This window comes from Eublepharis macularius, chromosome 3, assembly GCF_028583425.1.
Source record: "Eublepharis macularius isolate TG4126 chromosome 3, MPM_Emac_v1.0, whole genome shotgun sequence".
In the NCBI taxonomy this organism is placed as follows: Eukaryota; Metazoa; Chordata; class Lepidosauria; order Squamata; family Eublepharidae; genus Eublepharis; species Eublepharis macularius.
The window spans coordinates 147,188,105-147,260,193 of NC_072792.1; positions in this window are offsets into that span (position 1 = coordinate 147,188,105).

Consider the following 72,089-nt stretch of genomic DNA (forward strand, 5'->3'; position numbering starts at 1 on the left):
ATATATCAACAATATCAGAAATAGATAAGCATACATGTCATCATCTCTTATCCTATTTAATTTAAATCTAAATAGTAAAATACATTTTTAAGAATCTCACCAAAGCACTTTCAGAAATATTACATAGACTCACACAACCCATGTTTGAGAGATTCAAGGATGTCCGGGGAATGGCCATCTTATATATGCCCAATTATGTCAAATCCTCATGATCATATCAAAACCTTCCAATTTGTCAGTTCTGATAGTATGATACAAGTGTTTCTCTGAACTTCAGAATATATGTATCAAAACTGTTTACTTTTCAGAACCAAGGATTTGATTCTAGTCATCCATCCAGTGTTTGAAAGTTATCTCTTTCAAGGATGGAACAGTGACAACTTAGCTGAGCAAGTATCTTGTACATATTATACAAATATAAACTAAAAGAAATTCACAGTGGTTAAGTAGCTGGGCTGCAAATCAGCACTCCGCTGGTTTAAATCCTACTACTGTCATGAGCTCTGCAGGTTGCCTTGGTTAAGCCACTCCTATCAGCCCCAGCTCCCCAGCTGAATTGTGGCGATAATAATAACACTGACCATGTCCAGCCCTCTGAGAGGGGCACTGATCTGTCTAGAAGAGTGGAATGTAAGCACAGTTTTTGTTGTCTTCATTATTATTATACCTATTGTCAGACTAGTCTGATACAACAGGATGCCTTTAAAAATTAATCCATTGCTGAAAAATATCTTTTTGCATACTCATAGTTTACTTTCAGTCATGCAGTAAAGATCCTTGTGCTGTAATGGCAGCTGCTACTGAGCAGCTTCTAAAAAATCTGCACACCCAACCAGTTCTCCAATGGCCAGTCAGAAATCCTGCTGGATAAAAGCCCCAGGCACTTTCTAAAAACACTTGGTGGGCACCAGGAAAGGTGTCAGTGGGAGCCATGGCACTCATAGGCACCACACTGAGGACCTCTCGTATACAGTATGTCCCTTTAATAAATAATACACAGAGAAACACTTAATCTGGCCAGATGCATCAGTGCAGTTTTATGTATATAGAAGAACATAAAAGAACTCAATTTTTTGACAGCAAGGATTGTATCAAAGTTCATGCACTAGAGAGGAAAAAGGGCATTTATCTTCAAAGGTTTCTCAAAAGCTCACTTCTTCACTTCCTTTTGTTATCTTCAGGGAAGGAATTGAGTGCAAAATGCTACAGCCATTTCATCGACTACTTGTCCTTCCTTGACAGTTTTCACTTTTCCAGTAGGTAGATGCCAATGATGCAATTGCTTGGGCTGCCCACTCAACAGGAGACACCAGTGGAAAGGACACCTGCTCTTGTCCTGTGCATTCCCTCTGGCACTGGGCAGAAGCAGCAATAGGGTTACACACACTTTCTTGCCACTTGACCTGCTCTGGCTCCAACAGGTTGTAGCCTGTTGAAGCCAGCACAAGTGCATAGGGAAATGCTGCTCCATATCTATGCTGCCATGGCTCCAAACAGCTGCAAGATCTCTTTGGCAACCTGTTAGAGCCAGGTGCACATCTTGCCTTTTGCCTCTTTTCAGTTAGTGCCCTCCACCAATTTGGTGCCACAAGCAACTGCTTGAAACTCTTGAGTGAAGCACCAATCCTGAGAGGGAGAAATGTGTGGCTTTCCTAGAACTTTCCATCCTAGACCACATTAGAAATATAAGGAGCAACACTGCATTTTACCTTTCTTGTATATGGGAAGGACATGATAGGGTTCTAAGAATGGAATCAAATGTAGCTCAAGAACGTTCTGTTGACCATTCCTGTTGTCGATTAATTAGATACAGAATTTTCCTTCATTTCCTGCCCCACATTATAATGTAGCTGTTAGAAAAGCTACACCATTCTTCTCTGCCCCCAGAGTAGCTGCTTTTAATAAAGTGGATGATTTAAACACCAGGAGATGAATCAAACCAAGGTGTCAAACTAGTTTCTGATTTCTGTGGGCAAAAAGAACACTGTGCAGTATATATGGATTATATATTATTACTATTACCCAAGAAAACTTAGTGTCTCAATTAAAAAGACCCTAATCCTTTTAAATTTGCTGTGAGTAAAATTATTACTTACAGTGGTGACAAATGAATTACTAATCACGTAATTACTTTACTACAGAGTCCCTAGTATAAAAATGGCTTGACATCTAAATGAGGTCTAATAAAAATTTAATTTAATAAATTACTTTATCTCCAATAATTATTTACTTAAAGATAGAATTAGTTGAAAATACCACATTAGTTTTAACAATGCCACATAAAGTAAGTGTGCCATTAGAAGTTAATTTACAAGGTGACACATTTTGTGGAATAATGAAACATTATTATATGGGACTTTAGCCACAGAGATCTCTAAAGAGTTTACAATTTGTAGGTTAGTGTTGTAAAGCAGCCATTTAAACACAGCCAAACATTTCTGGGATGACATTTGAAAGCACAGAACTCTAATCCAAGGAAATTCTTCATGTGTACTGTTAAATCTCTGGATTCAGTTTTAACTAAGCACCTTGGAGCCCCATCGATTTAAAAAGGAGAATCAGGCATATGCTCGAATCTCTTCTACTGAAATCAATGAGACTGCAAAATACTTAACTTTGCCTGGGTCATGCCTAACTTATTGTTCTGTTTAACGAAGTCAGAAAAAACTTCAGTGTTGATGGTGCATTTGCATATTTGTGGGAAGTTCCAGGATGTCAGATGAAGATATTCAGATTCCCACTCAGTCCTGAAGTCCTCTGGGCCAGCCATCATGTCTCAGGCCAGGAATGAGGATAAGACGGGGTGCGAAGAACCATCAACAGTGCTTCATGGAGGCAGGAAGGGTAAAGATTTCTAGCTGGGCAAATAAATGCTGGTTCCCGTGAACTCCTTAGAGAAGCTTTATGGCTGAAAAGCAGTATACAAATCTTGTAAAGAAATAAATTTACCTCCCCCTCAGCATTAAACTAGAAGCACAGGACAACTCCCCCCCCCAAACCCAATAATTAAGTGATGATATAACAAAGCTCCATGACAACATGGGGCTGCCCAGATTGCACTGCTCCTTCCAGCCACCAGATTTCTTCTATCTGTAGGAAAGATAGGTAGGGGGTGAGGACAGAACCTGCTTTTCTAACATTCAAACTAACCAAGCCATTATTGCACATTGGAACAATACTCATAAAGAGACCAAGAAGAAGAAAAAAAATCATAATGGGTTGTATCCAAAGTTTTGTGACTTAAGCGGCACCCACACAATGGAATTTCCCTACCCACCTGGTCTCTTACAGCCCCACTGCACACACAACACCCTCCCCCCGTAAGAGACCCCAGAAATAGCTCTGGGAATGAAATGTGTCTGCAGTGGGAGGGGAAATTAACAAACACTCTCCTCCATTGGCTGAAGTGCCCTTCAATTGGCAGAAAATGAATCCTGGATCAAACTCAATATGCTTTAAATTCATCATTGTCCTCCATGCAGTGTAAGTTGGAGAGAAAAACTGGGTCTATGAAAATTAGGTTGCTTCCAAACTGTGCTCTTGCTTCTGTATCCCCCTGCCTGAACTACAGCAGCTTTTTTCTTTTGCATTCTGCACAGCTTCATAATTCATAATACATGTGATTGTTCAGTACATGTTCACCTGAATGTGAGACTGAAACCGCGCATTCATCTAAATACTTGTACTCAGTTTTATTTGTAAAGTGAATGCTCATTGGCTCTTTCTTACAAATAGGTGTATGCACATACATGCAGGTTGTACATGCGTTCAGTGTAAAATGTGAACAGGACTAATGTCAGCTACCTTCCCTGGCTCCACTCTGCAGTCTCCCAAACTTGCTTTAATGTATTGTCAAAGGCTTTTACGGCCAGAGAACGATGGTTGTTGTGGGTTTTCCGGGCTGTATTGCCGTGGTCTTGGCATTGTAGTTCCTGACGTTTCGCCAGCAGCCGTGGCTGGTATCTTCAGAGGTGTAGCACCAAAAGACAGAGATCTCTCAGTGACTGGACACGGAGAGATCCTGTCTTTTGGTGCTACACCTCTGAAGATGCCAGCCACAGCTGCTGGCGAAACGTCAGGAACTACAATGCCAAGACCACGGCAATACAGCCCGGAAAACCCACAACCATTGCTTTAATGTCTTTCCTATAAAATCATAGTCAGTAGATTGGAGGAAAGTGTGGATGGGAAGCTGTGGATATCCACACAGCCCTACCAACACCTAGTCCCATTTCTTTTCCATTTCCCTTCATGCTCACATCAGTACGGTTTTTAACCTTTCAAAGAGATTGGTAGTAGATATATCAGTATAGTGTGTATATGAACAGGGTATAGATATACACCATAGCGATATTTCTACTGTATGTGTGTTTTGGCCTGTCAAGTTGCTTTCAACTCATGGTGACTCAATGAATTAATTACCTTGAAATTTGTCCTATCTTTAACAGTTTTGCTCAGGTCTTGCAAACTGAAGGCCATGGCTTCCTTTATTGAGTCAATCCATTTGATGTTCATTCTTCCTGTTTTCCTACCACCTTCAACTTTTGCCAGCATTATTGTCTTTTCCAGTGAGTCTTTTCTTCTCATGATGTGACTAGACATGGGCACAAATGGGGAAAAAACTGAACAAGCTGTTCGTTGTTTTTTGCCATCCACAAACAATGAACAACGAACAGTAACGAACATGACCCTGTTCACAAACATGTTCGTTGTCTGTTGTTTGTGGCCCTTTAAAGATACCTTTAAACTATCAGCTGGCAGGTGGCAGGGGAGATTCCTTACTGTCCTCTGAAGACCCCCCCCCCCAAGATTCAGAGAAATTGCACCCAGGAAAGGCATGATGCATAGGTGTCTCCTTTTGTTGTCATGTTCTCTTCACAGTGGCAAAAATGGGACTCTCTGCTGGAAGCTACTTTGAGGGGTTACAAACTGACCTTCCCAATGTCCAATACCCACCAAATATGCAGGGGACATAGTCTTCACTGTCCTCCGAAGACCCTTCAAGTTTCAGAGAGATTGCACCCCGGGAAAGGCATGATCCATGGGTTTCCCCCTTTGCTATCATTTTCTCTTCACAGTGGCAAAAACAGGACTGCCTGTTGGAAGGCAGCTACTTTGAGGGATTATAAACTGACCTTCTCAATGTCCAATACCCACCAAATTTGCAGGGGGCATAGTCCTCACTGTCCTCCGAAGACCCCCCAAGTTTCAGAGAGATTGCACCCTGGGAAAGGCATGATCCATGGGTCCCCACCCCTTTGCTGTCATTTTCTCTTCACAGTAGCAAAAACGGGACTCTCTGCTGGAAGTACTTTGAAGGGTTAAAGCCAGAAGGAAAGCCAGAAGGAGTTCAGAGTTCAGCCCCTGCCTCCGTTGCCAGGGGAATTAATTGAAAGGCCCCAGTTCTGTCTGGCTTGACGAACGGCTGATGAAGGCAATGAACGAGGCTTGCAACAACCACTTGTTCATTTGGAATGGGGCTTCACGAATGGCTTGTTCGTGAACAGACGAACGGGCTGTTCATGGTTTTTTTCTGTTCATAATGCTGTACGTGCCCATGTCTAGATGTACCCGAAATATAACAGCCTCAGTTGAGTCATTTTTGCTTCTAGGGAGAATTCCTATGGCCAAATTAAAAAACAATACAAAACACCTAGCAAGAAGTGTGCTGGGGGCGGGGGAGGTTGGAGAGAGAAAGTGGGAGGCATGAGGGAAAAGCATGGTGAAACTGTGCATCCAGAGGCTCTGTTGCTGCTACAGATGCTTTTGCATTCTCAAGGATAATAACAGAAAAGAATCACTCTCATATAGTTATGCCATTAATCAATATATCTAATTCTCAACAATGTATCTAATTCTCCTGTGATTGGAGCCATTAACAGACAAGACAGATCTTTCTACAAGCCTGAGCAAAGCCCCAGGCTTGCAGAAAAATCTGAAATTTGTTTAAAAAATAAATGTGAAGCTCTAATTCCTTCCCGCCCCCACCCCCATAATAGAAATAGTGCCTGTACCTTTAGGAAAGGACATCTGGGTAGTTATTTTGGTGGTTGCTAGGCAGCCACAGCAATATTGATATCCTTCAAATCTTGGTTTTTGTCAGTAAAAGGTAGGGGGAGGGCTGTTTCCATGGCTATTTTGGCCTCCCAGTCTATTCTTGCTCCCTTCCCTCCTGCTCTGGAGGGAGGACATCAGGGCCAGGTAGGGTTGCTTCCCCCCACTGGGAGCAGGGGATCCCTTGCCCCTAGCCCTTGCCCCCAGCCCCTGCTCACCAGGACAGCAGAGGGTGGAGGCACCTGGGGGGAGGCATGCACACAAAGCACACAAGTGGTTCCTCATTGTGCTGGAAAACATTTTATGGCTCATCATGGAAGTTATGGGTTGTGCGGAGGGACAATTCATAAAAAGGCTCCCAAACACTAAGTTTTTGATCCCCTGTGGCAAGTGGGAGCACTCCCAGGGCAGCACGTGACCCACACAATTTTGTCACTTCCTGGAAGTGATGTCATCACGCAGGCCAGGTGATGGAGAAAAGGAAATTAGGTGCTGGGCCTCCAACCTCCTATCCGGGTGGATGGGGGACCTGGCAACCCTAGGTGCAGTGGTGGTTACTGGATGACTTGATGCCACACAACTTGCCTGGACCCAGCATCAGTCTCCATACACCTTGAATAACTTGGCTGGGCCTGGCAGTGGTCACCATGCAACACACTGAGTGACTTACTACAAGCACTTTGGCTTGACTTTTCCCAGAGAGAGGATGCCAGGGGGAGGAAAATAGGGAAAGCTGACTGCCAGGGTAGTGTAGTGTAGTGGAGATGTAAGCTGCTTTGAGTCCCCATTGAGGCGAAAGGTGGGGTATAAACGAAGTAAGTAAATAACAACAACAACAATAATAATAAAGCTGAAGCCAGTGGGAGGCAGAAGATTGGTGAACAGGAAGGAGAAAAGGAAGCAGAGAAAGGAGAGAGAAGATGAGGTCTGCTTGGAGGGGGAGATAAAGAGGAAATAATGTTGGAGCAGGGATACAGTAGAAAGTGAGGTGCCCCCCAAAGCCCTTGTAGGTTTCCTGAGAGTACTAGCTAATCCTTGTCCATCATGCCATTACTATTGTTCTAGTACTGTGCTATATGCTTGAATGCTAGAGAATTTCACTTATGAGCCAGTCAAAGCATTTTTGCAGTCTGAAACTCTCCAACTGTCCCTTCATCTTAGAGTTAACATCTGGAGATGATTAACTATGAAAAATCATATGATGCCTTCCATCATGGGGAATATAAATCTAACAGTCTATAGATAGCAAGACAAGATAACTAAAATCAGAGGCATTTCCTACAGCAAAAGAGGTTGGACTTCTACCAACCTGCGCCCATTTTTCCTTCTATGTCTTACATCATCTACTGAACAAATATGTCCTGAAGAAAGAGGGAACTGGAACCATGAAATTCAATAATGAAATCAGAATGTTTGTCAGCAAAAAGAAAAGAAAAAGCAAACGTTGTGGTTTGGTGACTCTTGCAACGTCCCTACTCCTGAAAAAAAAAGGCTGTGGTGCTGTACATTATTGAGAATAGGGTATTATGCAAACATGCCATTCTTTCTTTCCCTTGTCAGCTATATCAGCTGCTGTCAGCCAACTACGTTCTCCATTGGCGTATTTAATTATTCTTTCCTATGTGAACCAGTTCTGTATATTAGATTTCAGTGCATTGATTTCCGACTTCTCAGCCCACTTCTCCAATCCATCAAATGGAGACTCTAGCCTGAACCAATCCTCCAAAGCATTGGTGTTCATTCCCAGCTATATGTTAGTCATGAATTTGATTAGCATGCTCTCTACTCCATTCTCCAAGCTGTTAATGAAAATATTGAAAAGCGTTTGATCTGGAGAAAGCTCGTGTGGGTTTACAAATCAAGCCTGTGCAATTTTACATGGAACCATTAATAATAATAATCAGTATACTTTAATTATTCAATTAAATAGTTGGAAAAGTTGTCCAATGATAGAATTGTGCAGTTTGATAGGACCAGTTTGATAGTTAGTTACAACTCCTTTAAAGGGGCAGGATCTCCAACAATAAGCAAATTCTAAATTTATGCCCCCTCACTGCTCCATGCTATGATTTTAGCATAGGCTCAGAAATACACTCCAAAGCCACACTAAGATTTGTTAAGCTAGAGAGCTACCTTACATGCTCTAAGGGTGGTAAAAGCCACGTGGGCCTCAGTGGTGGCAATCACCAGTGGCTTGAGTCTTCTGTTCCCTAGGAATAGAATTTGGGAGGGGGGCATTTGGGTCTGTAGTGTATGTGATGGAGAGGGATAAAATTGAACTCTGAGGGCAGAAACACTTTTGTCTGTGGAAATGCTCTGGTGGATTTAAGCAAGTATAGGTAAGCTGAAACTCTTTCCTTATACTTCTCAACAGAATGTGTACATGACACAAAATCTAGTTGTTGTGGTGTGTTACATTGAACCAGGGTTGCAAGCCAACGAGGATACTCATTTCTTTTATGCCATTTTTGGTGGTAGAGAGTTCCCTCAAGTCAGAGTTAACTTATGGCAACCCCTGGTGGGGTTTTCATGACAAGAGACTAACAGAGGTGCTTTGCCAGTGCCTGCCTCTATGCCATTTTTACTGTACCTCATTTCTGAACAACTTGTTACAGCCTCCTTCTTATGCCATTTCTATGCACTCCCATATCAATTTTAACATAATTTTAGCTATGTTTACTATTGACTGTCTTTATTTTGTTCAAGAAAATGACTGCCATAATTTTGTACCTAGCAACAAGAAATCATAAAAGAAACTCCATTCTCCATAAAGGGAATAATGTAATGTGGCAAAACAAACATGTGGTATCATGGAGATTTCCCCCATTTAAAATGGGTTGCCAATTCCTGGAGATTTGGGGGTGGAGCCTGCAGTGCAATGGGACCCCACAGCCATACAGCCCACCCCTCAAAGCAGCCATTTTCTCCAGAGGAAATGATCTCTGTAGTCATAATTCGCCAGGTCCCACCTGGAGGTTGGCAAGTCTATTTATTTTCCTGCCAGAAATGGTTTCCAGCATTGAGAAGAGCCAGATCAAAGCACCACATCCAAATGGCAGGACCTTCCACCATTTGCACCCATGAAAGTTAGCCCTTTGACTGGGGCATACACATACCGTGTCCTTCCTGCTGTCCCGTCTTGCGCTCTCCTTCTCTCCCCAGCTGCATCCCCTGGGAAACCTGTATCACCAACTTTAATATCGCCTGTATAGAAAGCGGGACCGAAAGTGATCTGGATGCTAGTGCATCATCCATCCTGATCACTGGATTATTATGTAATTCCACTGCGAGGAACCCAGCTGGATTCATCATCTGCTTTAAGGCTCCCCATGCAGAATTCTTGATTGGGTTGACATTCAAGTGGTTCTGTTTTATTACAGCAGAGATCAGGGGAATACCTAATATTGCTCACACAACAAGCACTGTAGGTTTCATACAATGCAAAACAAAAATACTGGCATGTGAAAACACAGACACAGGGATGGTGAGTGACATGAATTATATTTCTGCAAAGAAAGATCTAAAGAAGGAATTGTATTCTTTTCTGGAAAGAAGTCCCAGCAGAACTGGGTGAATACATTTATCCATTAAAAGCTGCTGATCAGTTTTAAGATCCAGAAAATGTGTATTATATCTGCCGTTGGATGCTATCAGAACAAAGCAAGAGGATATTTAGGATTCATATCCATATTTGCTTGGAAGGGGAAAAGTTATTTTGTATTTACATGCCTGTTGGTCTCTGATTCACTGTAATTATCCTTAGATGCAGCTTGTGAACAGCCAGGATGCTTTCCCAAACACAGCCTGGCTAGCTTAGTTCTCATGACTTTAAATTCTCAGCAACATATTCTCTATCTGTTCTTGATTTAGGGATGTGCTGTGTATCTTCCAATATAAATTTGTTTCTGTTCTTGCCTGCCCTCATTATTATTTATTATTTCTGAACCTAGTCAGCCAGTACATGTTCCAGATGAGTAGGCAAGCTTGTGAAAATCTGAGTAGCAAGGTGGCAGACACATTGTAACAATTTATATTCTGAATTTAAAAATTGAGAATTATACTTTGACTTCACTTTTTATTGCACTTACATAAGTAGAATAAAGTGCTGCTGTGTTCCGAGGTTACAGAGGGTTTTTTTGCATTAGTTCACCACAGTCTTCTTTCACCAAAGGAACAGCCGAGTCTATTTCTTCCTTCTTCACTGCCTCATACATGCATTTTGGATGGCAGTACCCTTGTCTGCCTTCTTCAGAGTCCCCCTTGATCCAGACTCTGTTCTAGTAGAATTCTACCTTATCTTCCCCATGGAAAATGTGTCTTCAGATGACTTGAAAGGACTTTCCTTGTTCTACTTCAGCACTTCTCAGTTATAAGATACTCTGCATTCCGTGGCTTTCATTTCATACTGCTCCATTTCCCTGACCTGTCACCATCATAAATTACTCAATTTACATGGATTTTCTGGTTGCAAGATACTTGTTACCATGTCATGGAATTTGGCAGGTTTCTTGTGGACTTTAAAGCGGGATACAGAGTTTTACTGAGCATTTGAAGAACCTGCAGGTGGGATTCCATTATATCTCAGCCCTTTGACCTTGAGTCTAACAATAAATGAACAAGGTTCTCTAATTTGCTTCTTTTAAAAATACTTTTTATACATTCCCTAATATACTCAATTCCTTACCTTTTGCTGTTGGTTTTGTATTGTGTACACACAATACAATTATATGGTATAAATACACAGTTTGTATCATTTAATAATACAAATATTATTCTACTATATCAATGTAGAAATAGTGTCGACAAATGTACACATTTTTTGAGGAAAATTCACTGTGATGAAACATTGAATGGTGTGAAAATCAAGAATTATGTTCAGTACACAAAGTGAAGGACCGTCGTCACACGGGCTTTTTTTAGCGCTAAAATGGCGCTATTTCCCGGCAAACACCCACCTTATTCCAACACTGATGCGATTTCCTCATTGCTGTTTTTTGCTTGATAGTTGCGATATTTTGCGCCTCAGTGTGAATGCCTCACATCGATGTATTTCGCCTCGCAACGTCCTATGCCCTCCCTTCAATCCCAGAATCCATTTCTTCCTGCGACTCCCCTTTTTTAAATTTTATTATGCCCTTATAACGCCATAACGACATAACACAATGAAAACTTTCTGCTGAAGTAAAAATGACTCAATCGCCATGGCAGAGTCTTCAGTGATGGGGATCACGTCAGACAGGGAGTTTTCTGCGGGCAAAGGGCTGTTTATATAATTTCAAAATTGGAAAAACAAAAGGGTCGTAATGTTTATATGCTGTTAATCTGTTATAGCGGAATTAAACGCCAGAATAATTAAAAAAGGGGGGGGGGAGCTGCTTCTGCGCGGTTAGAGAGAACAGAACAGAGTGCTTTGGTGTGGACAGCTGGTGGCACGAAGAGCCGTTAGGTGACCCAAAGAAACGTTACTGTGCCGATAACAGGTAGGACGCTATATGCTGTAAATTTAACGGAAGAGATGCCCGTGTGACGACGGCCAAGGAGCAAAACCAAACGTGGGATACATATTAGCCCTCTAATGAGATCTATTGTATAGACTGGAACATTTCTCTAATGGTGGAGAGCCCAGTGTCTTTGTCTATGGACATTAGGAGAAAAGCTTTCTAAACTCAGTGGTTCAAATAGTCGGAGAGATTTTTAGATGCTTGACTTCTCATTCAAGTTTAGATTTTTTTTTTTAAAAAAAAAAGCAGTATTGCTTTTTTCAATAATTTCTTTGTTGTTTTAACTTGAAAGAATGCACTAGACAGATTAGGTCAATTGAAAAGAGTCTTCTGCAGAGAATTAAACAGTTCTCCTTCAGTGTTGAGTGCCAGGAGTAATTTTCTGGTTATTGATCTCTTTCAAATGGAATTTCTTTGAGATTATTGCCCTTCTCCATCCCTGCCTCATCACCTCTGCACAATGGGCCTCCCCCAGCACTGATATCTCAGAGCTAAATATAGGATAAAAGGTTGCCATTGGACCAGAATCATCAAAGCTCCAGTACCAGCCTACTTGTCAGCCTCCAACAGTAAAATGGAATCATCCTTGTTATTTGAGGAATGAGATATTGGTTTGGGAGCACTCTGCAGTCACAGTCTCACACTAAAGAAAACTGTATGTACTCACCAACTAATTTTTTTTTTATCTGCCTCCCCCAGACTTCAGCTTTATCTATTATTAACTTACTTCATTTATACCCTACCTTTCTTCTTCTTAATGTTCTTGCACAGGTCCCATCTATTTATCTATTGCAGTTTTATTCCACCCTTCTGCTAAGCAAGGAAGGTTTATGGCTTGTGCATACTCAGAAGCATCGTGAAAAAACATATTTAATGGTTGTTGGGGGTTTTCCGGGCTGTCTTGCCGTGGTCTTGGCATTGTAGTTCCTGACGTTTCGCCAGCAGCTGTGGCTGGCATCTTCAGAGGTGTAGCACCAAAAGACAGAGATCTCTCAGTGACTGAGAGATCTCTGTCTTTTGGTGCTACACCTCTGAAGATGCCAGCCACAGCTGCTGGCGAAACGTCAGGAACTACAATGCCAAGACCACGGCAAGACAGCCCGGAAAACCCCCAACAACCATCGTTCTCCGGCCGTGAAAGCCTTCGACAATACATCGAACATATTTAATGTTTGGAAAACTATGCAACCATAATTATTTCAGTTCTTTTAAGCAACTTCATAGGTGACTAGACCTTAGCGTTTATGTGTTTGCTCAGCTTGGTAATCTATGGAAGACAAATATCTCTAAAGAGTTTTAACCCAGAAAGCAGTCTTAGTCTCAGAATAGGCTATGACCAGTTAGTGCACTCATCACTGATTAATGCAATGGTTGTCATTATGAGAGAGATGCGAACTAAATAAAACTAGAAATGGTCTGGTCATAAACCTGAAGTTCTCTCTCTCTCTCTCTCTCTCTCCCCCCTCCTTATCCAGGTCCATTGAATGCTTCTTATGGTCTAATAACATTCTGTGGAAAGTTTGCTAGTAGGCAAGTCTAGGGTTGCCACTTGCCTGCAGATAGCAGGCAATGCCCCTCCACCAATCCCCTGCCCTTGATCATTGGAGAAGCAGGAAAAAAATGGAGGAGGAGCAGAATGGCATTGATGGTGAAGCTGGAAGATTTTCTCCTAGTCTCTATGGTCTTTACCATAGTGATTAGGGGAAATTCCTAGAGAATCAGCTGGGAGTGGTTATATCCTCCTGAAATTCCACCCTCCCCAGCACCATCCTAAAAATCTGGCATTTTCCAGCCCATGGCAGGGAATCCTAGGAGAGGCTCTAAATGCTCCCAATCATCATTTGGTCAGTCACAGCTCTCTCAGAGCTCTCTCAGCCCTGCCCACCTCACACGGTGATTGTCATGAGGATAATAATAACACACTTTGTAAACTGCTCTGAGTATGGCATTAGGTTGCCTTGAAGGGCGGTATATAAATTGAATGTTGTTGGTGTTAGATCCTGCAACAGAAAAGTGGGGAAGAGTCTCTTCTCAAAAAATTTTATGTCAGTGATCTTTGACCCATGCATCAAGACCCTCAGATGCATTGCAGATACCCATCTGATGGGCCATAAGTCTCTTTAGAACTGCCATTTTTACTGTCTTTTGAAAGGCCTGCTGGTTTGCATGCATAAAGAGAAAAGGTACTATGCCTTCTGCCTCTCTTTATAAGCACGCTAAAATGGCAAAGCAAGGCCACTCAGTAATGGAGAGGAATTTCTTCAGCACAAGCAGGTTTAAAGACACTGTACTCACAAAATCTCTCCCTTATCCTCCTTTTCTTCCCCTGGCCTGGCCACTTCCTTCTACATCCACACAGTATATCCCCTCCCCAACATCAAGGTAATCATGTTAGCTTGCACTCTTCATGTCATGTGACTTTGACGTCCCAAGTAGAGATGAGCATGAACCATAAAAAAACTGAACCATGAAAACGTGGGTTTTCACGAACCAGGAACCATGAACTGGCTTGAACTGGGGCAAGTTTACGAACCAGTTTGTGGTTCGTGGTTCATGGGGTTTAAATGCCCCTTTTTTGGCTGCTTAGCAGCAGGAGGGAAAAGGGCATTTGACAGTTTAAAGGGCCCTTTCCTGCCTTGCAAGCATCAGGTCCCTTTAAAATACCAGCTGGCAGGTGGCAGGGGGGATCCCCCCTCACCGCCTGCCAGCTGATAGTTTAAAGGGACCTGCCACTTGGAAGTGGCAGGGCCCTTTAAACTGCCCAAAACCCAGCCCCAGCCCCAGCCCCATACTTACCTTTCCTGCAGGCCCATGGCATCCTCCCCCTCCTCCCACATGGGTCGGGAAGGCTGTTTTTGGCCTCTTCTGCCACTGAATGGGCCCGCACAGTGGCGGAGGATGACACGGGCCTGCAGGGCATGGTAAGGGTGGGGCTGGAGCAGGTGCTAGGGGAGTGGGGCTGGGGGCTGGTATTTGGGCAGTTTAAAGGGCCCTGCCTCTTGCAAGTGGCAGGTCCCTTTATTATAACAACAACAACAACATTTGATTTATATACCGCCCTTCAGGATGACTTAACACCTACTCAGAGTGGTTTACAAAGTATCCCATTATTATCCCCACAGCAAAACACCCTGTGAGGTGGGTGGGACTGAGAGAGCTCCAGAAGACTGTGACTAGCCCAAGGTCACCCAGCTGGCTTCAAGTGGAAGACTGGGGAATCAAACCCTGCTCTCCAGAATCAAACCTGGCTCTCCAGATTAGAGTCCTGTGCTCTTAACCACCACACCAAACTGGAACCCCCTGCTGCCTGCCAGCTGGTAGTTTAAAGGGACTTGCTGCTTGCAAGTGGCAGGAAAAGTTTATGTGTCTTTCATTTAAACTGCCCATTTAATACAACCCAAACAAACCAGTAGACCAGTTCATGGAAATTCGTGGAAACGAGCTTCCACGAACCACTGGTTTGCGAACCACGAACTGGCCTGGTTCGTGCGTTTTTTGGGGTCGTAATTTGATTCGTGCCCATCTCTAGTCCCAAATCACCCAGTCACATGTTTGTGACGTGGTTGGCCCCATGCTTCTGCCCTGGTGGTAAAAGTGAGTCCCAGGCCTGGAACAAGAATCACCCATTGATCTTGAGCATGGAGCTGATTTTTCATTAGGCAGTTTTACAGTTCATGAGCAGCTCAAGCTTCTTCAGTAGGTTGCTTTTTGTGCACTGAAACAGAACAGCACTGTTCACCATGCATTTTGTGATGCAATGCTGTTTGGCACCCTCCTCAAGCCAGGTGGTGGTGAGATATGAATATCTGAGGCTAAGCTCATGAATTATTGTGGAGGTCAAAATTGTATGTGTGATTCCTCAACATATTTGCTACAAAATTTGCAGCATCTCTAGCCTGGAAAGGATCAAAACCAGAGGTTTATGCTGTACTGCAGGACACAGTCATTCAAATGGTGGCACATTATTTAATTTTTTTTTTACCCATGTGCTGGCCTTTTCACATGCACCTTTAGAATGCATGTTATTGTTTTGAGGGAGCTACACTAGGACTATATCATTCATTTTAAAATATTAGAAATTAAACGAGCTCATGTGATACCCTCTACTTGTAAGCGCTCTGTATCTTGCATGAAAGTTATTCATATACATTTGGTTCTTTAAAGTACGTTGATATTGGAGAGCTTTAGCTAAATTTTGTTGCTATGGGACATTTTATCAGCTGCAGTAAACATGAAGTAGGAAGAGAAGAGGCTGAGACAAAAACAGTGACCTTAACATAGGAATGTGATGGGCTCCTCCCAGGTACATAACTCCTATGTTCTGGAGGGGGGGGGTACAAAAAGACAGAGTAGGGGCTTGGGAAGATAGTGCTTTTCCTGACCTAGATTAATGCAGTCATTCATCTTAAACTATGAACCAAAGAATAATACTTTACAGCTTCTATAAAAGAATTTTAATTGGTTGCAAGTCCCATTTCTCATTGTTTGTTGCTTCAACCACAAGTAGAATAATCCATGATCATGGCCTGGCTTAAAACTTTACACTGCTTTCTATGAGTTGGCAGCTACACAGACTTCCTGGATGATGGAAATCCACTCTGTGGCCATTTATTTTAGACCAAGGAAAGACACAAATATAGCCTCTGGCAAGCCCTCCTCATATCTACCCATTACTGAAGACAACGTCCTCGTGGGATAAGCTGAAGGATCCATAGTGATGTTCATCTTCAGTGTTTATTAAAAATAATCATTCTTTGGTTTCTTTAATGAATGGTTGGCATTATTAAAGTGGGAGTTGTAGTCTGAACCAGTTCCAAGGAGCACTGTCTGCTCAACAATGAGCAGAGATAAATAAAGATCTCTCTGCATGCCACGAGGATTCCCAAAGAAAAAACTGATGAGGGGAAAGATAGAGTGCTCGTTTACAAAATGAGCTGTGCAATTTACAAGCGTTGGATTGCTGAACTGAGGCTTTGAGATCCTTTGCAATGGCATATATTTATTTATCTGAGCTGTAATTTACTATTTAGTACACATCACCCATGTCTTATGTGACTGTGTTCTTCTGAATGGTCTTGATTTATAGCATTTGATTTTGTATTTGTAATAACTTACTAATACATTTTTATAACTTCTCTGAATGCTTCCAAACATCAGAGGTAATTTCATTTGGACTAGATACTCTTATGAGGTTGACAAACCACGTGTACTCTGGGTAGATGTTGACTACTAACATTCCAGATGCTTATCCATCTTCCCAGAGTCTTTCTGCGTGAAGACTATGGCCTCGTGTCAGTAAGTAGAAAGAATGCAACCACTGGAATCTAAACATGGTACTAAATATGGTGCTGAGATAAACCAGCACAAGTGATTTATGCTTCTTATTTTCTCTTTCAGACACAACATGTGCTCATTGGTCACCATTTGGAGCACTCACCTAACAATTGTGAGTTCTTCTTTTTTAAGTCAGACACTCAAATAACTGGCACTCAAATCTTATTCCTTTCACTTAGAAAGGAGAGGAAAACGTTCTTCAAATTTATGAAGAGATTTCTATTGTGGATCCTCTGGGCTTCTCAGAAGTATTTAACACTGCCTTTCTTACAGAAAGTATGTATAGAAATCCCTATTGCCTCTGCAAGTGTAGAATGCTAGAATGACATAAGAGCTTTTTGGACAACAGAGCTTCACTTAACAGTGGACAGCAATAGAAAGGCCACACATTGATGTGCTTAGAGAATACAAAAGTTTTCATATTCTTCAGTTACAATAATGCTGAATTGTAGACTATACTGTAAAGTCTTCCCTGCAGTCTGATGCTATTTCCATGGAAATAAGTAGTCTGCTATCAGCAATATAATCTGACAATCAACTCTCTATTGGACTCAGGCGATGAACTAGGTAAGAGAGAGATTTATATGAGACAAGGACCCAAACTGAAAATCGTTTGATTCATACTTCCATAAAATGAGATAGTTGTTAGGATTTGGGGCCATTTCAGTTCAAATGCCAATTATCTTTAATAATTAGGACAGCAGAGAAAACCTTAAAAGGATCTGAAAGCTGTGCATTAAAGCGGATAGAGTGTGTTAAGAAATCATATTTGACAGAGATTGGAATTATTGAGAGATGTGGATTTATAGAAAGCTGTAATCACTTTGCAATTAAGATTAGAACTGAAAACGGATTTCCCTTCTTTGTAACATGCACGACTGGCAACAGCTAACAACCCCCTATGGAGATGCAGCCATTAACATGCAAATGATCTCCCTTCTGACAAAGGTATTTGCTAGGGGAAAGTTGACATCTATGCAGATTTCAAAGAAGCTTTTGAAATAAGGAATGCTAGGGTAAAGGTAGGAAAGAGAAGGGAGGGGAAGGAGCGAGGGGGGGACAATCTGTTTACACAGAAGAAAGAGAGCTAGAGTTAATATAATATAAAAGCCGAAGACCCAATTATTGTGTCAGGGATGAAAAGGAGGCAACAACATTGGATTTTGGACAAACCCTCATTGTTAACATGCAAAAGACAAGTCTTCAGGGCTAGAATGTTAATGCACAAGGTTCACATTTGTATGACAAAGACTTTTGTTAGCGTAGCAGCAAAGAGAAAAGGGAAGATGGTGTGCTTTGTTGGCTGTTCCATTAGGCAGCCATGTGAATGCTGTGTAAACAAGGATGGCTGAGTATGAAGATTTCCATGATTACAGGTACCCTTTGGCTTGGAAATTCCAGAGATGGAAGAGCTGGCTTCAGCAGCCTCTTGTCAGTTTTGCCCCTTTCTTTCAACATCCTATATATTCTTCAGAAATGAAAACACTGCATTATTAATTATGATACCCAAGATCTCTATAGGGTGTGCCAACATTCAAATGCAATCCCCATTTGTTATTTTTCCTGTGCTGAGTAAATGGATTTCCCATCTCAGGTATGGATCTTTGTGTCTTGCTGGATTTGTCACAGATCCAGCCAGACACTCTGATGATGTCACAGCCATCTGAGGAGAGACACAGCGGTCCATGGTTCCCTCACCAAATCCCCATTCCTTGTAACGAGCTTTGTGTGTTCTCCAGTTAATCAAATATTTGCAGCAGGTAAAGATTATCTGCAAAACTGCAAAGGTGTAACAGAAAGTTTAAACTGGAGACCTTTTGCACTATTGCTATTTGGCAGTATACTGTTGTGGGGGAAACATGGGAGAACCATATGGAAGAAAATATACTATTTAGTGCTCCCCCTTACCCATCTATTGAAATTTTCTGGGCAATTTTTAAATGATCTTTTTCTTTGAAACAAAGAGTGGTTGGAACTTAGTTTCTTTAAGTACAAATGTAAAAAGGATACAGGTACGCAGGAAATGCCAGATTCACAGAAACATCACTCCACTGCTGCAAATGCAAAAGAAATCTCAAACTGCTTCTTTCCAGTTCATTTCCTTTCTGCACAGTTTGCCATACTAAGTTTTGACAAACGAGTTTAACTCTCTCACTCTTCATGATAAGATGATTTATTTTCAATAGAATCCTAAATCCAAATTGAATGGATTTAGAAGGGTGTATGTATGGTGTTTTTAGATATAGTAGCATCTATAGACAACAGAATTGAAAACATGGTTGTCTGCCCAGCACTTGGGAGGTGGGTAGGTATGGCACACCGCATTATGCTGATGTCCCAAGGACCCACTTCCAAAAGTGATGTCACTACACTGGTGCAGTGTTCTATGATTCACCCAAATCATAGTTTTGAGTGAATCCTAGATCACCGTACCAATACCAAAAGTGATGGCATGGTGTTGGCATGATGCCCATTGCCTCCTTATTTTGCACCACAAAGCAACAGTGGGAGAAGTGAGGCCCAGAGCATGTCTCCCACTCTAGCAGGAGACCTGGTCAGGCTGGTTGGAAGCACTATCTGCTGGGAGATGGAGTGTAGTAGGACAGGAAAAAGGAAGTCAAAAGGGGATTTGGCCTAAGCCTATGTTGACTTACTAAGTGATGTGGTAGTTGTTATGCTCTGTAAGATCTACAATAAGCCTTTTGAGAATGGAGCTCAGGCTGCAGTCCTAAGGATGCTTTCTTAGGAGTAAGCCCCACTGAATAACATGGGACTTACTTCCAAGAAGACCTGCTTTGGAGTGCTCCCTCAGTTGCTTGAAACAACAGTTTTTCTTAGGATGGCACTAAAAGCAGAATACTTAGTGTCCATTTGGAGGGCAGTTAAACTCAGACTACCATCGCTTGAATCAGCGTAGACCTGATGAGTAAAAGACGTCAGATAAGAAATCAGCATGGGGTGATGAAAGGACAGAGTGATATAAGGGACTGATCTCTGAGTGAACATTCCCACCATTTTTGTAAATGGATTACTTAGTGCATGTTTGTTTCTTACAAGGTGAAGGAGCTATCTAGATAGGAATAGTAATTCTATAAACCCTGGCCTTTCATTTAAGATTATTCTCTCTCAATTTGGTCAGACAGCTTTATTTAATGTCTCTTTAGTCTTGAGATGCCCTTGGCAAGTTCACTGAAGCTTATTCTCTCAAAGTACAAGCTACACACTTCAGTTCTAAAGAGAAACAGGAAAGAAGAACAAAAATCACCTGCTCTGGGACAAGCTGTGAAGCATCTGGCAAAGTAAAGGAATATATATTCCAGTTTGATGCTAAAAAAAATAGGGATCATTGATCATTGCAACAAACTGGAGATAAATTCAAATCAACTTTTTAATATTTAGTCATGATGCGATTTTTTTTAAAAGGATTAATTTTTAAAGGCATACAAATAATAATACTGTCTATGCTGACTGTATAAAGGAGAATAGGTGCACTGGGATGGTGGTGAGAAAATAATGATAGGCAAATTCTTCTTGGTTTGCTTTGGAATTGGTTTGGTGGTATTTATGAGCTTTCTTGTTGAGTGCTTGGGAAAAGCTCATCTCCTTGTACAGTTTTGCTGCACATTCATTATTGGGAACTAAAGTTTGGTTTCACCTGCCCTACATCCTTCCCACTGCATCAACTATGCCAGAGAAAAACTTGGAAGTTTCAAACCCCTCCAAAGAAAGTCACCTGGAAACAAGAATCTACTTTAGATTGGGGGGGGGGGGGCGGGCATAAAATGTTTGCAAGAAATGACTGACTCTTAGTGGACTTCATCCAAACAGAGAACTTATTCACCAAGGAAATGGCTGCTTTTTTCAAGTAATCCAATCATGAAGTCGTTCACAACAATCAACCAGATTTTCAACAAGAAGAAGGCATTATCGTTAAGCAACTTCTGCACATCTGTCTACTTTGTCTACAAAGCCACTAGCTTTGGGTGCCTGATCTTGGATAATTACAAATGTTGGCACCATTCTCAAGAGAAAGGGAAGTTACTGCTTGCTGATTTGTATATGTGAATTCTGATGATATTGAAAAATTTACCCCAGACAAGAGGAAAAATGTATCATCTGGTAATGGTAAACATAAGGCCTTAGATACTGTTTGGACCAGAACTCAAGTCAGATTGATCCATGAATGAACTGAGGAAGGGCAAGAATAGGAGGACAAGAAGGATCCTTTGCACAATGGACAGGAGACATTTGAAAGCTTGGGCATGCAGAGAAGACAGTAGTGCAAGGCTATGCCAAAGGGCCACACTACTAATGGCATACATGATACTTCTTTCCCCTTCTTATTTTCTCTGTGAGGTAGCTTAGGATAAGACAGACTAAAAAAGCACAAGGTTACCCTGTGGTTTTCATTGATGATTGAGAATTTTAATACAATAGTAGACTGATTCTCAGTTGGAATGCCAGTGTGGTGTAGTTTAGTGTGTTGGACTAGATCTGAAAGTCCCAGGTTTGAATCCCCGCTCTGACTTGGAAGTTTGCTGACGATCTTGGGACAGTCACACACTGTCACATACATACTTCTGCTCCATCTCTCAGCTCAGCCAAGTCATTGCAGCTTTATTTGAGCTCTGAGCCACCTGATACTCTATTGCTCCAACACATACTGCCAACTTTGGCACTGACCAACCAGGCACTTGCTGCTCTGTTTGGTTTCCTCCCTAGCTGTGCTCAGGGTATGAATACGTTTAAAACCAGAAGTTGGTGCTGCTAATCATGGCCAATGTCTTTACGGAAAGAGCTCTTTAAAAAAAAAAATCATCACACCATTCAGAAGTACCACTGCAGCTTAGGCAATATATTCCTGTCAAAAGTCTACATTTCTTCACTTTCCCCTGAGGCTAAAAAAAGTTTAAAACAGGACATATTAGCACATAAACCACTTTTTTTTGCAGTCTACCCGGACTCGCAAGCTTTTGATGAAACTTTAAGAAAGGGCTGTCTGACTCCAAGTACGTTTCAGCCACAAGTTACAGCTTGAAGAAAGTTACAAGGCATCAAATGACCCTCTGCAAATGAAAGCAGACGCAGGGTCTGAATTCCAGCGCTGGCTTGGAGAACTGCTTGTAATGGCGTGATCAACTGATATGTCTGTAATTCTGAGTTTGAATGAACTGCTGCTCCTGGAAGCACGACTTTTTTGAGACAAAGCCTCCCAAGCCACTGTGAGAATTTCACTCTTTTCAGTATGTAGCATACTTGAGATTTTCATTAAACAATCACAGCTTAGCTTACAAGGTATAAATGGAAACAGCAGTGTTGATGCACAAGGGATGTTAGCCAAATGACTCTAAGCAGTACATCTGGAACTTATGTTACTATCTCATGCATTCGGCTAGTTTATTTAAAGCAACAGGAACCTGTCACTTTCCTGCTCCTCTTTATATCCTGCATAACTGATTTTTGTTAGGTCCATCAGAATTGGTTTCCAAATCTTTCCTTCACTTCTTATGATTTAGACTTGCTCATATATCTAGAAGTCAGTTAAACAAACAAACAAAAACTCTTTCTGAAAAGTACAAATATGTAGAAACGCCAACTTTTGGACCAGACCTTGTCAACTGTGCTGTTGACACAGATTGCTCTGCAAGAATTAAAAAGGAATCTTTTCCTGGTGCTGAGAAAAGCTCAGTGGCACTTGCAAATCTCAGGGCACTTGCTAATTGATCCTAATCAGGAGGCTTTTATAGCCCCAAGAGCAACTCAGGAAAGATCCCCCCCCCCTGTCAATTGGTAAACCTAGGCAAGATTTACAGGCAGAAAGGGATGGGAGAAGGCTCCAACGTATAATGGGAGAAAGTGGTAATGCAGGAAGAAAACAAAGAAGCAGAACATATTAGCAAGTGGCTGTGGAATTTTTTATAGCTTGATCAAATACAAGTTTTTCAAAGCAGTGGGATGCTTAGATTTCCAGGTAAGAGCATCCACAGAAAAAATGCAGTTTACAGATTTGGTGAAATTGATAGAAATGCTTCTTGTATTCCCTAGTTTGTATTTGTTTGATGGTTTGTTTCTGGTAGTAGTTTTAACACCAGGAAATCTGTAAGATGGAGAACCCAGAAGGTCTGGAGAGCTGCATACAATGATGTTTGGGGTAATTTCCTATGTTAGTATAACAGATTGATAAACAGCATTCACTTTGCCAGGATGCACTCCGTTAGGGGAGGTCATGTGAAGAATGGATGGCTTTTTATTCAAAATGTACTTCATTCCATGCTTACTTCCACCAAAGTTCGTAGGCTACCTTCCTTTCAGTCGCTGCCTAAATGATCAGAAACCTATTTAGCTGTAAAAGGGGTCATGGTAGCCAAGGAAATGGCTCCTTCCAGAGAAATAGCGTTTCAGATAGTGTCAGTATGAAGAAAGAAAACCCATTCACTTTATACTCAATTTAACCTTGGAACTAATGAGAGGCAGAAAGAAATCTTATAAACAAGAGGCCTTGGAGCTTAGTAAATGAAGGAACTGTGTATACAAGGCTCCAAGACTTATACGGCAAGCTGGAAGCAGAGCTGAAGTGAACTGGCATGACAGAAAAAAAGTTGAATCTTGAAGATGAGCACTTAATGGCATGTTTTAATTATATTTTAAAGGCATTCTTTATCAAGTTCTTAGCTTGGCAGCTCTTTGATGGGGAAAATGGGCAGGAAACTAAGGTCTGTAGGGAAGGGGCAGGGAGTAAATAGGATTCAATTTGAACTGGGGTTCAGCTGCCAATCCCATTTGGGGTGCAAGGGATCAGATAGGGATTGTGTGATGTGATAAAGGAGATATTTCCCCCTCTTTCACATCCCTTGAACTAATTTTGAGGAACACAGACTACAGCACTGTTCTGTCATTCCCTAGGAGCCACTATCAGCCCTTTGAGGAAGCTAGGTGTTAGGATCTTTGAGTCAGTCAGAGGCAGGTTTACCAGTTGGCCAAGGGGGGTGGGGAAATGGCTTCTTCTTGTCATGCTTATTATAACAGCTCTTGGGGCTATAGAAATTGGCAGGTAAAGCTTTTTTAGATTTGCACAGCAGGAAAGCTGACTTGGGTTCGTTGAAATGTTAAGGCATAACTAAATCTGTGTCAACTAGTCCTTTTGTTTCAGAACATCAGAAGTGCTTGCAGGATCAGGTCAGCCTAGTCCACATGAACACATGAAGCTGCCTTATACTGAATCAGACCATTGGTCCTTCAAGGTCAATATTCTCTACTTCGCAGTCTGCTCTGAGCTCTCTGGGTCTCAGGCGGAGATATTTCACTTCACATACTACCCAGCCTTACTGGAGATGCTAGGGGTTGAACCTGGAACCTTCTGCAGCTGCTCTACCACTGAGCCACAGCCGCTCCCATTCCTGGAGTTCCTGGAGGTGACATCCGTAATGGATCCCTAGACTCTGGGCATCCATGTGATAACCCTGCTTTCTACAGCTTCCTGTGTTTCACTGACCCCCCCTCCCCCATTTTTGCAATTAGGATGCATCGCAGCCCTCATTGGACTCCAGAGAACCCTCCCTTGATAGTTTTACTTGCTACCACCTGGAGCAAAACCTAGGAGTTATTAAATTCAGACTGCCCTGGGTCAGTCTACAGATTAGTTTTTGAACATACACCTGGGTGTATACAGGAGAAAAAGCTATGACCCCCATCTCCCATTTAGGACTATCTATGTGTTGAGTTCATCTCCAGTAGATGGTGTTTTGGGCTTTACTGCAAAAATAGGATAGACCTGTTCTGTCATATGGATCTATCGATAACCACAACACCTAGTTTACTTATTCACACTACTAGATGCTTATGACTTGGGATTCATGCTTCCCATCTAGAAGGTTCTGAGATTCCCTATTATGGATGCATCACAGTGTCTTTCATTGAAGGAATTCAGAGTCAGCACATATGAGATTTCTTCCCCTTTCATTCTCACACCAACCATACAAGAAGATGGGCTGAAATCATATGACTGCCTTCCAGTGTGGCTCATGGACATTGGTGATTAGAAGTCAGCCTTCTCTGGTTCAGGCCCACCACTATAACCACTGCCCCATGCTGCTCATTCACAAATATGCAAGCTTGCAGAGGGGTGACAGTCAGGCACGAAGACAGTGCTAATTATGAGAATAGGCTAACCCCATGAATGCAGCAGCAGTTTTTTTTCCAAACTGCTGTTTGTCAGCCAGCTCCAAGAAGTCCAGATAAGGGGGCATGCATCTAGAAAATGTTTGTTGTGGTTTCATATTTGGGGCTGTTGAGAGAAATCTATGATGTGACTGGATAATTTTCCAATCGGGTGTTGCCAGGTTGGGGGGGGGGTTGAAATTTGTTAGTCCCCCCCCCTTTTCATTATTTTCATGGCCATTTTTTTCAATAGGGAAGAGGAGGAGGAACAAATTGGAGGCTCTAGAGCAGCTGCTTTTTGCACTACACATCAAAATCACACAGAATACACTCCTCTCTCTAATCTAAAAAAACCCCTAAGTTTCAAGCAGATTGAACAAAGGGGGGCAATTTTAAGACCCTCCAATAAGTCTTTCTCTGCACAGCCACACTCTCTCTTCTAATTCCTAAAATGTCCATCATGCAGCAGCCAGCAGGAGAACTTCAGCCAGTGACGAGCATTTAAAAAAAAAACCCTGTCTGCATTCAATATATTTGATATATTTTTTTAACCTTTCCAATGAAAACTCTGCATTTGCTTTCCTTCTAGGGCTGTCAGATACACTGGTGGGGGTAGGGGATTCTCCGCTTCCACCCTTCACCCACTGCCACACACCTGGCTGGAGGATGAAAAAGATGGGTGGACTGGCCTCCCAGTCACACTTCCAGTGTGGTGCAACAACATCACTCCCAGGAGTGATGGCATCACACAGGCACTGGGAGTGCTCCTGCACTTTGCACGCAGACAGTTTGGAGCCCAAATAATCCAAGGGCCACAAATGTTTGGGTCCCAAATTGGCCCGGTGTGAAATGCAGGAGTGCTCACGGGGCCTGTTCAATGACATCACTCCTGGAAGTGATGTCATTGATTGGGGGTGCTCTTTGCTCTGCCCTCGTAATGATCTCATTGGAAGAGCGAAATTCTCCAGGAAATCAGGACAGATTCAAAGTAAAATGTGACCTTATGCTGGATTTCTGGTAAACAGTGAAACTTGGAGGGAAAAAACCCACCATGGATTTTTTTTCAAGGAGGGGTTTTGTAACTATTAAGCAGTTAGTAATAGCATTTCCATTACAGACAGTCACAAGTAAGACATGGAAACAGTTATTTTTATGGCTCGTGATTTTCATTATATATATTCCTAGTCCAGATTGTGGGGTCAGTATGATATGCTTTCCTAGATCTATTACCATCACTTATCTTCAGCTACACAGCAATACCAAAGCCTACAGTAACCTCTTCATTGAGCATAGCAAAACAGTATGCCCAATAGCATCACATTCGAATATATACTAAAAAAAACATATTAAATAAGAACATAAAAAAAACCTTAGCAAGTCTAAAATTCTATATGGTTGAAAGCAAACTACAAACTGAGGGAGAAAAATCCCAGGGCAACAGAGCCACTCAGTGGCACAGAAGCATGGAGAGAATTCAGCCTAGTGTGTTTATAGTGTTGGACTAGGATCTGGGAGGCCCAGGCGTATATCCCCACTCTGCTGTGGAATCTTGCCAGGTGACCTTGGGACAGTCACACACACTCAGCTAACCTACCTCATAGGTCTGTTGTGAGGATAAAATGGAGGAGAGAAAAATGGTATAAATCCCTTTCGGTCCCCATTAGGGAGAAAAACAGGGTATAAAACTGTAAATAGGTCATTGTTCAGAGTGTGGAAATTAATTTTTGGAGGGATAAGTAGTGTGGGTTTTAAAGACAGGACTGTAAAGTGTTTTCTTCCACTGAATCTTTAGGTAGAGATATTAATAGCCAATTCCTATTACAAATCAGCTCTACTTTTGCCTTGACAGTTTATATAATAGACTCATTCATGTACCACAACATGAGTATAGCTTCATATGATATCAGAGGAGGTCAGTCCCCGAAAGTGGGGCTCTTTTTCCATAGCTACACAGCTGTTTGCAGTTTCCTCTCTTCCCTTCCTTTCCCTTCTTTCTGAGGACCTGTAGCTTGCACAAGTAGAGTGCTCAAGTGAGCTGCAAAATGTTCCTGTTAATGTCTGAACTGGCCCTAGACCCAAAGGGGACACAGACAGAACAGAAAGAGACCCCTGAAGATTCATGCAAGAAGTTCAGGGGAATTTTGCAAACTTTTCTTTAGGGACAAATGCACATAAATAATACAGATATCAATATCTGGGAATCCTGGTATCTTTGGCTATACCCCGAGGTTGCCTGACTACTGGCACCTTTGCCCTGTAGCCCATTCCCCTCAAGAGCAGGTCTCATGAATTCCACAGAGCCAATAAAGCAGCTGAAGAGGTAGAAAGCTGATGGTTGTTATGGTCTAATTTCAGAAATCCTTGAGGCTTTGAGAAGAACGGCAGGTGTGAGGCCTCTCAGATTATAAGCTTTATCTTTGAAACCAGCAAGCTCACCTGGATCATGGTATTTGCTTTCCTTTCCCTAGCAGAAATCCCATCACTACACTGGCTGAGCACAAAGTCTGTCCCCTGTTGACACTCTGTTAAGAAGGAAACACTGGGAACACAATGACTGAAAGTGCTTTGATATGGTAGAAAAATCACACACGAAAAAGCTTGTTCCTTGCTCCAGTCTCTTTTCACATCAATGAACAGAAGCAGGCAACCTACTGGGGTCCCTGAAATCTTTGATGGAAGGCAGAGAGAAATGGGAGAGGACTAAAGGGAGAACTTTTTCCCTCTTAGGCATGCTGCTGATAGGGGGTAAGTGGCTGGGACAGGCAGTTTCTCTTGTGTCCATGGGTGGCAGGAGCAGAGAAAATTCCCTGTGATTCTCAAATGAACAATGTGGGGGCAAGCCTAGTTCTCAAGGCTACTCCTCCCTCATGCATTGGTGACTTTCAGAATGAGCTGCCCCCCTGCCTCTGGCACCATAGCTAGGGTTGCCAGTTCCCCGCTGAGGTGGGGGATCCCTTGCTTCCACCCCCACCCCTGCTTACCTGATCGATGAGAGAAAAGGCGTGGGTACATGCTCTGCAGTGGCTGCTATAGGCCCTTAATGGGCAGAATCAGGCCTGTTTGGCGCCTAAATTGGCCCACTGTGATGTGCAGGAGCTCTACAGGGTCCTCCCAGCAGTGCTTCTGCACTCCGCCACAGGCCTAATTGAGCCCGTTTGGGGGTTTAGTCAGCCTGCTGCAAAGCACGGGAGCACTCCAGGGCATGTTGTGCTGTCCTGGCAGCGCTCCCACTATTGCTACTGTATTTTGAAGGCAGTGCTAAGCTCCACTCCCCTCTGGATTGGCTGCAGGCAGAGCATTCACACAGAGGCTATGCCTGAAGCAGGTGCCCTTTAAGTCAGAGCAAAGAAGGATTTCCTTTGTTCCGGTTTAAAAGTGAAAGCCCCTGGGAGCCCCAAGAGCTGTGCTCAGAAAGAGCGAGGTATCATGTGGAAACTCCCAAATGAAGTGGGGACATACAGTGTACTATCCAAGGAAAAATCCTCAAGTGGAAACAACCCAGATTGCAAAATTATTAACTGCCCTAATAGTGTGATGGCAATGGTTCTTATTTCACAAAATCTTGCCTCCATTTCTTGGTTCCAAAGAGCTCAAGGAAATCTGAGGCTGAAGTTTTGCTTGTGTTGTTGTCAGGAGAAATCTGAGCCTTAGGCTATTTATTGGGCCAAGTCTAATTTATTTCACATTGTTTTCTCCCGCTTCCTTTGCTCTCAAAGAAGTATACTTAGGCAAGCAGGCATCAGTATGGGCATGCCCACAATTTCTGTTTTAGGTTTTCTTGATTACATTTATGGCAAATGAAGCCCTGCAGGGTGGGGGTGGAGCTTTCCCAGTGGCTGCTGAAGGGTCAAGTATGTTTCAATGGGGTGGTGGCAGCTCTTCCAGGAGGAATCTCACACTGGGAACAAATGTGAAGAGGTTCTATGACCCTCCTGGTCATAGCATCTCTTTCCAGCAGGGGTTTAGTTTAGAGGTCTTTGACTCATTCTCGCTCTTTGTTTCACCAATTCTCCTACTGTGGGTCTGACAAATCCATAAATATCCTGAGAGTGGGTCTGCAAGAAGACCCAAATGAGCAGAATGGTGACAGAGGTGGTAAAGTGACTGGTCGTCTAACACCCTGGTCATAAACTGAAGACTTCATGTGTGGAAGGTCTGAACTGGGAATGATATCAGGCCATCTGTTCATCTGATCTCCTCTGTCTCTCCTGAGCATCTTCCCCACTGCTATTAACATTTCCCAAGCCCTGGGGAGCAAAGAACCTATTAGGTTTCTCAGCATTCCTCTGTGGGATTCACATATGTGTGGTTCATTAGGCCATACTGCCTGACAGCATGCACCCAGAGAACCCCAGTGTCTCACCAAAATTGCTTGTGACGTGGAATGTTCCATGGGAATGAGTTTTTAAACCCCTCATTGCCAGACACCAGGAGGGCTCTATTCGCCCCTCGGCACAGATGGCATTAGCACAGTCTTCATGACACTGGAATTGATGACATTGGTGAGGAGCATGTAGAACGCTTCACCAACTAGTTTAACTCCTTCCATCCCATATTCAGAAAGAGGGCCATAACTCTGGTTAATTAAACATCATCCTGGAGGCTTACTTCCATTTTACTAAGAAGAGAGGTGGCTTTGATTTTTCTCTGCAGGGCTCATGTGCAAATTAAGGCAAAGAATCCCCCCCAAACATCCTAATTTCCAAAGTATAGGAACTGACCTGACAATGGTTTTCTGGTGATATCCGAAAATATTACTCCTAGTAAGGACAGAGCCAGTGGCACATCAGTGGCTGATCCCAAAGTACAGTTGATGGAAGTACCATTGTGAAGTTTGTAAGAACTGAGCTTGGTGTCTCTGAACCATTATACACATGTAGTCTGGAACAGAGTCACCAACCTCTGTGTGGCTCCTACTTCAAACCCACTCAGGCTCTTAGATTAAATGCAGAATGGGGCTCTAAACTGTGACAAATTTAAAAAGGATTAATTTATTCTAAACCTTATCTAAAATGGAAGCCTGGTTGGAAATGTTTTTTTCTTAAAAAGCTATTGAATTCCAGGAACATTCTATCCTGAGTTAGATTCTACCATTTGTTTGAAGGCCTTGACTTGAAAATCTATGTTTTGATTTTATTTCCGCCTTGTGCATATCCCAGTGGTGAGTCTTTCTTTTCATGCCAAGATATGTCATTCCCAATAAAATTAACACATTTTCAGTTTTATTGCTGTGCATTATTATTTTGTGTAAATGGCTTAAAAATGATGTACAATGCTGGGAAAATGGTGTAAAAACACACTTAATTGGAAGAAATGAAAAAGTGCACAGCAACAGCATATGGAAGAAAAAAACAATTTAAAAGGTCTCTCTAGCAGTAGCCCACTTGTTATGGAAACCCAAAGGCAGCCGATGATACCCTCAGAGCCAAATAACAAGACTGATGCTTTAAGAATTAACAGAACTCTTATAGAAGGGGGCAGATGGCATCCCACTGAATTCTCTCATTGACTTAATGCTTCCTCTGAATTGCCTTCCAACATCATACTTGGGTATCTTATGCCTCTTGAATGTCAATCAATCTTAGGCACTGACAAAAGGTTCTTGCCCTTCTCTTTTGTTTGCAGGTATTACATTGCAGCCATAAACACACTTATTTGGAAGTGAGGCCCATTGATTTTTGCGGAATTTATGTCCAACTATGTTTGCTTAAGACTGCCGCCTAAGGCAGTTTAAATAGCCCTACTTAAAAACTCATAACTTCAAGCTAGTGATTGAAGATCCAGTTCTTATAGCTAGTTTCAATGAGGCTGCTGAGGTCCAGGATCTCAGACTGCTAGATGTTTAATAGGTCAAGTGACATAACTGTATTTGTTTCATCTGGAAGCCATCTACCGTCAAAGGTATGCTAGCTATTCTTGGAAATATGTTCACCATGTATTTGTGCAAATGCATTCATTGCTCAGCCATCCTGTCTTCATTTCATCCTTTCTAGATGCATGGCGTCAAGGTTGCAAAATATGGGTGCCTTCTGGTGTGGTTCACATCTTGGCTGCTTCCACACACATTGGGTAATGTACTTTTGATGCACATTAGTGATTGTTTGCAACTGGATTTTCCTGTTTCACACAGGAAAGTCCAGTTGCAAACAATCACTAATGTGCATTGAAAGTGCATTATCCAATGTGTGTGGAAGCAGCCTTGTTTGCCAGTTGTGAACAGGGAGCTGATTTTTGAAGATCAGTTTGAACATATGTTGATCTATTCATGGCTGTTCCTCTGGTTGTTTTGCTATTCCTTCCTAACCATGCAATATAGCATAATGGGCTATTTGTGTATGTTTATTTTCACACAGCCCAATTGAATGGTACTCCCACCCCCCACACAAAGAGTCTTTGCTGCATGACTGCGCTGCTCAGCAGGCATTTTCTTGAATAGACAATTAAATCAATCACAAATCATAAAAATCAGTTATAAACTGTGTTTTAATAAAATCCTACCCTTTGGTATAAGTCTAAGCAGTGCCCACTGAAGCGAATGGCTGCCAATTGGTTTGAATCAGCAGCATCATTGTGAGTGCACTGTTTTGCAAAAAAGGGATACAAATCTGTTCAGCAGGCATTCATGGCGGCTATTCTGCATGAACTGAACAAACCAAGTGACCGGCTCATATGTGATCAACAACACTGAACATTGTAAGTTCGACTACAAACATGTTTGTGGTGAAATATGCAGCATCCCTACTGTGAAGCTCATAGTGAACTTATCAGCAAAAGCAGGCTTCTCATGGAGAGCTGCAGTGAGACGATTTGACTTTCAAGGGTAATCCCATTGCCGTAAAATTAGTTGAATCTGCCTTAGGAGTAAAAGATCATTGAGAGGAGGGAAATACAGCTTCATTTGCAGTCAGCGATATCATCATATAGCCAACTCTGATACCATCATATTTACTAAGTGATCCTTCCTAGAATGGTCTTTAAGCTATTCAGTACCATATCAACATCATTTGGCATTTGACAGTTGCATCACACTGGAGTTTGTTGAAACTTCAGACTTGTGATACAAGTTGAATTGTATCTATAATCAGTTTTTAAAACCTTCTATCGCTGGATACAGGGCCATAGTCTGTAAATTTGTTCAAGGTCTCAGTTTCCATAAAACATGGCTCACATTAAGATGATTTTTTATATGTATAATGGGTGTGGCTAGAAGCATAAACTTCTTGGCATGAGTTGAAGGCTCTTGGCCTTTGACTCATAGCCTATTGACCAGAGTGAGCTTTGTAGCAGTAATAGCTCATGGTGTATGTTTTTGTTGGTTTGTTGTTACATATTTCTTTGAGTCCCACCATTTACATTTTTGAGAGATTTTGAGCTTCAAAATGAGGCCACAATGACTGGTGTCAATAGAGTACATCTCATTCCATGACAAAAGGAATTGGCATATGTTTTACAGGAAATGTGATTTTGAACACATTTTTCAGAGGGGTGAGACCCTGCTTCCAACAATAAAAGAATCACTGGATGGTAGGAATGTAGACATGATTTACCAGGCTACTGATGCCCAGGACGGGGATTATGCTGATTAACGTAGTAGAACAGTCGTGGACAGCATAGTTTGAAATTGCCACTCCACTGAAGAGGGGCCTTGAGGCAACTGTGCCACCATGCCAAATGGGTGCTACACCATTATTTGAAATTTATTTTTCTGGTCCAAGCCCAGTTCAGTACTCAGTGTATCACACTGGTGACAATAAATATTAGTCCTAAATAGAGCTCCTACATTTTGGTGGTTGGTTTGCCTTTTTCACAAATGGGGCAGCTCAAAAAATGTTGTGTGACTGATCTGTGCAACCTCAACAACATGTGTTAACATACTGGACTAGAACCAGGGAGATCCAGATTCAAACTCCCACTCAGCCATAAAGATCAGTGGGTGAACCTGGCCCACACTCTCTCAACCTAACCTACATCAAATGGCTGCTGTAAGGGCAAAATGGAGCAAGAGAGACCAGTGTATATTGCTTTGATCTTCCTGGAGGACGGGTGAGATAAAAATGTGATAGAAACACTTAGAGATGATCCATGGAACATTTATTCATGTGCAGTGACTAAGATCATCTTGAGATGGCTCCTAGTTATCGTAGAGAGGTACACATATGGCAAACATCATACAAATGCAAAACTAATATGGATTTTGTAGGATTGGTGGTTGTGAAATACATGTTTCCTACCCATAATTTTTTCCTCTGTAAAAACAGCACCAAAGATCTCCCAAGAAAATGTTAACGTCAGAACCAGCACTATATTCTCTTTCTGCAAAGCAGAGATAATAGACCTTCTTTCCTTACTCAGATGATGAAAGGATAAATACGTTTGAGACTGTAAAGTGCTTGCAGATGCTATGGTAACGGAAGGCTGACTAAAATTCCTTATGCAGATTTTGCATTTCACAGACCAAGGCCACAATCTGAAAACCATTTATTTGCAAGTAGCCCTACTGGAATTATTGAGAGAACTATCAAGGCAGTCTAATCAACCTAGTTTCAGTTTATGATCTCATCTAACTCTACATGGAGAAGACATAAAGGTGCAGAAAGGGTTCCTCTTCAGGAAAGGAAACACACATATGAATTACATAAGTAACTTCCTCTAGATATAGAGTTTGAATATCACATCGAACAGTTTGGATCAAACTTGTACCTGGAAAACATAGCTTTCTACATTCAAGGAGGGTATTTTAATGTGGGGAAATATTCAAACATTTAATCTTCCCATTTGGAGTATGAAGTGGCACAGTCTAACATGGAATACTATGTGCTATTTCTGCACATATGAATTATCCCTTTGTGTGGACTCAGACAGGGCAGTTACAAATCTGTCTCACCTGTGGGGATTCTTGTAGTGAATGTTCCATATCTAGTCTCCAGAGAACCCCAGGTCAGTGAAGCAGATACACAAACAAATGTGTCTGCTTAATAAAAGGACCATTTATCCCAGCAGATTTAAGGAATCGTTGATTTAAAAGCTCTCCTGTGTGAACACCACCTGTGTGTACATAATTAGCATGCCCAGGTGGAAGCTGCTGCATACACCCTCCTACAAACATGTTCTATGTTGGTAGAATCCCATGAAGTCTATGCCACATGCCCTCCTTAGTCAAATTGACTTAATTTTGATTAAAAAATAGAGAAGTATAATAAAGAAGTACAAATTGAAGTAGCTTCAGCTAGACTGTTGGGTCAGGTTCTAGGCCTGGCTGAGGATCTTCTTCCAACAGCATTTTATACTGAATTTTAATCGTTATACAGGCTGGATTTCAATTGCTGAACCACTTCAGGATTCAGTTCGGGGATTAAAAACAGGACAACAACTATTATTAATCAATACACTGCATCTTAGTCTCTTTCTCATATCCCAGTACTACCTACAGAGCCCAAATAGATTGTAAATGCCACATGCAGACACTGGGCTACTTTAGTTTGACTTCTGCTTTCTATTTAATGACAGGATTTGAGTCTAGTGACACCTTAGATGCCAACAAGATTTTCAGGGTATGAGCTTTCGAGAGTCAAAGCACCCTTCTTCAGATACAAATAAGAATGGAGATCCCTATATATTCCAGGTATAAGGTGGGAGAGATGTTGCAAGGAAGGGGCCGCCCATTGTACCTTTGCATCTTGACACCCTTCCTTGCAACACCACTCCCACCTCCTGAAGAAGGGAGCTCTGACTCTCAAAAGCGTACACTCTGAAAATCTTGTTGATCTCTAAGATGCCACCGGACTCAAATCTTGCTGCTCTACTGCAGATCAATACAGCTTACTCACCTAAAACTATTTAATGTCAGCATATCAGTAGCATTAACAGCACATCCAAAGTTAGTGGTTGAAATGATTTGAAGAATATTTCATTTTTTCACTCTTGGAGAGGAGGCAGGTAACATCATAGCAATTTCACAAGTGGCCACAGTAAGTTCACATTGCATTGATGCATAAGAAACACATAGGTGTTATTGCACTACCAAAATGACATGTGAGGGGAGAGATGATGACCCCTTTGAACAGCATTATGCAAATGGTTGGTATTCACACTGCAGAATGTCAAACCCTTCTTGTCCTTCTTTCTACCACAAAATTTGCCCAATATCTCTGAGCGCAAAAGCCTTAAATTATTTCTACAACTGTACTATTAACTATCACCAATGATGATAGAAAAGGAGGAGGCATGCTCAGAAGGAAAACAAAAACTTCATGAGATCTCAAGGAGTGAAGTTCAACCAGGTGACAGCCAAAGGAGTTATTTCCTGCCATCAGCTTTTGGGCGTTTCCACATGCTGTTAGACGGCCCACTCACTGAACTCTGGCCTTCCCCCCCCACCCCACTCACTCCATACGTCTCTGATTTCAAAGCAGAAGCAGGCAGTTTGGCTTTCGTTTTTTCAGCATCTTTTCTGAGAACAGGATTTCCCACTATTTCCTGTGCTGGCTAAAAGACAGCGAAAAAATGAAAGTCAAACTGCCTGCTTCCGCTTTGAAAATGGAGGCGTATGGAGTAATTGAAAAAAAATGCCCGAGTTCAGTGAGTGGGCCGTCTCTTTAACGGCATGTGGAAATGGCCTTTGTTAAGATTTCCACCTTTCTCGGGACAGAGAACCAATTTGACTAGTGTGACATAACAGGTAGAAATTAATAGTGATTTTTTATAGCCCTGCTTGGAAGAGCATTGCTTGTTGTCACCTATTTGTTGTGCAAACATCTTCACACAAAAGCACAGAAAGTTCTGTTTCCAGGGCCTCTTTGTAAGATAACTATGGGGCCTCTTGAGTCTTGTCTAGAAAAAACAATAACTTGTGTTCCTGGGTAGGCACTGGGGTTGAACACACAGAGAGGGTCCTATTCTAAGGACGGCAGAACATCTCCCTGCCCCTTATTCAGCATTGCTAGACGGTCACACCATGTTCTTGTGCCCATTGGGCCTGGTTGAGGCTAGAGCTGGGCTTGCAGAGACATCTCACATTTAGGATGTTCTGAGTCAGAACTGAATAGAACCATGCAATCTTCATTGGGCCATAGGAAAGGAGAGGGTTTGGTACCTGATGACCTCATAGAATGAATTGTTTGGTAAAGGACACTCTGAAGGACTCTATGAGGCAAGAAAGCTATGCTTAGAGAATTTCCAGATTCTTCACACTGACTATGTGACCTGCCTACAAATATTAACAAACTGACACAGCTACCTTGCACATGTAGCATAAGTGGATACAAGGTAATGAGCATAGCAGGAAAGCGTGATGGATAGGGCTGTCCTTTGCCCAGTAGTAGCAGGGAATCCCCTACAGTCAGCTAGTGCTTCCTGCTATTTGCTCAGCTGTCTGGCTGGGGGAAAAGGACGTTAAACTGGGTGAGAATGGGCAGTATCCCTGTTTCTCCAGAAGTGATGTTAATACATTGCTAAGAGACACTAGGGATGTTCTGGCATTTTGGCAAAACTCTATGGTTTGCCTAAGTGACAGAGCATCCCAGAGTTCCCTGGTGATGCACTGAGGTCACGTCCAGGCACATGGGGATTGAAGTCAGCGTGTCACTAGCAATGTCATTACATAGCCAGTGAGGTCCTCCACTGCTGTTAACCCCCTCCCTCGAATGGTTGCAGGCCCTTCCTGGCAACCCTTATGATGGAGCATGTTATCCTAATCCCCAGAGAGCTAGCCAGCCACACCTCTATACATTCACCACAATCTGGACATAGTGCTTACAGGTGTAGAAACATGAAGCTATGCCTCCATGATTGGAAATGTTGCTTTGCAAACATTCCCAGTCAAGCTGATGGAGTGTACATGCATAGTTTGTATGCACATTGGTGAAGTGCCCAAATTGTGATGTCAATGGTAGAAAAAAGTCAACTCCTACAGGAGGAAACAAAGCTAGTTAGACAGAGGTACGGGTACCACTATTCTTTCTAATCTGCTAGATGCTGTTTCCTTGTTGTTTCCAGAATGCAGTAAGCAACAGCCTTCTTCCTATTCTCTTCTCCCTGTCAGCCATGTAACTAGATTTTGCTTTCTGTCCAGGGTTGGAAGACCCTCTGGCTCTGGCCTTACCTTCTCCCTCATCCCGCCATCTTTGGATGGCAGGAACAGCCTCCTGTGAGACTTAGGGGCCTTCCTTAGCTGCACCCCAGCTTGTTAAAAGATCAAGGGAATAAAAGGAGCACCTCATTTGCCACTCCCTGTGACCTGTATTCTTCTTGACCCTTCCTTGCATCCTGCTCCCCACGGATGGAACTCATGGCTTATGACCTCAGCTTGACTTCTGGACTTGCACCTGCCTGCCTTGCTTCTGGACTGACTTGCCTGTGAATTGACCTGGACTCTTCGACTGCCTAACCAGCTGGTGAGCTACCTTGCCTCCCAGGTGCCCATAACTCAGCCCAGAAAGGGGGCCCTAGCCCCCAAGAATGACATTGTGAAACAGTCACACAATAGCTTTGGGCATGCACAGGTTGCCAAACATTTCTGGAACATTTGCTGTAGTGCAGCATTAGTGGGCTGACTTGTGAAATGCTTGTGCAATGATTGAGAAATCCCACTTCTGTACTCTCTCTGGCCCAAACCACATACCAGGGCTGCTTGGACGTAGGAATTGTACTTCTCCATCAATATACTGACAACAAAGTAAATAGTTATGTGGTTGACATTCTGCTTAAATGACATTTTCAAGTGTAATGCGAGGAATGTTTGGAGGGAGGCAGGGTTCAAACAGCAATAATTAAAACTAAAACACCAAAGCACAAGTTGAAGGCGAGCAAAGCACAGCAGGAAAAAAGCTGAAGATCAAACCAATAAATGTTATGGAAGTAATCAATGCCACTGGTTCCTGAAGCTTTCATGCGAAAGACCAAACAGGTGTGTTATTGATAGAGCAACGCAAATGGGACTCTTCAGTTCTCTCTGTCTCATCCAGATACCATTGGTTAGCCAATTTCACTCATCTGCAGAGGTGCAAAATCAAAGCTTGGAAACATTTTATGCTTTAAATGGGAGTCACAATTTTCCTCTCTATATAGTATACATTGGGTTTGATTGTTTCAATTGTGTGAACATCAGTGTTAATATTATGCTGTCATTGAAATGTATATATATTGTTTGTAATTTTGGTTCTAAACATTGTAGTTCTTTGAGCTCTTGATACAGTGTAGTGCCTATGCATATTTTTTATTATTATCATTCGCATAAAAGCTAAAAAGGAGCCATAAGTCTTTAACACTTAAATCTAAGAAACATAGCATAATTACAATATTTGCATTATATTTTAGCTCCTTAATGGTCCTCAAACAAGATGATATATATAAGATAAATCTGAAAATACATTTTTTAAAAAAAGGTAGTAATGCATACTTCTAACATGTGATTGGAAATACAGAAAGGGAGAAGCATTTTCTGGAAAGAAGCAGCTGTTGACCAGGAAGACTGTAACTCTTTCCCCGCCTTCTAATTGCAACATTGCAAAACACTGCCATTTTGTTTTAGAAATCTTTGTCTCATGCTGAGCCCAAAAGCAAGAACTATCTCCAGCTGGTGGAAAACAAAGGGTGTCCATGGGTGATTTGCAATGGGAGAAATCCATTGGCATGCATGGGAGTTTAAACAACTCTTTCACCCACCTGCCAATTCTCCTTGGAGGGTGTTCCAGCCCCCTCTCATCCCTACTGTCACATTTTATCTTGCCTTTCCTCTAAGGAGCTCCAAGTAGTACATATAGTTTTCTCCTCCTCCAGTTTATCCTTGCAACTGCTGTATGTTGGACTGAGAAGAGAGCAGGAGTGGCCCACAGTCCCCCAAGGAGCTGAACAGCTGAAAAGAGATCAGAACCCCGGTCTCCCTGGTCCTTCTCTGGCACTCAAAACACTCAGCTCCAGTTCTCATTGGTTAGATTGGCAAGCAAGGGATTGGGAAGACACGTCTGCTGAGATCACATGTAATTTTATCCTAAAACAAGCTTGATTCTTGAAATGTTAAGTGTTGGAAATACATTCTATGGAACTAGTTCCCCTTACTCCCACCTAATTTTCCACAGAGATGCCAGCTCATCTTTGCTTCTGAAGAAATGTGTTTGGTATGTACTGCTAAGCTGCACATTTTAGTACTTTCCTCCTCAAAGAAGAAGGCAGGAAGCTCAGATTTGTCATGTGAACATCACATGCCTTGAACAATCTTACAACCAGTACCATCATTTTTAATACCTTAATTTAACCTGCTTCTCTGATAAATAGGATTCCGCTAAGTACTTCTGTCACTACAATTGCTCACATAAACCTCTTTCTCTGATTCATTCATTGTTATTCCTAATAAGGATGCTCTGTGTATACGCAAGACTGGGAGAGTTTGTCAAATGAGAGCCCCTTAATAAAATGGCCTGTGTACTTCAGAATCATCAACATTCTCGGTGTTTTCTTGCAAAAGTAACTGAATTAAATCTCTACCCATCAGAGAAATCATGCAGCAAGGTCCTGATACTTAACACATTATTTTCTCTATGGATACAAAAGACACAGCAATCAACATATAATTAACCCAGGCTACTTGTTGATAGAGGATATTGTAGAGGAAAATAGCTAAGGAAGATTTGGGAAAGGATTAGGCTTTACATGAATTACATCTGCAGCTCCTTCAGATGGGATAAACCATGGGTTTTATTAGACTCCCATATTTAGAAGAAACCATGATTGTCAAGTAAATCCAGTTGCAAGATTGGTTTATTATAAAACTTTTAAAAGCTTACAGCACCAATTTTTTTTGATGATGCATGATATTAACACATATTGGGATAGGACGGCCAAAACGAGAGCTTCGACACAGTACAGCTACCCCCTGAATGATTCCAAAATTCATTTGCTCAGCAATTTTACCTCACAAGAATCGGATGCACACTGTCATTGGCATTCAAGTGTAAACATACAATTGTGTCCAAGAAATTTGTGGGCCCTGGGAAATAAAGAGTAGGAACAGTGCTGGTCGTAGTGATTTAGAGTAGCGTTTCAATTATAGCCAAGGAAAACAGTATTATTTTTCATGCTGTCTCTAGAGTGACATCAGGGAATATAAACCTCCACCTTCTCATCTGCAAGTTTCTTCCAATACTATCTTTTAAAACCATAGAGGGCTTTTTCTTCCCAGGGGAAAACATACAGTTTGGTACCAGGACACCCCAGCAGTGTTTCCAAAGATTTTGTTCTCCCACATTCTGCACAGGTTTTAATGAGCTTATGTTATCTCTGTTATTCTAAGCACACACACACAAAGAAAAGGCTGTTCATTTTGAATCTTAAATCTGCCACCCGTGTTTGCACACAAAGGAAGGCATGCCTAGAGAAACTCTCAAGGGTAATTTAACAGGGCAATCCTAAACAGACATCTGTGGATTTAGAAGGGTGCAACTTTGCTTGGGATGGCACTATGAATCACTAATTAATTCCTATGTTCTCTCAGTGTTGTCAGGTCAGCCTAAATTGTGTATGTTAGATTTTTCACCCTCTTAGAGGTGAAATAGGGTTGCCAGGTCCCACCGGCATGAAAGTGGGGATGGGGGGATCACAGGGTGTGTGTGTGGCCTGACTGGAAGACTCACCTTACTCACCTGTCGCTCCAGGAATGACATCATTCCCATAGCAACGCCATAACAACAGGTCATACATGGGCTGATTTGGTAAAAATCACGCCCCCCCCCCCCAATCTAGTACTTAGAAGTGATTTTTACTAAATCAGCCCAGCCGGGACCCATTGCCTCTATGTTGCAATGGGAACAACAGGTTCCAGAGCATGTGGGAGCACACTGTGGGATTCCTAAGCCTGTTCCTGTGCCTCCGCCCCCCTGACCAGGTGAGAAGTGGTGGGGGCAGAGGCTGGAAGTGGGGATCCCCCACCCTCATCAGGAGGCTAGTAACCCAAAGGTGAAATATGCTAATACTAAGGAAGAGGGGTAATCTGAACATGCGTGGAGTAGCTTTTCCTTTAGAAATCACAGTCTAGACAGAACTCTGTTTTGGTGAACATGATCCAGACCAGCAGGTCATGAGCCATTTGTAGCCTCTGGTTCCTATTCTCCTTTCACCTGCTTAGTCTAGAAACTGTGGAATTAAGATTAAAGTTACAGATTCTAGCATAGAAAGGAAGGAAAGGTAGACGAATGTGGGACTATTGGAGACAGTGCAGCTCTGAGTGCACCATTTTAGGTCCCATGCTAAAAGCCACCTATCCTTTCGATGTGTGTGTGTAAAGTGCTCTCAAGTTGCACCTGACTTATGGCGACCCCTGCAAGGGTCTTTTAAGGCAAGTGAGAAGCAGGGGTGGTTTGCCACTGCCTTCCTCTGCAGGGTCTTCCTTGGTGGTCTCTCATCCAAATACTGACCCTGCTTAGCTTCTGAGATCAGGCTATACCATTGTTGCCAAGTAGGCCCCCTCTCCTGCTTTAAGGCCTGCCATGAACTGTGTTAAAGTTTCCTGCGTTGCTGTTTTACTGCTGCACCAAAGACTGCCCTGCAGGTGTGTTCTGGTACACGTGTCAGTTTCCTGCCTGCGTGTTAATTACCTTGCTACTGCAATAGACTGTGTAGTTCCCTGACTCCATGGTTGGATAACTGCACAAAGGACTCTCTTTCTGGGCAGCCCTGCCCAGACTTATATCTGGACTTCCCAGTGTGTGTGTTTGGACTGTGTTACAAGTGTGCCCCGTGCCTGCATTGCCATCTGCCACGAACTTTGCCTGTTCCCTGCTTTGGACTGTGTTTTTAGTGCTGTTTCCCCTGCCTCCATGGAAGCCTGCCTCATATGGGCCCAAGCCGCTGCTAGCAGCCGGGCGCCTGCTGGGGAAACCTCCAGCGAGCCTGGCTAGGTGCTCCCTGGTCAGTTCCTGCCTGGAGCCTCCTGTGGGCCGGTCGCCGAGCTTGCCCTCGCTACCGGGCAGCCTGCTATCCAGCCCCAGCTATGCCCAGCCAGCATCCATGTTCTTAGGCAGCCAGAAGACCCAGGGAAGAAGCCTGCTTTGGGAAGCCATTTCAGCAAAGCGGGCACACCACGTCCGCAGCGAGAGTACCTCGCCCCGCTCTGCATATCTTAGGAGCCACCCCGGAGAAGGAACTAAGTGCCGACCATCCCGAGCACTTAGAGAATGCATCTCAAAGAAACCTCCGCATTCCAGAGCTGATGACATCAGGACAAGCCCTGTCCGCTGGAACATCCTTTCAGCCCACTTGGAGTTCCCCCTCCCTCTTTTGTCCCCTCTTCCTGAGGTGTCACTTATCACAATCTGATTACTAAAGTGGCCCATCTAAGCCATTCAGTAGCCCATTAGAACCTTTGTTTTAATCTGTGAGAACCACCACGTACAGCACCAGCCCCAGGGTACGTTTTGGGGTATTTAAGCTGGTCTCCCAGACCACTCGGTGCTTAGGCCATTCCTATCCAGACTTCCTTGCTGCCCGTCTGTGGTCCCAGTGCTGGCATTGGGCCACCCTCGCTGCTGTGTCTCTGCTTCGCTCCAGGATAAGTGAGTATTCCCCCTATCATCGTTGGGAACCCGCTAATGCGAAAGTCTCTATATTTCTGACTCTGTATTTCTTAGACCTTGTATGCTTTCTTGTATGTATGTGCAAGCTCAGGCTTACGCCACATTGTTAGCAAATACACGTGTTTGGAACCTATTTGCAGTCTGCCTCTTTTTCACTAGAGTGTCTGGAATCGGGACCTCCGTAGACATAGGTTAAGATCCGCGCTAATAATTTTAGTTACAGACTGCTACAGCTAATTTCCCCCTTATAATAAAGAGCAGTTCCGGTAACACCATGCTGCCCTTCCCTCCCATCCTTTTAATGAATCCTCTGAATAGTCTATTCTGCCTCTTCACTAAAGTTTTGCTGGCCTTCTGGTTTTATTTTATTGTCTTATCTTAAGATTGCTTGCATATTTTTACTGTTTCGACTGCTCTGTTTTCCTGCTTTTTCATTTTGCTGTTCTTAGTATTGCTCTTTGTCTTGCTTGCCTTTTAATGTGTTGTACTTGTAAATCAATCTGAAAATATTACCTGTGCTCCCTGCACAGTGTATTTTCAATAAATAAACAAACACTATGGTGAGAAAATATTCACAGGCAGAGATTTCGTGAATGTGGAACAGGGACATTAGGCATGTTTGCATGGGTTGAGGAAAGACCAGGGATACACCTCATGGATAGATCTGTTATCCTATTAACGTGAGTCAAATATTACCCTTGACTCCAGTGAATGAGACGGCGGAACAACTCTGAATAAATATCAGAACACCTAGCATATTAAAATGGCACTACTATAATTGCTACCGCTGTTCCTATGGCTACTTTATTATTATTCATTTCTATATATCATTACATCCATACTTTGGTGATCTGTATCCCCTTCTTCAAAGGCTAGAAGAGGTCCTTTATGTTGTACTGTGCTTGGATCCTAGATTATTTCTGGTTGCTCTGAAAATTAAAAATCTGCTTTGCACATTGGTCTCTGTGGCCTTACATTTGCCTTCTGCTCCAGCCTGATGGGTCCTTTTTCATTAGTCCAGAAACAGGTCACTTTGCAGAAGAGGGACAGGTGTAAGCACACATGAGTATGTCCAGATGTACACACAGGTTCCCTATCCTCTTCCTTCTGGGCTGGGTAAAGATGTTCAGAATGTTTAGCACAACATGCTGTGATGATGATGTTAAAGGGTGGGGGAGTCCTTCATGTGCAAATCTAATTAATAGCAAATAAGCTCGCTCCAAGGCAGAGGAAGTGTCGAAGGAATTGACTTAAGAGACAGTAGGACTTAGTCATTGCCACAAGGTGGCAGCACTCAGTCATACTAATAATTCCCGGCAATGTGATTTGCCAAAGTATTGGTTAGTTTTTAATAGTGTGTAAATTTGACACTAGTAGAAGGGAGGAAGAACTTAAACGAAAAACTGAGGGTTGTTGGTAGGCAAAATAGGGCTTGGATCAGATATGCAAAAGATGGGAGTGACTCTGCTTAAAGGACTTCTTATACAGTATTTTTAGTATCTTAAAGGGACCAATACAGTAAACAAATGTTTTTTCTCATGCAGATCTTTGATTCAACAAGATCCAGGCCTGATCTTCACAAAGGGCTTTGGCATTTATTAATTAATGGCATGCGCCTTAAGCCTGTCATCTTTCAGGAAGCGAACCCCCCCTCTGCTCTCTGCAGCAAGCCAGATCTAAATTCATTGCAAGGCTACATGACCCCTCTGGTGCAACAAAATGAAATGCCGAGAGCTGATCCAGGAGCACTTTAAAAAATGATGGCTTTATGGAATAAGGAATCACACAGGTGGCAGAGAATTCCCTCTGTTATTTATTTTGTCATTATGTTTCACGCATCTCATGCTTTTCTTGTATTTACAGGGGAAGTCGGATATGGGATTGACCACACCGAGGTAGTGCTGGATTAAAGTACACATGTTGTGTGTGTGTGTGTGTGTGGGGAGATCCAGAGGAGTTAGCCGTGTTAGTCTGTAGTAGCAAAATAGTAAAGAGTCCAGTAGCACCTTTAAGACTAACCAACTTTACTGTAGCATAAGCTTTCGAGAATCACAGTTCTCTTCGTCCGATCTGACGCTGGTTAGTCTTAAAGGTGCTACTGGACGCTTGGGGCGGGGGATTCTGAAACCTATTTGGATGTCACATGCTTGGCTTTACCAACACTTAGGACTGATCTACACAGAACTAGAAGCAGGGATGCTTCCCATGGACGTGCTCCCTGGAACGTATCATCCAAGTTAATTATTTACGACAGCCACAGCGCCACTTGAAGCAGTTACACCCTTCTAAGCCCACTGACGTCTACGGACTTATAATTCTGCTGTTATACTCTGTAATTTGGCCTACTGATCCCCACAAGGCTCAGTGGACTGGATCCGGACCAAATTTGCGTCTCCCGGACCAAATTTGCGTCTCCCACCAATTCCTTCTGCTGTTTACAGACTCCCTCCATGCCCTTTCTCAGGGTCCCCTTCTGCCCAGAAGCACCATTTTTAGGAGATCAGTGGACTGTAATGGGAGGGGTGGCAGCAAGGTTCCATTCCACTGATGGAAAATTCAGTCTGGATCCAACTCACTATATATAAAAGTACAGCAGATTTGAATGGAAAACTAAAACAATAAAACCATGACATCAACCAAATTAAAAACATTCCAGCAGCTGTGCTGTGAAATCCTGATCCATATTATAGAAAAGCTCTGTGTTTTGCCTGCCCAAATTGAAGAGGCACCATCATTATTATAGAAGTACTAGAGAAATTAGGGTTGTGTTGTCAACCTCTCAGGTGGAGCCTGGAGATCTCCTGGAATTACAACTGATCTCCAAAGATTACAAAGATCAGTTCCTCTGGAGAAAATTGCTGCTGTGGAAGGTGGACTGTACGACATTCTAACCCACTGAGGTCCTTCCCTTTCCCAAACTCTTCCCTTCCCAGGCTCCACTCCCAAATCTCCAGGAATTTCCCAACCAAGAGCTGGCAACCAAAAAGGAACTAGAGATTTCAACACTTTAACAATGGTTAGAGACTGTATCTCAAAATGTTCATTGTTTCTTTTTTTCTTAACACCCTCCGAGAAACTTAATATGGTATAGAGGATCACCTCTGTTTCATTTTATCTTCACAACAACCCTGTGAAGAAGGCTAAGCAGAGAGAGAGAATGACTGGCCCAAGGTCAGCCACAGTGCAATCATAAGCAGAGTTAGACCATTCAGAGCCTGTTGAAGTCAATAGGATTGCCGGGCCAAATGGCTTCCTGGCAGAGTGGGAATGTGAAACCAGGTTTTCAAAATCCTGGTCCAACACTCTAACTACTGAACTTCACTTGCTCTATTGTACTTTATTGTGTGTGCATCTACAGAGGAAAAGACACAGAAATTTATGGGGAATCATGGGAAGGATGTAGATCTGAATACATGATGCAGAAAACTGGTATTGAATGGAATGAGGGAGATTTGTTTGGTTTGGGGAAAACATCCTGAAATGTGGGTTGCATTTATTCATTTAGAAAATGTATATACTGCCCCTCCAGAAACTTGCACAAGGTGGCTCTCAAATTAAAAGCAAATAACAAAATAAAAACTAACAATATTAAAGAAAGCTATAAAAACAAAGCAGGGGCATAAAAACAGAACCAAACTATTCAACATCTCGAAATGATATCCATAAACCTGTCCTCAAGCTGGAAGCAGACCATAAAAACAGCTTTAAAAGATGCAACCACTCACCTGAAAATCTGGATGAAAAGATTTTGGCCTGGTGCCTAAAGGACAGTAAGGGCTGATGACACTCAGTGTTTGTGCAGGAGCAGTCTTAGCTCCCAGGGTGGCTGTCCCAAGCTGGGCGGGACCCTGACCACTTATGGCCCTGCTCCCTCCCCCAATGGACCAGAGAAACAAGAGGAAGAGCTGGTGGCCACACAGCCTACCTGCCTTGCTGGGGCTTGGGCTGTATCTGGCCACAATGTGCATCCACCCCATCAGGGGCTCAGGCAGCAGCTGGCTTGGCAGGTACCATTTTTATGTCTACCTGCTTGCACAGAGACAGAGCTGCCCTATGCTTGAGCCTGGGGGGGCTCAAGGGGGGCATGCAGGGTGGTGGCAGGAGGAGGGATTCTGGGCCCCAACCTGGACTTTTGCCCAGGGCCCCAGAATCACTAAGACTTGGGGTTGCCAGGTCCCCCTACCCCTCGAGTGGGAGGCTCAGCACTTACTTTTAATGTTCCTCTCTCGTGCGTGAAGTGCACGTGTGTGCAAAGTGCGTGCATATGCACTTCTAGCCTGCATGATAACATCACTTCTGGGAAGTGGCATCACTGCCAAGGCCACGTGCAGCCCATTTTGGGCCTGATTCAGCCTGAATCAGGTCTCTGCAGTGTACGGGAATGTGCCACGCAGTGGGGGAGGAGGGGAGAGTGGGAGTGGGTGATCCCCCATCCCCAGTGTGGAAGTGGCAATTCTATTAAAACTGCTCCTGTGTTTGTGACATAGCAGTTTCAACACAAGAGGCACTGATTTTTTTTATGCCTGTGAATAGACATGGGCACGATCGGAATTACGGACTGAAAATTGCCCCAATTTTGGCATTTGCGCCATCGGGACCGGGCTGATCGGTTCCGTCCACAGCTCCTGGTTCAGCGCTTGGGTGGGGTGCTCTATCGGGTCTCGATTGGATCGATTGGTTTACATTCGGGATTGCAGTCTGCAGGCAGTCTGGCGCCAGCCATCTGTTCCCGAGGGAACGGAGCCCCGTGGAAACGGAGCCTGGGGAATGCCGGAGCTGTTTGCCCTCCTTCTGTCACCCTGGAAACGCGAATGGAAGCCCAGCTTTCCTTAATCAGCAGGGCTTCCTTCCAACCACGGAGCAGCCAGAAAAGCACGTGCCCGTCTCGTCCATTTGGAAGAAGAGAGGGGGGGGCGGGGGAAGGGGGTGTTCTTCTGTAGCCATGGGCACTCGAATCTCATCCCTGCAAAGCCTGAGAGGCAGCTCTTACGGCCAAACACAGCCCTCCTGCGTAGCAGACCCAGGCTTTATAAATAGCCATGTGCTGCGCAACAAAGTTTCACTTTCCGCTCGTGGGTAGAGTGGGACAGAGGCGAGCTCTCGCTTGCCACTTTTGGAGAGAGAAAGCGCAAGAGAGAGAGAGGGAGCTTTAGCTTTGGGCTTCAGCGGATAGGGAATTAGGGAATAGGGAGCTATCTCCTCTGGTTCCCCCCCCCCGTGACAGTACCAGCACACTCCCATGGGGACAGACCCCCCCCACCCCCTGAGGGGAGGTGGCTCGCCGCCGCCTCCACGGGCCTGCCGGGCCCAGCAGCCACCATCCTTCTCACCCACCATTCCTTTAGCGCTGGAAACCGCGGGGTGCCCTCCTGCGTTGGCCTTCCCGATTCCCGATTCTGTATCGGAAACAGGACTTGATCAGTGAGGTTCGGGTACCTGGGTTCGGTGCCGCCGCGGAATCACGATCAGCTAAATCGGGATTATTTTTTGGATCGTGCCCATGTCTACCTGTGAATATTTGACTGAGTTACCACAAAAGCTTCCATTTGCACCCTGGGAAAATGTCCACAAGCCTTTAAACTGGTTTTGGATGAGCCACTCACATACCTTCTTCTCTCTGCCAAAAATCAGCCCATATAACGTCTACTCATGTCAGTCTTCTGAGAACAGGCTCCATGCAGACATTTGCAAAAGCCATGTCAGTTTTAACTTAATCATTAATCTGAAATCTGTTACCCCATGGAGAACAGCTCACTTTGTCCCTTAAGCTGTGCAGGCTGTTTCTTGTATGACTATCCAGTTGCTTCCAGACAGAGGCTGGAAAACACAACCCTGTTGTGGAAGTTGCAGCAGCATACAGGGCTGATAAATTTCCCATTCTGGTGGGAGATGCCCTACCAGCAGGCACCATTCCTCACCGCTTCTTGGTAGGACATTGTGGGGGAGGGCATGGAAGTGATGTCATGGCACTGGATCATTGCTGATTTACATATCATCACCCAACAAAAGCTCCTACCAGTTGACAGTGCTGTGGTGACAACCCCACGCAGCAAGTGATGCAGGAATAGGTAAGAACATTGAACCCATGACCCTGTCCCTCTTGTTCTGCTGCTCACCCCCCCCCCCCCAGCTCCTTGCCTGTGCCTTGCGCAGGGGCCCCCACAGACCAAAACTTACCATTACAGTGTTTTAAAGAGTGTTTAGTAGAGCGAGGAAGCTCTACGCCTATCCTCAGACTGAAAGTCAGGCCTGGTTTGGACTACTTGTGAAACTAATGCACAACAGCGTTGACTGGTGTAACCGGCATGGAAATAAGCTTCTACACCCTCTTTCAGTTAGCACAGAATGCTGCAAAAGGAACATTGGCTGTTACATCGAGCCCTGCCACCTGATCTTAGTGGAGCTTGTTGGATCTGTGCTTTAAAAATGCAGCACACATCGAGATGCTGTGAGATAAAAGTGTGGTTAAAATTCAGATGTTGTGAACTGTATGACACCTCTGTGACAAGTATTCCTAAACCTCTCTGGACAACTGAAAATTTAAGCAAACAACTGAAGATGTCTCAACCCTGTGGCCTTTTTTACACTGACTTTTTTACAGTATCTGACATTCTCACTCTTTCCCCAATAACATTTATGATTCTGGAGGGGCCTCTGAGGATGTGTGAGGATTTTTTGTAATGTTTCAGGGCATTCTGTTACTGATCTTAAAGTTACTATTCACCTTCAGAAAAATCTTCAAAGCAGGAATGAAGAAAGAAATTGCTGAATTAACATTTATCAAGAAGTTTAACACTACTTCTCAGCCAGGTTTTAACAGGGACTTGTCATTTCTTAACTACCATAAGTGCATATCCTGCCCCTTATGGATGCTTATTACAGCTATTCCTCTGTAAATTCCTATTACATTTGCTTATCTCATTTCATCCTGAAGTTTCACATTTTTATTAGGCAGTAGCAGTCTCACACTCTGCTCCACACTTCTGATTTGATATTATTTTACATTGGCTTTTACCCCTATCCCCCAGCCCCTCACTCCTTGCATATATAATTCAGGTCTGATGGATTCTTATTTCTCTGAAGAAGTGAGCTCTGCTGCTCTACCAGGCACTGCTTCTGGCTTGTTCCACCTGGGAGCTGCCATCCCAGGGCTATCCCTGGGGAATTCAGAGAATCAAAGAAAAACAAGACACCTGCTGCTGCTGACACACACAAAACAAAACCTTAAAGATTTTGGGGTGCCTGTGAGTGTATGCTTTGTAATGCCTAAGAATTCAAGATCTGTGTAACCATTCTGGAAAAATGTGATAAGAACCAGAAATCACAATTTTCATGTATATATTTGGCTTGGGGATTTCAGAATGCACACCCCAGCTGGGTTGAATTGAACAAAACAACAACAACCCAGGGTTGCCTTGCTAGATTAAATCAGGAAGCAAAGACTTTCTTATCCAATAGTACATCTCCAGCCATGATACTGGCTAGATTTGTCTCTTCCATACACACAAAAAAGGCCCGATGATTTCAGGCTTCCTGACAATAGTCCCCCAAAAGGTGAATATGGACACCACTGTGTTAACCAGTCTGTTTCCTAGCATTCACTCTCTTCTCCCACAAAGCACCTCTTTCCCAAAGCAATGAGCTTATCCTGGTTTATCTCCAAAACATTGGAAGTGTTTCAGAAGATGACAAGAGGCATTACCTTTGAGTCTGTAAAGACTGCCATTCAGGAATATCTTCCTCCATCTTAGAAGAATGCCAGCTTGCAACCCTTCAAAATGTTGTAATCCCTCCCATGGCAGCTATTTTCTTACTGGTCCCATCTCCTATGGCAGCCATTTTGTGATGTCATCCACTATCCTTTCTCAAAATTCTAAAAGGGCACAGTTTCCCATCAGGCGAAAGAGATGCTCCACTCCTGGACTTCATTTCCTGCCACCACTTTTGCAACTGGTAGGAGAAGTATAATGTCAAGTAATGCTGTCAAGTGAAGGCAGGATATCAGTTCTGGGGAAAACCCAGAAGTTATGTCAGTCTCCTCTGAGAATTACCAGAAACTGTTTGGTTTTACTATAGAGTTTCTGGCAATTTCCAGAGAGGTGTCATGTTATTTTAGAGTTTTTCTCACAAGTGACATCATGCCATCACCTTATGGTTCCCCCATGTACCCAGTTGCCCAGACTCCCACTTGTTGCCAGCAACTGTCTGGCAACCATAACACAGGCCTGACCAGGGTGGGCACCTCTCACTCAAAACACCTCAGGTGCACTGCCCCAGAATATGGAGACACTATAGCTATCCTGGCTAATTGATTTATCTACCCTTTCTGAATTAGTCAAGTACGTCACTGCTTGTTAATTCACAGATTCATAAATCTGCATCACACTTTAAACATTTTTTACTTGAAATGAAAATTATTGCATGTATTATTTGGTCATGTGTCTAAACTCACACATACATTTCCAGGTTAATGAATTGATCATTCCCATTTTTCTTAGAATCTTCACCCCAGACTGTCAAAACACGATATCAGCTACAAGCTGTTCAAATATTCAAACTTTTCTTTGCAAACGTAGAGGCACAATTTCTGCCATTTCTTTAACAGAAGCTGAGATTTTGTAGCTTTTGCAAATTCAGTTTGTTTGGAATATATAGAATGGTTGGCCCTAAATACACTAAGGCTCTGCTCTGGGACCGAATGCTTCCCTGGAGCTTATACATTTCCCCAAGAGTTCTGCTTTCTAAGCTACATTTCCCCCTGAGGCTTTGTTGCTATTCTAAAAATGATTATTCCAACCACATTGCCAGAGGAGAGTCAGAAGCAGAGATTGTGATGTTATTAAAATAATGTTAAGCACCCATTTTGGGATAGTAGAAGGAAGAAATGTGAGAGCCAAGATGATGTGGCAGTCTAAGTGCCGTACTAAGTCTGAGGATATCCAAGTGCTCTTCTTCCGCCCCCAGTATAGCCTATTACATCCATTGTTTGTGAAAAAGGAGGGCGCTCTATGTATGAGCTCTATGCAATAAGAGTGGGATAAAAAATGATGATGGACAGATGGAGAAAAATTCCTCTGGGAAAAGTGACATGCTATCTATTTTATAAGTGGGAAAAACTGCCAGGTAAATGAAAATTAATTGCCTAAGACTACCCCCAATCATCCTTCAAGTCTGTATGTTGGAATGGAACATAGAAATCACATCACGATATATTTTACAGACATCATGTGGCAAGAATAGTGGGTACAAATACTACCAGTTTTGGAGTGAATTAATTTGGTAGCAGATTCCCATGTGACCTGGGATAAAATGTCTGGTTCTGTCAATTTTTTATGAGTGGAATCCAGTAGTTCATGGCTAATAGCAAGCATAGGCCATTTCCCCACGGTCTATAAATAGCTCGAGACTCACGGAAGGCTGCCAGCTTCCTCCCGTGATTTTTGGTGCCATCCGTTTACAAAACGCCACAAACAGTGATCTGTGGTGTTTTGTAAACCAGTGGTGTTAAAAATTGCACGAGGAAGCCGGCAGCCTTCTGTGAGTCTCACCCTATTTTTAGACCATGAGGAAACAGCCCCAGATACAGTAGAAGAAACTACTGTAGATAGATAGAACCCCCTTGTACTGTAAAGTAGTTCTAGTGATCTCTTATCACATTCATAACTCGCCTCCTCCCTCCCAGCAACAACTTCTCCCCCCTCTGCCAGCAGCTTCTGATGGGGCAAATGATTTGATCGGAGGGGTTATCAATGGAAGAAAAAAAGCAAAAAGGAAAAAAGAGGAAGCTGCCAAAGTAGAATTTTCCCCACGCTCATGTGCTGGGAGAGGGGGATAAGTATCTCATCAATGGTCCTACTCTGAAACCTAACCAAACTACAAATGGATTCCCATTACTATCTGGTTCTGTCCAGTCCTCTCTTACCTTTACTAAATGTCAAAGCTTAAAGAGCTAAGTCTGTATCAAAAAGGTATCTCTTTACTTTTCAAATCAGTATTCTGCTGGGAAAAAAGAAACACAAAGGGAAGTACAGAAAATAAACAGAGAAGGTACATGAGCCCCAAACTGCATCCTGGGCACATTTGATTGTTTTATTCCTGAAGTGTGTTTAGTGGTGGAGACGTGTATTGTACATTAACAAGAGTCGTCGGGACTCTAACGAGCTCCTAATGTGCCCCATACTTCAAGGTTTTTCCAAAGAAGCCAGTAGCTTAGCAACGAAAGTGAATCCTTGATGAGAATCAGTATTTGTGTTGCAGCTTCAGGCATCCCTTCTCTTTATTCCACTCCAGGAAATGGAGTGGAATTCCACTCCACCAATGGCGGTGGCACAACAAGGAAGGGTTCTGCTTAAACCTACAATCCGATTCAGGATTGGGGAGGGGAGGAACCAGCAAGGATAAAAAGGGAGCATTTGGTTTGACCATTTGGAATGCACTGCAGCCAAATAGAGATGGGCATGAACCAGGACAAAAATGAACCATGCGGTTCGTGATTCGTCACGTTTCACAAACCATGAACTTTCACAAACCAGTCCCGGTTCATGAATCAGTTTGTTTGGGTTTGTGAAAATATCACTTCCGGGCCAGCAAATCACCACTTCCGTGTCAGTAGAAGCCATCCCCTGTTGCCTAGGAAACTGATTGATCGGTGCCAGGCTGTCTGCAGTGATGAACTGAAAAATGAACCAAATGAACCAGCCTAAAGTTCGTGGCAGTTTGTCAGAAATGGGATCTGACGCGTTCACAAACCATAAACTGGCCTGGTTTGTCACGAATTTTGGTTCGTATTTCAGTTCATGCCCATCTCTACAGCCAAACGAGGCTGCTGGAAAGGCCGTTGCATGGTTAGGAGGAGGACTAAGGGCCATGCTACAAGGGATGGAGTCCCTGGAGTTAAACTCATGTCTACTGACTCTTTTTTAAATTGATTTGTAGTTTTTTAACACAGAGCTGTGAGCCCCCCCAGAACAGGTCACAGCAGAGCAGCCCTATTTGAATGCTCTTGCTGACCAATCAGCTCTCCCCAGGAAGAAGCAGGAAGAAGAGAGCAACCTGACCTAGCTGCCCCTCTCCATGCCACTCAGATCATAAGGTGGACAAGTTCTCCTGCCCTGCCATCCTCTTGCCCAGCCTAGCACTGAATCCACATGCAGAAGAGAAAGGCTCAAATTTCCCCTCAGCAGAGGGTCTTGCTTTCCTGTTGCTCTCCTTTCACAGGAGGAAGACAGGCAACCCGGCCAATGAGCCTCACTGCTGTCTCACTTCTGTTTAACTGCAACCACCAAATGTGTTCAAGGGATGTCATTTGGCAATCCTAACTGTGTACAAAAATGAATAAAATTGGAGGATGAACTGCTTTGTATTTCCTTCCTTTGAAAACCAGGATCGAAGTATTCCTCAGGAATAGCAGAGAGTGATTCATGAGCACTTAACTATCCTGGAAGTGGAGATGTGCCTGTGTGCATTGTGAAAGTGCCCAATTGAAAGCACAGATTCAGCCCATCTTACAGACCCTGCACCATGTCCTGTAAATGCTGATGGAGATAGATTCAGGGACATTTTCAGTCTAGAACGAGCTGGAAAAGGGGGGGGTGAGGGGACTAAATGCCCTCAGAAGCCCAGTGCCCCTATCCTGCTCTCCCTCTCCCTGGCCCCTCCCTGAAGTGCCATACTTCAAAGCTTGAACCTTTGTGCCGCAAGTTTGGTTCAGGCAAGGAAAACCAAGGTAGGGCACGTGGTCATGTTGAGGTAGATTCCAGAGTAGGTGGTTGTACCGCTGTTAAACCCTATGGAACACCATTTTAGGGCCTGTTCCCGGCATGGTGTGATGATGTCACTTCCAGCAGTGATGTCATCGCACAGGCTCTGAGAGTGGTCCTGGACTTTGCACCAGGCCAATTTGGTCCCCCAAACAGGCTGATTTGGCCAGCGCAAAGCCCAGAGCACTCCTGGGTCCTGCGCAATGACATCACTCCTGAGAGGCTCATTCCCATGCTGTTCTCCCAATTGGCCAGGTGAGTGGTGGCGGGGGTGGGGAGCCTGGAAGCAAGGAATCCCATGCCCCCACTGAGGGGACTGCAACTCTAGTATCTGCTCAGTTAACGCTGTAATTAGTTCAAGTTTAATCCATGCATTTGTCTGATGGCATCATTTGGGGTATGAGGGAAACCTCATTTTAAATATGATTAGAAATAATGGAGCCAACTTCTAAGGGCCTTTTTGATTTCATTTTAACTTTCACATTTTCTTTTCTAGCTATCACACTTGTATCCTACCCTTTTTTCAAGGAGCTCAGAGTGGCAAATATGGTTGTCTTCTCCTTCCTTTTCGGAGAACTGTAGTTTTGTGAGAGAACCAGGGATCTCTAAGAGAAAATATAAAGCACATTCATTGTACTTCAGTTCCCAGGAAACTTGGGGATGGCTGTGATTCACAACTATTCTGAAACTGCTTTGAATTCGGCAATGTGGTTGCGAAAGTTCCTAATGTTTGGAGGCTAGCCACTTCTGATTTCAAGCAAGGGTTAAAAAACAAAAGTCTGCTTCCTTGAGCCGCTAGTTCCCATCTGGGAGGAAGGAGCCGCTCTCTCTCTCTCTGAACAAATCTCCTCAATAAGCAGAAGGTGGCATCTGTGTTCTAATGGCCACTTCCTGGCATCATGATTTCAGTTGACGCAAGGTGAAAGAAGTTATTGCAAAATGCATCAAGTTGGCAGCGTCACCCAGGCAGTTTTCCAAAGCCGAGCTCACTCTAACAGTGGCTTCCAAAATTATCCATCATCATCAATTGTCATCTGTTGACAATAGGAGACAAACTACTTTGGTATTTTGACATGTACCAGAAATGTGCACTACTGACAATGATAATCTCAGCCTTCGTTTCTAAGGAGATTTGAACCCATCCCAGAGTACCATCAAATTCCAAACACACCTGCAATTTTCTTAAACTTCTTTGGGTGCTTCTTTCCACCAAAGGTTTATTTTAAGACCACTGACAAGCATTCCAGCAACAAGCCTTGAAATGCAGAAATCTCTGAGGTAATCTTGACTGAATTTTCAGAGAAATCAATCATGTTATTCCAGAAGTTCCCTATATTTCATGGTTCGTAGACTGAAGCCCAAGTGATTTCCAGACCAAACTGTACTGAGTCCAGCATGCTACCTAATATTATGACCTTGTTAAGAATGCCTCTAATTAGTTCCATTCTGCAAATGAAATGTGCAGGTTGTCCGTTTTCTTTTGGAAATTGCCACCGAAATTTTATTCCACTGCTTACTCATAGCAATCCAGAGCAACTTTTAACTTGGCAAAATTCTCTTGATATGAAGTTGGCTATTGACAGGGTTTCCAGTGATTCCAGCTGCTGGCAACCAGCAGGAGTCTGGGCGAGGCAGGAAATGAGGGGGGGTACTATTGATGTGACAGTGTTATGTCACTTCCAGGGAAAACCCCCAAATGAGATCAGTCCACCATGGTTTTACCATAGAATTGCCAGCAATTCCTAAAGCAGACTGGTTTCATTTCCAGGATTTCCACAGACATGATATAACACCATTGTACCAATATCAATTTTTAATTTTTTTTCTCCTGCGGGCCATTGGAGCAGTAGCAGGAAACGAGCTGGAGGCAGAAAACCCTCCACCCGCCCTGGAAACCTAGCAGCCCTAGCTATTGTGGCCCAAAGGACCAACTGTCATCCAACAGAAGGGTTTATTCTATTTAAATTTATTTTAAATGTTTCTATGCTACCTTCCCCTAGTTGTGCACAGATAAGCTGCTTTCTTGGAAAGGTAAAAATGTCTGACCAGACAACACAACAGGTAGGCATAACTTGCAATTGTACAGTTGTGTCTGATTAGGCCCGCACCAAAGTGAGGAAAATCTATTACATTTTTCAACAGTGGGGAAAAGGTTAAGTGTGACAAGATTAGACACAGGTCTGTTGACTGTATGCTAAGTGCAAAGCCTGTTTTGTTCTTGTGTGATGTGTGTAATGGCCCATAAATAGTGGCTTGTACCAACCTAGGTGTATCAGCAGTCAGTGAAGGCTGTCTGCCATCCATCCTGCTATGCTTTCTGTCAGTTCCTGAATCATTATCAAACTTCCCTACCATGCTGTAGTTCTGTGAGTACTCTGGGGCTGCTAAAAAAAGACTTTAATAGAGTGTATGAAAACCAATTCACACACACAATAGCAAAGTGGACCCACTTGCAAAAAAACTTTGCGGAAACTGCTCCATGGAACTTCCAGCAGCAGCAATAACATTTTTTTTTTCAGTGAACTGAGGATAAATGAGTCTCTTGCACTTTTCATATTAGGTCTCCTGCACCTACCACTTCCTCCATGTACCACATTAGGTTTCTACTTGGTTCTGTACATATGTTATGCCCTCAAGTTGCAACCAAGTTATGGCAACCCCAGCAAGAAGCTTTCAATGCAATTGAAAAGCAGAGATGGTTTGCCATTGCCTTCCTCTACGGAGTCTATCTTGATGGTTCCTCCATCCTAGCACTGACCTCACTTGGGGTCTTACCACATGAGGCAAAATACATTTGAATTACATGGGTAATTCGAGTGTATTTTGTAATTCAAGTGTATTTGAGTGTAGTTCGAGTTTACTTCAAGTGTATTTTGTCTTGTGTGGTTTGACCCTTAGCTACTAAGATCTGAAGAGATTGGGTTATACCATGCTGCTTTCCCTAACTCAGTTCTGCAGCTTTTAAAGAGGGACGTGGCCAAAGTTCATGATAATTTTGGCTGGATTTTAAAATTTCAATAACTTTCACATTTGGGGTGAAACTACAGCTATCCTCTCCCCTTACCCTATTCACAAAATTCTAAAGAATTAATGCCATTAAAATTGACACTTTTTTGCATTAGTTGCACATAAATAACATAAAGTCATGTGTAATATATGAACAAAAAGATAAGCAGTATAAAAATGGTGCCCTGGCCTGAATAGCCCAGGTGAGTCTGATCTTGTCAATCTCAGAAGCTAAACAGGGTCAGCCTTGGTTAGTAATTGGATGGGAGGCCTCCAACAAAGACCAGGATTGCAGAGACAGGCAATGGCAAACCACCTCTAGTCTGTTGCCAAGAAAACCCCACCAGGGGTCACCATAAGTCAACTATGACTTGACAGCACTACACACATATACAAATGGCATAAAATACTTAAATACACACCCCAAGTGGGAAATTGGCAAAAGGAAAAGGGTGGAGCAGGAATGTTCTTCCTGACCTTGCATGAAAATTTTAAAAATTGGGGGGGGGGGGGAAACTGTGCATTCCTTTGTACAATTGTACATTCCATTGTACAATTTTTCAGATAATTATACTCCACTTTTCTCCCAATGGGGAGCCAACTTGGCTTAAAACATCATTCTCCTATCCTCTATTTTAACCACACAACTATGTGAAGTAGATGGTTGTTGGGGGTATTCCGGGCTGTATTGCCAAGACCACGGCAATACAGCCCGGAAAACCCCCAACAACCATCGTTCTCCGGCCGTGAAAGCCTTCGACAATACATATGTGAAGTAGGTTAGACTGAGGGCCAAGCTACAAGTGACGAATGACACTTGAACAACAAGTGGATTGAGTGGAGGGCAAGTGAACAGGGAGAAATACACTTGCCGTTCAAGTGTCATTCGTCACTTGTAGCTTGGCCCTGAGAGAGAGAATTAGTGGTCCAAGGTCACCCTGCCAGCTTCCATGGCTGAGTGGGGATTCGAACCTGGTTTCCCCAGATCCTAGTCCAACACTCTAACATTTATGCCACCAACTCTATATAGGGCAGCATTATTATCCCCATATTCCACCCCCATATGTGGGACTGAAGCACAGCAGCTTGCCTAAGGGTGCCCAGTGACTTCAAGGCAAGGTTTGAACCCAGGGCTTACTGTGCTCCATTTTGCCTACCCACAAGCTGCTTTCCATCTGTCATTCTGTTGCAAATTATGTTGGGAGTGGGATATCTGTTCCCATTTGTTCCAGCTTGTGATGTGAACCTAAAGATAGAACATCTGCTCCCTTGGCAATCAATGTTACTTCCCCGCTGCAGCTGTAGCTAGCTTCAGACAGAGCATTCAAGAGGTCTTAGATGTCCAGGGCCTATTTTTAAATCCTTCTAATGGAAACAACAACAATGGTTATTCCCATGAAACACTGAAAAATGACATAGATTCATGCCTACCTCCTCCCTATATAATGTGAGATCCAACCCTGAAATGATATCCAAATTAAAACATTTCTACACAGCCCAGAGGGTGCAATTTTAGTATAGGAATGACAAGACCTGGGCATGGGGGAGAGAAGAGGCTCTCTGGATGCTTCAAGCCACTTTGTTCCGCAGGATTTCATCCCAGAGAGCATTCTTGAGACATGAGGGGCTATTTTCTAATGCGCTGCTTCGTGCTCAAGTGGCACAAGTGCCTTTCCACCCGTTGGTTAATTAGAATTACCTACTACACATCGATGTCTTTTTTCACAGTCCCCTGGTTCTTAGCAAAGGAAACAAAATCTATTTGGGCTTCCCAGGGCTGACCCTTTAATTGAACGAACATGAGTTTTTGTTGCTGGTTTTTGTTTTTAAATAAGCAATTTTGTACTTGCAGGTTTTTAATTTCCCACATGGCAAAACATTTCTGACTATATCCAAATCCCGGCCCTCTCAGCTATCGAAAGCACAACTCTCTGCATTCCCTCCTCCTCTGCCCCTCCTCCTCTTGTAAAGTATCCCTTGGTGGCTGTCCCTTGATTTGGCAAACACTAATCCTGTCATTAAAGCTGTTATTAAAGTTATAGAGACAAGAGATTGCAGAACAGTTATTTACCAAGGAGGCGACTGATATATGAAGAGATGGATATTTATCTTCAGCTTCTATTCGCCTTCTTAGCCCATAGCACTTTTAAAATTAATAATGTTATTGAAAACAAACTGTTCATTGAACGTATTCCATTGAATCTTGAGCACATATTAAGAAGCAGGCAAAGGTTCTGAGCAGTCAGCATATATTTTACTCCCCTCCCCCAATTTTCTCTTTTTTCCTGTTCATTTGCACATACACATACCTGTCCTTTTTTTTCATTCTTTTAGGGTTCACCTACATTCGAATTCTTCTGCCTCACTTCTTTTTTTAAAAAAGGAGTTCAGCTGTTGTGTGGATCTTAGAAAACAATGTTAGAATTTTATATATTTTAATATGTCTATTTTACGGTTGTCATTTTTAACATTAGTACTTCTGAGACTGATGTACTTCTGAGAAGTACATGAGTACTTCTGAACTGCTCTTGCTGAGAGTTCAAAGATGGAAGGAAACTTCTCTGGCATAAAAATTGCATCAGCAAAGTCTGTGGATGGCAGCAAAGTATTTAGAGGATAGAACATCTCAAGTTGACGGCAGTGTTTCTCGTTTAAACAAACATTTCAGAACCGTCCAGTCCCTACTGTCTGGAGCTCTTATGTCCTAGTTTATAATCGTTCAATAGGCATAGGATACTTATCAGCATAACAAAAACATAATCAGCCAGAAGAGGTCAGGTTAGGGGAAAAACCCACAAATGTTTGTCTACATGCTTGCTGACAGTTCAAAGATGGAAGGAAAGTGAAGCCAAATTCCCCCATATCTCATTAATTTAAGAAAACTTAGCAATTGTGGATAAAATTCACAGGGAAATGATGAGGTAACAACAGTTGCAGATGACCACACTATTTAGAGCCAAAACACACGTTAAGAAAAACCTAGGTTCAGCACGTGTTCTCTTACCTCAAGGTTTGCTGGGATCTGTAGGCGTCCTGGAAGCTTAAAGTTTAGCATTTACAGAGCAGCAAAAAGGGAAAGGGAAATACAGGCGCCTGTATTTTAAGCTTTAAGCTTCCAGGACGCCTTTAAGCTTCCAGGACGCTTACAGATCCTTTAAGCTTCCAGGACTTTAAGCTTCCAGGACCCCTACAGATCTTTAAGCTTCCAGGACGCCTACTTTAAGCTTCCAGGACTCCTACAGATCCCGGCAAACCTTGAGGTAAGAGAACACGTGCTGAACCTAGGTTTTTCTTAACGTGTGTTTTGGCTCTTAGACACAGAAAATCCCAAATAAGATGCTAAGTGCTTTCCTTTAAACCAAACACATGTCCAGCCTAGGACTCTTATCATCTGTTTTACTAATATTTGGTGAACAGTGGCCAGTCATCAGCATGTGAAACAAATGATCAGTTGACAGAGCAGCATGTTAGAAAAAAAAGACAATTCCCAGCCCCAATCAACAGGCATTTATACTGATGTTTACTTTTTCTGTTCAAGTTTGTCTGTACGTTGGACATATTTGGTAGCTGCAGTTTCACTCTTTAGTTTAAACAGAAGCCACAATATAATTTCCCACCTTAAAATAACTCATTTAAACTAAGAAATGTGAAGCATTCTTTTATATTTCTAGTTTTGTGGACATATGGATTTTGGTGAAATGGAATCAGGATCATTGTTGTAGACTTCAGGGCCTCATCTCCACACACACACGGTCAGAAATGCCCTAAAGGGACAATATAGTTAACTAGAAATCAGGCCTGAAGGTAGATGAGGGAGGGAACCACATGGTGATTACAGCCAAGAATCAATTTCTCAGCTGTGCTGTATACAAGATTGGTAAAATGTTCAACCCCCATGATACAGGAAAAAACCTCCAAATATCTAGAAGCTAAGGCACACCTTAAAGGCAGTTCTGTATAAAAGAACTCCTGATTAGAGATGGGCACGAACCGAAATACGAACCAAAATTCGTGATGAACCAGGCTGGTTTGTGGTTCGTGAACTGGCGGTTTGTCAGATCCCATTTCTGATGAACTGCCACAAACTTTAAGCTGGTTCATGTGGTTTGTTTTTTTGATTTGTCACTGCAGACAGCCTGGTGCTGATCAATCAGTATCCTAGGCATCAGGGGATGAACTTCCTGCAGACCTTCTGCTGGCCTGGAAGTGACCTTCTGCTGACCCGGAAGTGACAATTTGCTGACCTGGATGTGACGTTTTCATGAACCAAACGAACCAGTTCGTGAACCGGAGCAGGTTCATGAATGTTCGTGGTTCATGAAATGTAACGAACCACAAACCATATGGTTTATGGTTTGTCAAACCGCAAGGGATTTTTTCCGGTTTGGGCCCATCTCTACTCCTGATTTAGTTATGTTTGCATATAGAGAATAAAGCCTTGGTTACATCCTGAATTAATGCCCACTTGTGCATTTAGGCCGGGACTGTACATGACACAGTTTTAGAGAAACAGAGTGATGGAGACCAAGGAACTGTGGTAAGTCACAGTATCTAAAAAGCCAGTTTGACTCATTTTAACTTGCTGCCAGTTTTTACTCTGGAATAATGTTCTGCAGGGTGAGCCCAGTGAGTTTTCCAGAGCAAAGGACTTGAAGTTCACTAATATAAGAGCTTCCTGTCAGGGAGCAGGGGATCCCCTTCCCCCAGACTTACCCTTGGACTCCAGGATGGTGGGGGGAGGCAGCCATGAGCCTCACTGGGCTCCAGGGGTCGGCACCCTGCTTGGCAATGGGCTGAGGGACGGCGGGCAAGACCGTGCTACCCCCACACTGCCTCCACAGCCCCAGGCCGAGGTGAATGGTGGGGCGCCAGGATGGGCAGCAGCCACTCCATTTGCACAGCCCTTGACTGGGGTGGGCAGCAAGGGGCTGAGCTGTGCCGCATCCGCGCTGCCTGCAGGGCCCTCAGCTGAAGTGGGTGACAGGGAGAGGGGCTGCACCACCGCCGGACGCCCTGGCTGCCTGGCAGCCACTGAGGAAGCTGGCAGGGCTTGCTGGGTCCTGGCCACACTGGCAGTGGCCACAGCAGGAGCAGGGCTTGTAGCAGCCCTCGCCTGGGAGCGGCCAGGGTGGTGGGCTGACCAGAAGAGACCTGGGCTGGAAAGGAGGCTGGAAGCCAGTCCCATGCTGAAGATGTTGCCCCATTGGGCACAGGGGACGGGGGCAGGCAGGGAGAGGCATCCTGGACAGGTGCCAACTGGTTGAACCAGCCAGCTGCCCAGCAGGGGTGGAGGGCGGTGATGGGCTGGAACCTGAGGGAGGGCTGGACTAACCCCAAGGGCAGCCCCATAAAAATGGGTGGGCAGGACAGTGTGGGAAGGAGAGTTTGGTGGAGCTTGGTTGAGGGAGACTGCCAGAGAGGGAGTGAGAGCACTGTTTACCCTCAGCAGATCAGCCCACGGCAGGGGGAGAGAGGGTGTGAGGGTGCTGTATAATCCCTCCTCCCCCTTTCTGAGGCCTTTCCTACAGCCTACTTCTGAGTGGGGGGCCACCCTGGAGAGCGAGGCCTCCCCAGGCTCCAACCCCCCTGAGGCGGAGCCTGACACTTCCTATGCACAACAGAGAGTACATGGATCTCTGCATGAAAGCATATGGAAGAGAGTTTAAGATGTTCACTGATAATTAGATTCAAAACTGAGCTGGAGACAATACGACTTTTTATTATATATTTTAAATCTGGCTTTCCAAATATGGCACAGGAGGGATAGTTTTACCCCTTCTTTGCTGTTCCAAGAGGGAAACTTTGCATTCTTCTGTAGGCAGAATGTTCTACATCTAAGAAGGCATAAGTGAGGCATAAGTGAAGCGTAAATGAGTAGTAACTGCAGCTAAGTACCCTATGAACAAGAACTCTATGGCAAGAACTCTTTCAGAAACATTGCGTACACAAACCTTGTGAGGAATGGACATGTCAAGAGGGGTATGCAAGAGATTGAGAGGGAAGCACAAGAAAGAAATTGACTTAGAATTGCTACAGAATGTTCTTAGAGTTTCCCCTCCTTCCACTCCTGGGCATCATAAACATTCCTAGAGCAGCATTCAAGGAACCACAGAGACTGGGAATTGTGTCTCCCTCCTAATGTCAGCCCCCTCGGGTGGGGGTACATTTCCCAGAGATCTTAGTGCCTGATGCTGCCAAACAATTGTCAAGGTGTAAGGCGTGAAGGAGAAAATCACAGGGTTGGAAGAGACCTCTAGGATTATCTAGTCCAACCCCCTGCACAATGCAGCAAATTCAGTTCCACCCCGCACGCACGCATGCACGCACGCACGCACACACATTGACCTTTACTGCATGCCCAGAAGATGGCAAAACTCTCCTAGACAAACTGGCCTGAGGAAAATTTCTACCTGACCTCAAGGTTGCAATTGGCCTTACCCTGGGCATGTATGAAGGGGCTGCGAAAACTGATGTACCCCATCCTGCCCTCATGATCTGCCAAGGTTCACAGAATCAGCATTGTTGTCAGATGATCATCTAGCCTCTGTTTAAAAACCTCTAAAGAAGGAGAGCCCACCACCTCCTGAGGAAGCCTGTTCCACTGAGGGACCACTCTGTCATGAAGTTCTTCCTAATGTTTAGTCCAAAACTCTTTTGATTGAATTTAAACCCAATGGTTCTGGTCCAGCCTTCTGAGGCAGTGGAAAACAACTCCATGCCATCCTCTAAATGGCAACGCTTCAAGTACTTGAAGGTGTTATCTTATCACCTCTCAGTTGTCTCCTATCCAAGCTCCTTCAACCTTTCCTCATAGGACTTGGTCTCCAGACCCCTCACCCTCTTTGTTGCCCTCCTCTAGACAAATTCCAGCTTGTTTATATCCTTCTGAAATTGTGGTTCCCAACACAATACTCTAGGTGAGGTCTAACTGGAGTGGAGTAGAGCAATACCATTGCTTCGTGTGATCTGGATACTATGCTTCTGTTGATACAGCCCAAAATTGCATTTGCCTTTTTAGCTACCACATCACATTGCTGACTCATGTTCAGTGTATGGTGTACTAAGACCAGATCCTTTTTACACATACTACTGCCAAGACAAGTCTCTCCCATTATTATGCATTTGATTTTTCGTACCTTAATGCAGGTAGAAAAAATGTCACAGGTACAGCCAGGTAAATAATGTTGGGAGGGTATGGGGTGACTGGGGGCATCTGCAGGGTTGGAGAGAGTTTTGGAAGGCTTGTTTATCTCAAATAGTGATAGTGAGACTCCAAAGCTGGAAAACAAATGAGTTATTTATTATTGGCAAAAATGCTTGGTTTTCTGTGCCCTGTTCCAAGTCAAGCCCAGTGGGTGTCACTTATCATTACAAACTTCTGCTCAGAATCAGTCACATGCATGGCTCCCGTGTGCCAGTTGTCTCGTTTTTCTATTGATCAGCATACACAACAGTTTTAAGAGGCATTTGAACAAAAGACAACGTGGGGCATTTACAGATGTTTACATTTATTTTTCCGAAGTGCTTTGCAATAGATCAGCTGTGTCTTTTAATTTCTTTTTTAGTGCAACCGATTTCATTGCTATTACAGTCCTGCCTGATGTTATTGATGGATTGTTTATTAAGTGACCTTCTCTGCAAGGTGTAGGTTTTAATAATTTTGTCTACTACACCATGTACCATACATTATAGGCAAAATATTTTTTCCCTCTCTGGACAGATATATCTCTGTGTAGCAATTTATTACTGTGGGACTTCACAAGCTGTTTGTCAGAGCAATATCCACATGGAACTGTATTAGCTTGATATTTTTATGGCAGCTTGTGTGACTGGTATAGAAGCACAGCTAATTTGTATCTCTGGAGCAGCTTCTACCTAAATCAGTTCTGAAGAAGTTCTTCATTCTGTATATTTAGTGCATCTTCCGTTTTTTAAAAAAAAGAAAGTATTCTCAAAAGGTTTTAATATCCTAAGCTATTGCACACAGCATTTACACTTTCTTCTTTTGAGAGCCAGTTTGGTGTAGTGGTTAAGAACGTGGGACTCTAATTTGGACAACCGGGTTTGATTCCCCACTCCTCCACTTGAAGCCAGCCAGGTGACTTTGGGTCAGTCACAGCTTCTAGGAGTTCTCTCCACCCCACCCACCTCACAGGGTGTTTTGTTGAGGGGATAATGATAACATGCTTTGTAAAGTGCTCTGAGTGGGCATTAAGTTGTCCTGAAAGGCAGTATATAAATCGAATGTTGTTGTTGTTATTATTATTTTAAAGTATTAATTTCCTTGTTAAGACCAATTACCTTCCCCCCCCCCCCCACACACACACACAAAGTGAGGAATAAAAGAGTTATAGTTGCCAGTACTGGGGAGGAACTATGGTTCAGTGGTGGAGAAACTGCTTGGCACGCAGGAAGTCCTAGATTCCATCCCTGGCATCTCAAATTAAAAAAACCATCAGGTGGTAGGTGATGAGAAAGACCTCTGCCTGAGACCCTGGAGAGCTGCTGCCAGTCAGAGTAGATAATACTGGCCATGAAAGACACATGATTGAACTCAGTAGAAAGCTGCTTCATGTGCTCATGTGAAGCGTTGCTTAAAGCAAAATTTGAAGCAAATTAGGGTTTTGCTCTTGGGTGAAATACATACATAAATTCTTCAGGAAGCCAAAAAAAATTCAGTAAGAATAACAAGATTTCATACCCAGGGGCTGGTGAGAAGTTTTTCCTGCAAATTTCTAGGTTATCACCAGTTTTTGCTCAAAGCAAACTTTAACATTCATATCATGAGTTGAAGCATTTAAGGAATTGTAAGAGAATCTAAAGGAGTTTTGGTAGAACTTAAGGAGACTTGGGCGTCGAAGGTGAATGGGTAATATCCTGAACTCAGTTCATGCTTATATTATTGATTTCTTCTACTGGAGAGTTTTAGATTACCTCTTCTAGGATTTTGAGAGAGAAAAGACTTTTGCATAAGAGGCATGCAGATGCAAGAATATGAATGCCCTGATCCTATACCCTGTGGTTAAAAAGTTAGAAACTGTGCAGTGTTTGGAGTTGTATCAAAGATGCTCAAGGTATCATACTGGTCAAAGCAATTCAAGTCTGGGAGCTGAAGATGAATATGTTACTCATACAGGCTCGTTCCAGTTTCCTGCTGCTGCCAGCATTTCTGCTGCCTGCCTTTGGCCTCAGGTGGTGGGGGCAGGCAACAATGGATGAATGGGACACCTATCATTTCCTTCTATGCTTCCACTGGCCAGGGTCAAGAAGAACTCCAGCTGCACTGCTGATGCCTATAGAGGTTGCCTCTGTAGTACCAGAGCAGAGGTGACATTGACATTGGTCTGGAAGATGACAGTAGACAGAGACAATGGCCATTGGTTATTGGGTGGAAACAAAATGAAGTCCACTGGTGTGTTCATGGTGTCAGGGTATTGTGGCATCCCAAGTGGCTGCTTGGTCACTTGAGTGGTATACTGGCCCTAAAGATACACAAATGGAAGAATTTCACAGAAGATAATTAACTTCTCCTTCTCAAGCTGCTCCCCACAGGGCCAAACATTCACTAATGAGGTCCAAGGAATGCTCGTGAAAAAGGTTCAGCTCTGCCCTTGTGTAAGAGTGCTGGAAGAAGGGAAGCTCCTTTTGGGAAAGCTCTTTCTCGTGCACATTCATAGAAGTGAACTGTATGAACCATTTTGCACATAAGACTGTGCAATTATACTGTGTATGACCTCTCATAAATGGATGGTGGACAGTAAAGGGGTATGTCAACACTAAGCACAAGTACATTCATTTCAGCAGAACTAGAAATCCATTTTCATTTTTGTAGTTATATCTAAGTATTAGCTTAACAGTACCAAAGCCTGTTTCCTGCACAAACTACCAGCTGCTATCTCTGTTTCTGCTAGCATAATTGCAGGTTTGGCACTGGTTCTCAAAATACATACCTCTACCTAAATTTTCTATTGTGAATTACTTGCTTATGAAGATATGTTTTACTTCTGTCACCGCATGTTAGTTCTACTTGCAGCCTCAGATGCATAAGGGAAGAATCACTATTCTTCGGTACCTAGCCAATTATCTCAATTCAGTGATTGCTGGAGCTGTGCACAAAAACTGTATTCAGATATGTATTTGGTTCAATTTATTCCTTAATAATTTTATTCATTTTTATTATAGTTAACCCATGTGTTCTAGACTCTTCATTCCGTTCTTTATTCGTCTCCGTTAGTTTCAATCGGAAACACATTTCTGACTGCAACATTTGTGTTTTCTACCCAACTGAAATACAGTTTTCAGGGACTGTGCCATGGTATCTTCCCTGCTGAATTTCAGAAGGTGAGAATAAGTATAATTACAAGTCAGAGATACACAAATGTGTGCAATTTCTGTTCCTTAGGTGGGGTATTTTAATACTCAAATCGCTTTGCTTCCTCTTAAATGGGACATAAAATCATAGAGCTGGATACAAGTCCAGTAGAACTTCAAAGACCAACAAGATATTCAGGGTATAAGCTTTTGAGAGTTAAAGCTCATTTGACATGTTTCAGATTTTGCCATCAAGCTTGATTTTTTTAATTATTATTATTTTACATTTCTAAACACAATTCGACACTGATCTGGATAGTCTAGGCAAGCCTGATCTTGTCAGATCTCAGAAGCTAAGCAGGCTTGGCCATGGTTAGTAATTTGATCGGAGACCTCCAAGGAAGTCAATGGTAAACCACCTCTGTTAGTCTCTTGCTGTAAGTCAAGCAGGGGTTGCCATAAGAGCAGCTACAACTTGACGGCACTCTCCATCACCACCAGACATCTAGATCTACCCCAGGTAGAAGTGCCACAAGCTCATATGGTTTTAGAAGGGGATTAAGGTCCATCATTAAGGTCGATCATAAGTCCAATAATTGCTGTTAGCAACGATGACTGAATGGGACATTCAATGTACAGAGATTTTGTTCCTATCACCAATTGCCTGATGCTGGGGGCAGGATAGCTGAAACTCCTGCTGTGGATTGCTGAGGCATCTGTTCGGCTGCTGTGGGAAACAGGATGCTGAAACAGATGAACCTCTGGTCTAACCCAACAAGGCTATTTGTACATTCTTATCTATATGCTACAATGAGTCAGCAACTAAGTACTGCAATTCCATGTAGGTTTTAAAGCCCTTGTCACAACTTTATCATTAAAAAAGTGCTTTCAAGTTTTCAGTAGTTTTAAGCTTTGATAGCAGAGATGAAAACAAGAGCAAAATGGACAATGACAGACTCCTGCCTGCTGCAAGAGGCTAATTTTCATGGATATTAAGTGGGAACAAGGTTGAATATGTGTTGTAATTTATTTACCAGTCTTTTTCAAATGCAATCAGAAAAGTACAATCCATTAGGTGATGTTGTCTGTTGTTTCATTTCATCTACGGTTGTTTTCATATAAATAAGATTTTCATCCATTTTAACGAGTGATAAGCACCCGTTCCCTGACTCTTCAGAATTGGCTCATATAAACTGAGATATTTGGCAACAGTATTGACAAAACGGCTTGGCTTTCATAACCTGATTCTAAGTTCTGAGCTGAAAATTCTTTGCATTGCCTCCCCACCTCTCCCTTTCCTTACATTGTGGTGGCATGGGGAGGGGAGCAATAGTTGGCCTGCCATCTAGCAAGCGATGGCATGATAGAGTCTCTCTCTCTCACATGCACTTCTTTTCAGGCTTCCTCACTCTTTGCACCCTTCCTCAATACCTCAGAGCAGTGTAATGATTAGTGAAATGTAGTTCACAGGCACCTGAAATTCAGGAAGCAGGGAGAGGTTGGTAAGAAGAAAGCTGTGGGCTTGCTGATCAACGTCACCATCAACAAACATCACCACACTTCAACCAGGTGAAGAGGGAGGGAGGACAAAGGAGGGGTTCTTGTTGAAATACACTGTCTGGGCTAGAGAATAATTTGAGTTGAACTGCTCCCTTCCTAATGAAGGTGAGCAGTACAAGACATCGAAACTCAAGTTCCAAGTACAAGGAATATAAGGGGCACCTTGAATTTTACATTTAAATGTCAGGGCCAAACTACATGTTATGGCAGCCACAGTCCCACCTGTGAATGTGTACACCATTTTTAGCCATTTAAACATTGCCACGAGGGCCCAATCCTGACTGGGCCAGGGGCATAGGGATACCATGCAATCTTCTTTCCTCCATGTGCCTTTTTAAGTGCTTGCAAGGGAGGGGAGATTGCATTGTGCCACTGCACTATGTGTCAGGCTCTGGATGACAGGATATGGCAGACAGATCCCTGGATCATTATAGCAAGACACAGGTTCTTGGTTAAATGACTTTTATTCAGAAATCAGATCTTTTCCATACTCAGGTCCAAAGGTCTACTTAGGAGTAAGGTAAGCATCTAAGTAGCTCGAGTAGAAGTTTGACAAGAATGGCAACATGGGAAAAATACATCTTTTTTCTACCCTGCTTTTCTTCCCCCTCCCAATTCCCAAACAATCCCTTGTTGCTTTTTCGGTGTGAGAACATTTTGCATATTTGTGCTATCACACTGCACCACTAGGAAGAAAGACATATCATAGTCCGAGGGGAAGTCCAAGGTCACAAATAGTTGAGCTCAACAGATAGCCACCTGTGAAAGCCTGAGAAACCGTTAGAATACTAGCAACCGGAAATTGAGTTACATCAGGATCATGGTTACAAGAACTGGCATTAGCACATAAGCATCAAAATTAATATTGGCATGTATGAATGGGTACAGTCATACATGACATTATGGGCCCATTCAGGATTGGGCCCCCACAGCAATTTTTAAATGGCTAAATTCTCCTCTAAAATGGCATCATAATGTATAGTTTGGTCCTCAGTAGTTACTGTAGTATCTTCTATATTTTTAATATACAAAATTCTTTCTTTTTTATCTCTCTCTATAAAGACAAGTGTCCTGACTGACTCATCCCAAACCCCTGGACCTAGAAACATGAAATTTGTGGAGAACATTCCTTTCATGATGTAAACACCAACTAAGAAGGGATTTTAAGAAATTTGCCCCCCTAAGGGGGTAAAAAGGGGTAAAATGTGTTTTTCCTTAGGAATAAAGCTTCCCTATGTGACTGGCAGGCTTCTGCCTGTTTCCTCCCCACTCCCCCACTGCCAGCTCAGCCACTCTTCCCTGACTGGGCCAGCTTTTCAAGGTCATTTGTATATGCAACCTGATTGGTCATCGCCCCCAACATTCTGAATAGTATGCAGTTGCTATTGGAAGTCATTGAATGGGTCCTGACGTAAAATGCACCTCCTAGTCTTCCTCTCAAAGTTCACTAGGGTTGCCAATCTCCCTGTGGGGCCTGGCTTTCCTGTGTGGCTATCAGGCTCCTGCCTGCTTGCACCCCCCTCTCTCTGGTCAGCTGTGGAACTCTGTGTTCTGAGGTAAAAATCAGGTCAAGGAAACTGCAGATTGTTGAAGAAAGATGGTACAAGACTCCTGAACAGAGATTTTATATAACAGTCAATATGGCAACTGAGTTTTTAAATGTTCAAGAGGAGATGGTGCACAAGCTTTCTAGGGGTCTTTTGATGCAAACCTCTCACGTGAACCTGCTGAAGTGCCCACTACACCACCCCTCCCTCAGTCCAACTCCACCTCACACCTCTCGCAGCCATTACCTACTGCCCCCAAGAAGCCGGCTGGCAGATGTCGTGTAAGATACAGCGACACTAAAAGGAGGAAGCAATTTAGAGATGTGGCAAAGAGACATGCACATAGTACTCCTGCAATGCACTGAGCAGCAGTGGTGATGTACCAGCAAGATCACCTCGAGATGCACAGAGCAGCAGAGTCTCTCTATCAGCACAGCAATCCTGGAAGATGAGTAGAGAGGTGCTCACTCAGACATGGCATATGACCCTCAAAGACATCAGGGGCAACAAGAGAGTAATGGGGGGTGTCACTGGGCTCCTGGCTGGAGACTTCCAGCAGACTCTGCCAGTAGTTCCAAGGGGAGCTTGAGCTGACGAGGTTACCGTGTGTGTCAAGGCATCATATCTGTGGCCCCTCATCAGGAAACTTTCACTAAGAAAGAACATGAGGGTCTACTTGAGAGATGAAGTGTCTGCTGGGGAATTCTCTGAACTCTTACTAAAAATAGGGGACGGAGAGTATCCCAAGTCCAAGGGAAAGGTGACAATCCCTGCAGGCCTGGGCACAGTAATGATGATAACCCTAGCAGACCTAACAGCCATAATATACCCTGATGTCACCACTATCACTGAGAAGTCCATGGACTGGCTGTGTGAGCATACCATTCTGACCCCCTAGAAGGACAAGGCTGCCATCATTAATGAAACACAACTTAACTCCCTCAAAGGGGCAGAAATGGAATACAGATCTGTGGACTTGGTGGTGCAAATGGATGACGTAGTCCACTACCCCATGGAGTTCCTTACCACGTTCAATCCTCCTGGCTTCCCAGCCCACCAGCTTCTCCTCCAGTGATGGCTCCAGTGATGCTCCTCCAGAACCTCAACCCACCCAAACTCTGCAATGGCACCAGACTGTGAGTGAAAGCCCTCCACAGGAACATCATCAAGGTCACATTTTTCACCAGCAGTGCTCAGGGGGAGTTCATACCATGCATACCATTCATACCATCAGGTAACCCCTTCGAATTCAAGAGACTGCAGTTCCTCCTCAGGGTCTGCTTTGCTATGACGATC